Raw genomic sequence first — 72,089 nt, forward strand, 5'->3', positions numbered from 1 at the left:
ACCTGGGAAATGTGTGCAGATACAGCTGTACCCTGACAATGATGTAGTCAATGTGTTACCATACTGCCATACCCCTTGTTGGTGATGTCTGCAGGGCCACATCCTGCTACTACATAGACACCTGGAACACAGACAGAATAGAGCATGTGAGAACACATTCGCTTAGTGTTACTAACACCAATAATGCATCATGGCTGAAAAGGTACACACACACTCTGGTGTGTACCCATTACAAATGCTAGATAACAGCACCTTACACAGCATTAAATAGCTACACTGTACTAAAGTCACCCTGTGCATCAGACCCATATAAGCATGTCCCTGTATCGACAGTATGGATGGCATGGATGTGGCACAGGTATCATCATATGCACTGGGTGTTGTGTGGGTTTGCCAGAAGCTTAGGCTGGGCCACTTGGTTGACATCATGTGTGTGTTTGGGGGGTGTTCATTAAATGGCCATTGCAGGGGTGATATGTGTTTGTGTGTGTGTGTGTGTGTGTGTGTGTGTGTGTGTATGTGTGTGTGTGTAGGTGACTTTTCTGATGGTGATGTGTGTGTGTTTGTATGCATACAGTCACCCCATGTGGGTGCCCTACATAGGGGTATTTTGGACAGCTGTGGGCCATACACGGCAGGGTGTACAGTTCACCATCTCTGGCCATGGACACGGAACTGGGTGTGCTGAGCATATCACCATTATCACCAGAGCCAAGTCAAGATGCAGTACTGGTAAAATAAGCAGACCCGTGTCAGAAGAAACATCAGCTTTAATGCAAATAAAACTGACTAAGTGCTTTCACCCACCATTGGGCTTCATCAGAGTCAGTAAACAGTGCAACAATAATCACTTAAATACCAAGTTGAAACAAAGAATCACATGAGTACCTTAATACAATTATAAATTAGCCCACCAACATCCAAATTCATTCAACTCAAACCCTTGTGTATACGTAAACTTCATAAATAAACACATGAATATACTTGTTAAATAAATAGTGTCAAACTTACTGGAGTGTGATCATGATTTTAAAATGTACAACTACTCTGACTTTGTGATTACTGAGCATCACGTTAGTCTTTTCAAAAGAGTTTTTTTTTGTTTGTCCTCACTTTTAGATAAGAGACAGGGAAACTACTGGTTAACCTCAGATTATATACCAGGTTTCTTAATTTAAGGCTGTTTTTTGGTAATAAAACTTCTCCTGACTGTGACAGCAAATATTTAAGTCTTAAAAGGAGCAGTGTATTCATTTCACCATACAACCCTGCAGTTATGATTTTTGAGCATTTGTGTATTGCACAAATATGTAGATGTTTAGAATGAGAAACACTATCCAACAGTAACCTAACTACAGCAGAATGCTTTTGTCTAAAATAAGTGTCTAGTAGTAACCAATATAGGGTTATGAAACCTGATAAAGGTGGAGGGGTCGTTATTATGACAAATATTGATTACGGATGTAGAATGCGGTTATTACTAAATGATGTAGAAACCTATGAAATGGTATCTAAATTTGATGTACAAAGAGCCTACATGAAAATTGATTGGTAACTGTATGAATATATGGGTGAGGGGATTATCTCACATGATGAATTTAAATATCTTTCTGTGGAACATCACATCATTCCATCAATATTTAGTATTCCTAAAATCCACAAGAATGAAAATTGTCCACCATTTAGGCCTACTGTTGCAGCCAGGGGCTCAAAGACCAAGCCCCTTGTGGCCTACATTGATATTACTTGCAAGAACACACTAGATAAATTACCATATATCTTGAAAGATTTGTGGCATTGTTTGGATTGTATTAGGAATACCAATATTGATGTTAGTGATGAATTTTGGTTTGTGACTATTGATGTCATTAATTTGTTTTCAGTGATCCCCCACCAGATCGAGTTGGATATGTTCAGCAATAGTTTGTTGAAACACAGTGATTTACACCAAGTTAAGAGAAGTCTCTTGACAGAATTACTTGAAATGGTATTATTTAATAATTTTATATGGTTTGACGGTGAATATTATAAACAGGCTAATGGGGTTATGATGGGAGCCAGATGTGCACCCATTTATGTCAATTTGGTATTAGCAGATTGGGAACAAAATTCTGTTTTCAAGTCAGAATATAAGTCCAAGATAATGTTATATTTACGATACTTGGACGATATTCTAATATTTTGGAAGAGCTATAAAAATGACATAGAAGCATTTATTAGTTATTTGAATCAAACAACTAAGTTTCTTAAATTTACAAATCACATTGACAAATACAAAATTGAGTTTCTGGATATTCAGTTATATATAGAGGATGATCGAATATGCTCTAAAATTTTCCACAAAAAAAAAATAGTAATTCCTTTTTGCACTATGATAGTTGCCACCCCGACCACCAAAAGAAAAATGTGGTAAAGGGGCAAATTATTCGGATATCCAGATCGATAAGTCAGGAAACCTGTTTCAAAGTTGAAATGACACATTTGATGGATATGTTTAGGAACAGAGGATATCTGATGGAATTACTCTATAAATATAGTACAGAGATTGAGAGGATAAAATTGTGTGATTTTATGCCTATCCTTATGGAAAACAGCAGAAAAAAAGATAAGGTCAACACGTCTGTTAAGGACAACCCCAGTCAAAGTTATTCCTCTGGCATGGTCATGGAGTTTAACCCAACAGGGTCAAAAGTAAGGAATATCATGAATGCTGTGTGGAATAGTGTTTTTACTCAATAAATTAAGGATGCACTAGGAATAGCTCCCAAGTTTATTAATAGCAGAGGTTCTAATTTAAAAGAATTGTTTGAGAAAAACCCTATGAGCTACGATAATAGACCCTCACGTATGAGCAAATGCGGTACATGTAGTGTGTGTAACTGCATTAATGATGGACCATATGTGCAGATTTGCAGTTACAAGAGAACACTAAGATGTCCAGGACACTGTAACTGTAATACAAAGATGGTTGTCTATGTGGCTACATGCCTATCATGTACTGCGTTTTACGTTAGTATGACTACAAGAAAACTCAGACTTTGTATATTGGAACACACTAGGGAAATTAAGAATAAGAAAACTACCAATGGCCTATTTAATCACAGCAAGGTCTGTACTAACGTAAAAAAAAATATTCTTTGTTATTGACAAGCTACCTAAGAAGGATTTGGGGGGATTTCAAAACCTTACTTGAAATCAGGGAATGTCTGTGGCAGTTATGCCTGGATGCATCTAATGCACCAGGCATTAATGAAAGTATTTCCACAGCCTGTGTATTAAAACTCAAATCTCAGTTTATATAAAGCACCCCATATTTTCATAATACATTTCATGATCACCCATTTTTATTATTGAATTTTAATATGTAACAGTTTTACACTCTTCAATAAGTTTGACGCTATTTACTTAACAAGTATATTCATGTATTTATGCTGTTTAAGTATACACAAGGGTTTGAGCTGAATGAATTTGGATGTTGGTGGGTTAATTTTTAATTGCACTAAGGTACTCATGTGATTCATTGTTTCACTTTGGTATTTAAGTGATTATTGTTGCACTGTTTATTGACTCTGATGAAGTCCGATGGTGGGTGAAAGTGCTTGTCAGTTTTGTTATTTGCATTAAAGCTGATGTTTCTTCTGGCACAGGTCTGCTTATTTTGCCAGTGTTAATTTTGCTGTTTTATGGTCAAGATGCAGTACTACTCACTGCTGGTGACTGCTGCCTGCTGCATCCACATCCCTGTTGGGACCGGCCAGGATCATGTGCCCATGGCCTGCTACGTCGTGGTGTGGACAGCACACCCCCTTCAGTAGTATTGGTGGTACTGCCAGCATGAGAATGTGATGGTGCATGGCCATGCAGACCCTCAGCTGATCGTGGTGCTGCCCTAGAGCCACATGGCTGCTGTCCAGTGTCTGCCAAATACTCAGGCACAGATATTCCATGGTGGAGGAGTCCCAAGGTCTCCCCCCACCGTCTATTCATGACCCCAGTATGCTCACAGATGGCTGCAGTGAGTTCATATTGCCATGGACACCAGGGATGTGCTCATCCATGACCCTGTATATATGTCTGGTATTATGTTCATTATGTGTCTGTGCCCCCATGACAGCCTGAAAAATGTGTCTGGTGACTGCTGCCATGGCACTTGCAATAGGGGCATGATGGGCTGCAATCCTCCTCTGAGCACCCCTGCCCATCTGCCTGTGTGGAACCTCGCAATCACGATGGCTATGGCTAGTGCCTGCACCCTCACTTGCCATAGTCACCACAGTAGCCTGTTCCATGCCACCACCCACCAACTGTCCATTATTTGTGGCCACTGATGATGGGGTATGTGTGGGCATTGTGACTGTGTGCGGGGATGGGTATGACAATAGTGGGACACAAACTGGTGGCACAGTATCAGCCCCTGACAACCCCAACTGTGCCTCAGTATGAGTATCATCATGGTCAGATTCTGCAGAGACAATGACATCAGTATAAGAGTGGGAAGGACTGCAGCCACTATGTCCACCTGTGAGGGAAAAACAACATATGTAAATCACTACTGGCAATATAAGGTTTGCTGGTACACACACACACACACACACACACACACACACACACATGTGAGGTGCCTCAAAAGCGTTACACAGACCTCACATTAGCTGACTGGGGGCATTCACGACACACAGTCAGACAATAACATACACATTCTGGATGGACCCTCAGCATCATGCAGTGCAGCCCTTTCCAATTATCGTTACTACTAATATACATCTCTGGGATACGTGAGTGGTGTTAGTACGTTATGGCCCTTCACCTAGCAAACACTGCACCCATGTAAATTATTGTTGTTCATCTGTATAGCACTGTGGCAACTAGTACAGAACATACCCCCAACTGTACAGGGTTTTGCTGAATGTCTACATGTGTGGCTCAGATGTTTGGTCTGATCCTCATAACCCCTGTGTTTGTCTGATATATTACTGTGTTGGCCTGTGGACTGGTGCCACTAAGTAATGTCCTAAGTGGAGGTGCAGATTGCATAACCTGCAGTACATGTATTTAAAAACAAAGCCGGTTACTCAGACAACTTCCCGAGCTTACAGTGGATATAGTAAGTGCACACAGATCTGGTAACATGCCAGGTTTTCATGATGTATCACATGAGACCTTAGAAATCAGGTCATTACATTGCCATCATTTCATACGACATACGTCCTGTGCAATCCAAATGCAGAACATATGCTTCAGTTACAGGTAACATCTGGTAACTGAAATAGGTACAATAGGCTGGTTGCATGAGTGTGCACACCCTTAAAGTAATACCCTATTAAAACAACTTCTGATTTAATCACAGCATGCAGTCCTCTTCAGAAGGTGTCTATCAGCATGGCACATCTTGACTTGCCAATGTTTGCACACTCTCCCTTGCAAAACACCTCCAACTATGTCAGATTGCAAGAGCATCCCCTGTGCACTGCCCTCTTCAGGTCGCCCTGCATAGTTCCTATTGGATGTAGGTGTGGGCTCTGAATTGGCCAGTGCAGAATGTTGCATGTGTTCTGGTGAAGCCATCCTTTTGTTGATATGGATGTATGGTTTGGGCCTTTGCTGTGTTGAAAGGTGGAATTCCTCACCATCCACTGCTATGGGGCGGACACCAAAACATTTTGGAGCCACAAGGGACCAGTGTTTGGAACTGTTCATAATCCCCTCTAACTTGGCTACATCCCTAGTTCCAGCTTATGAACAGCAACCCCAAAGCAGGACACTGCCATCCCCATGCTTCACCATAGGGGTGGTATTGTTGTGGTGATGTGCAGTGGTGATATTGTGCCAAACATACCTGTAAGAATTATGGCCAATGAATACAACCATGGTCCCATATTACCATAACGCATTTCCACTTGCTTTTTGGAGACCTGATGTATTATTTTCAGACTTTCACCAGGCCTGGATATTGTTTGGTGTGAGGAACGTCTGCCATCTTCTGACCCTACCCTATAGGCAGGACATATGGAGACCATGGAAGGTTGTTGTGACGTAGCACACACCCAGTACTTGCTGGAAATTCCTGCTACTCCTTCACTGTTGCTGTAGGGCTCCTGTTAGCCTGCCTGGCCAGTTTTGGTCTTGTATTCTCATAGACTTTGGTGGGATGTCCACTCCTTCACAATGCCACTGTAGCTCCATATCTTCACTACCTTTTGATAACTGTCTGCACTGTGTTCCATGGTATGTGCAATGCTGTGGAAATGTTTGGGATACATCTCAAATATGTGGTCCCTTAGCAGCTTAGTCAGCTCTATGTGAACCATGGCTGTTGCTGTAGCAGGCAACTGGGTATATGCTAGGATAATCCTGGTAGGACAGCTGAACGTTAGTTGCTGTTAATCAAAGAGTCTCTGTAATTGATGGCTGTTATGTACCCAATAAGATGTACTACTGTAGTTGTATCAAAAGCTACCTCAACATAGTACTAGCTTCATCCTGTGCAAAAACATTTATCTAGGTTGTTGTACTATTATTTGTCATTATTGTTCCCCTAACAGATTTGTTTGCTTTACAATTGAATTGTACAGGTTATAGGTCACATAAAAGGTTGGCAGTATTTTGAACTTGTCTATTGTGCTCTCATTTTTGTATATCACACATACCTGGCATTCTAACAGGTGTGTACAACATTTATATGCACTGTATATGACTAATTTCTACAATATGACCCTAGTTTTGGGCCTTTGTCCCCACCATTTTGTCAGCCTTTGTCCAGGTGTCATGCAATGACAGGTTGTAAGGTATGCTGCAGATATGTGACATCTCCTGCAAAGAGGCCCTTGTTATGACCACCATGATGCAATGTAGTAAACACCACCACAGGTGAACATGCAGATATTGCCAAATGGCTGAGTGCAACAGTTGTGTGCATGGTCACATGCATTAACTTTACCATGCCTGAGCTACTGGTGAGCCACATCAAGGAAACCCCATATTTTCTGGGCTCAGGCTGCTGTCCCATGTGCAGACCAAAGGGACTTATGTAGTTGTGAGGGAGAGGTACTGTCAGCAGATTCACATTAGGCACTGGTACAAGATGAATGCTACGTTTCTACACAGGTACAGTACACATTATGATATTACACAATTTGCTGTCCTTCACCATAGATGTGCACTAGTGTGCATTACTACACCCCACCAACTAATTCATTTTGCACTGACATATGCATCTAGAGACTCAAGACAGTTTAAATGCTATTTCATTACATTGATGTGCACTTTGGCCTTACCTGGATGCTCCTCGCCTGTTGTCTGGGTGCCACCCACCTACACAACTGTTGTTTCCCGTGTTTGAGTTTGTGTGGGGGCTACCCCAAGGTTGGCAAAGAGCTCTTCTGTTGCCATAAGTGGGGCCTGTGTGGCTGGGCCCCCACCGGTAGCAGTACAGTCCCTCACTACAGCAGCAGCCCTTTGCCGGGAACAACATATCAGATCAGTTGCTCTATGCCTGACCTGATCGTATATGCGTCCATGGTGGCCCAACACTTTCACTCTGTGGTTTATCTCATATGACAGGGCAGTCCACTCTTGCAGATATTGCTGGCTATGGCCAGAAAGGATGGCATAGTTTAAGATTACAACTTCTGTGATGGCTACTGTCTTTGCATCGGTGTAAGGTATTTATCGCTGCATGGCACCTGATGGACATAAACAGGGAAACACATTACATGACCTCAGACACTACCCAGAGTTCTTTACAGAGCCAGCACGTGCATATGGACTATCATTAGCCACCACTTGCAAGTGTATCATACCCCTGCACCTGGCGGCACTGCATGAACATGCATTGTACTCCCGGTCCTAATGTGTCATGTTCCCCCCAATGAGGGCCAGTACATTGCATAAACCACTATTCATCATACACGTTTGTGTAGTGGGATGACAGTGGCCGTGTTCCTTAAAGACAGGAATGTTATCAGGCCTCAAGGAGACTTGCTTTTGTCAACTTTGCTTAGGCAGTTTGCACCTGATTCATGATGATGAGAAGAGGGGTGCGCATGCTGTGCATATCCACCTATACTGATGGTGATCCATGGTGGTGATGTTTGCCTTAAACATATCTGCAGCAGGTTGGCTTTAGCTATGGTGTGTATGTATGCGTTGTGATTGGCCACCATTACAGGGTGGGTTGTTGCCTCTGAGAGTGCAGACATATGTGAAGATGGCCTTGTGATTGCCCTTAGTGGGTGTCCAATTTGTACTCAGTTAGCCTTACAGTAATCCACCTGTGACCTATTATGCTCGTTCTGACAAAGGTTGACATGCCGCCCAGTTGGAGTCTGCTCCTACTTTGCCCTGTACAACCAATATAGCATCACATTATGTGCTTTGTGCATTGCTGCTGTCCAGTAAAGGGGTTTTCTCTACTTTGGTGGGGACAGGTTTTACAAGTATGTTTTTTTTGAGGCTATACAGCTATGTGGGAGGTCATATATCTGTTTGTAGTAGGCATGGACCCAGGGTCAGAATGCAGTTGGCCACCTCTACAATTGCAACATGATACTCATGCTTATTATACTACCCATGTCTGTGTCAGGGCAATGCCACAACCAGTAGCTGTAGAGGTGTAACTCTGTTGGATGCACAGAAACTAAGGTTAAACACATGTACAACACGTACAGCTTATTCACCTGATGTTTTGCATCCCATGTCAGCTGTTATGAGGCAGACAGGTACACCTGCCCATACATACTTATGCACAGGGAGCACCTGCTATACATTTCTGTTTTATGTCAGTATGGCACACTGTAATGACAGTCTTGCTGCTCAGTCAGTCATGTCAACCTGTTAGGGCAGGACATCTGTAGGACAATGGACATACATGGTGGGCTATGGGTTGCAATTAGTGACACTTTCTTCATATTGCTGTAATGCACATATGTCATTTGATAGTGCAGTAGCCTTTGCATTCACAGACATACCCCAGAGGATGTCTGATGCTCATATGGCAGACAGAGAGGTAAAAGGCTAGGTGTGTGGTAGTGAGGGTAAGAACTGCTAATGTTGTAAGCATGACTGGTTTGGGGACAGAGCTAGCTGATACGCTAGACAGAGGAAAGCTGGATATATTGCATGTGCTAGAGACCAGATAGAAGGGGTGCACAGCTCTGTGTATCAGAGTCGGGTACAAATAGTTCTATTATGGTGTATATGGGAGGGGAAATGGTGCAGGGGTTAACCTGAAGGAACATTATTCCAAGAGTGTTTGTGGAGGTGATAAGAGTGTCGGGTAGAGTGATGTTCAGGAGGCTGGGAATTGATGGTGTAATGCTGACAGTTGTTAGTGCATCATCATCTTCTTTCTGCTGTTCCCGTTAGGGGTTGCCACAGCGGATTACCTGTTTCCATTTCTTCCTGTCCTCTGCATCTTGCTCTGTCACACCAACCACCTGCATGTCCTCTCTCACCACATCCATAAACCTTATCTTAGGCCTTCCTCTTTTCCTTTTACCTGGTAGCTTTATCCTTAGCATCTTTTTCCCAATATACTCAGCATCCCTCCTCAGCACATGTCCAAACCAATGTAATCTTGACTCTCTGGCTTTGTCACCAAACCTTCCAACCTGGGCTGACACTCTAATATACTTATTCCTAATCCTATCACACCCAGTGCAAATCTTAACATCTTTAACTCTGCCACATCCAGCTCAAACTCCTGCCTTTTTGTCAATACCACTGTCTCCAACCTATATAACATAACTGGTCTCACTACCCTCTTGTAGACCTTCCCTTTCACTCTTATAGGTACTTGTCTGTCACAAATCACTCCTGACACTCTTCTCCACCCACTACATCCTGCCTGTACTCTCTTCTTCACCTCTCTTACACACTCACCGTTACTCTGAACTATTGACCCCAAGTATTTAAACTCATCCACCTTCGCCACCTCTACTCCTTGCATCCTTACCATTCCTCTATCCTCCCTCTCATTCACACACATATATTATGTCTTAGTCCTGCTGACCTTCATTCCTCTTCTCTCTAGAGCATATCTCCATCTCTCCAGGGTCTCCTCCACCTGTTCCCTACTCTCACTACAGATCACAATGTCATCTGCAAACATCATAGTCCACGGGGGCTCCTGTCTGATCTCGTCTGTCAACCTGTCCATCACCATTGCAAATAAGAAAGGGCTTAGAGCTGATCCTTGATGTAACCCCACCTCCACCTTAAATGCATTCCCATCACTCCCACAGCAGACCTCACCGCTGTCACACTACCCTTGTACATATCCTGTACCACTCTTACATACTTCTCTGACACTCCTGACTTCCTCATACAATACCACAACTCCTCTCTAGGCACCCTGTCATATGCTTTCTCTAAGCCTACAAAAACGCAATGTAACTCCTTATGACATTCTCTGTACTTCTCCATCAACACTCTCAGAGCAAACATCGCATCTGTAGTGCTCTTTCCCAGCATGAAACCATACTGCTGATCACTAATCATCACGTCTCTTCTTAACCTAGCTTCCACTACTCTTTCCCATAACTTCAGGCTGTGACTGATCAGTTTAATCCATCTGTAGTTACTACAGCTCTGCACATCACCCTTGTTATTAAAAATCGGTACCAAAACACTTTTTCTCCATTCCTCAGGCATCGTCTCACTTTCCAAGATTTCATTAAACAATCTGGTTAAAAACTCCACTGCCATTTCACCTAAACACCTCTATGCTTCCACAGGTATGTCATCTGACAGTTGTTAGTGCATATGTTCCACTAACTGTGTGTGTGATGAATGATACAGATGTATTTTGGTGTGGTTGGATGAAGTGGTGATGGGTGTACCCAAGGTTAGTGAGTGGTGATTGGAGTAGATTTCAATGGGCATGTTGGTGAAGGGGACAGAGGGGATGCAGAAGTGATGTGTAGGTATGGTGTTAAGCAAAGGAATGCAGAAGGTGAGATGGTGGTAGAGTTTGCAACCGTGGTTGTACATGGGTGTGGTGAATACATAGTATTACAAGACCGAGGGACATAGGTGACATACAAGAGTGGAGGAAGATGCTCACAGGTTGATTATTCTCTATGCAGGTGGGCCTGTTTGAAGGGGATTGGTAACTGTAAAGTGGTGACAGGAGAAAGTGTAGTTAGGCAGCATGGAAGGTCAGTCTATGGGATGACATTGGTGATCACGAAGAGGGGGAGGAGTGTGATGCCAGCACCATGGATCAAATGCTGGATACTGAGAAATAGTGATTGTGAGGCTGAGTTCAGGGAAGAGTTAAGATAGGCAGTGGGTGGCGGTGAAGAGTTAGCAAATATCTGGGTAACTACATCCGAGCTAGTAAGGGAGATGAGTAGAATGGGGCTTGGTGTGACATCAGTTCAGCAGGAGGAGGACAACGAGACCTGGTGGTGGCATGAGGAAGTACAGGGGGAGTATACTGAGAAAGAGGTTGGTCAAGGAGAAGTGGGATTGTCAGACAGATGCAGAAAGTAAACAGGTGTATAGGGAGATGGGGTGTATGGCAAAGAGAGTGGTGGCAAAGGCTGAGGATGTGGGATTTGAAGGGTTGTATGTAAGGTTGGATACCAACGATGGAAAATAGGACCTGAACCAATTGGTTTAACAGAGACATGTAGCTAGGAAGGATGTGCAGCAGATAAGGCTGAAAAAGGATAATGGTGGAACTGCACTCACTAGTGAGGAGAGTGTGTTGAGCAGGTGGAAATAGTACTTTGATGGGCTGTTGAATGAAGAAATGACAAAGTGAGAAGGTTGGATGATGTGGGTTTGGTGAATCAGATGTGTAACAGATTATCAAGGGGGAAGTAATGATAGCTATGAAGAGGTTTATGAATGGAAAGGCTATTGGTCCTGATGACATATCTGTGGAAGCCTGGATGTGTTTAGGACAAATGGCAGTGGTCTTTTTAACCAGATTGTTTACTATAATCTAGGAAAGTGAGAGGATGTGTGAGGAGTGAGTGAAATATGTTTGGGTACTGATTATGGGAATAAGGTTGGTGTGCAGTTCTGTAGTAACTACAGAGAGATAACCTCAATCAGTCACAGCATGAGGTCATGGTAAAGGGTGGTGGAAGCTAGGCTAAGAACGGAGGTGAGGATTAGAGACCAGCAGCATGGTTTCATGCCAGAATAGTGCAGTACAGATGTGATGTTTGTGCTGAGAGTGTTGATGGGGACATACAGAGAAGGTCAGACAGCTGCGTTGTGTCTTTATGGGCTTACAGACAGCATATGACAGGATGCCTAGACATGAGTTGTGGTATTGTATGAGGTGGTCAGTCGTGCTGGAGGAATCCATAAGAAAACTACAGGATATGTACAAGGGTAGTGTGACTGTGTTTAAGGTGGAGGTGGGATTATATCAAGGATCAGTTTTGAGCCCTTACTTGTTTGCAGTGACAATGAACAGGTTGACAGACATGATCAGAAAGGAGCTCACCTAGGCTGTGCTGTTTGCAGATGACATTGTGGTCTGTAGTGTGAGTAGGGAACAGGTTAAGGAGACCCTGGAGAGGTGGAGGTATGGTCTAGAGGGGGAGGAATGATGGTCAGCAGGACTAAGATGGAATATATGTGTGTGAATGGGAGGGAGGATGGAGGAATGGTGAGGATTCAGGGAGTACAGTTTGCTAAGGTGGATAGGTGTAAATACTTGGGAACAACAGTTCAGAGTAATGGCGAATGTGGGGGAGAGGTGACGATGTGAGAACGGGCAGGATGTGGGTGGTGGGGAAGAGTGTCATGTGTGATTTGTGACAGACAAGTACCATTAAAATTGATAGGGAAGGTCTACAAGAGGGTACTAAGACCAGCAATGTTATATGAGTTGGAGACATTGGCATTGAAAAAAGAGGCACAAGTCAGAGCTGGACATAGCAGAGTTACTGATGGTATGATTTGCACTGGATGTGGCCAAGCAGTGTCACAGTCAGTATTGTGCAACACACACTATAGTAGTGGTCATATGTGAGCCATCCTTTCCTGGGGTGACTCAGGGCCCTGAGTTGTGTTCTGTGTCACTGCAGACAGGCACAGTTTCTATGGTGATAGGTTCTGCTCAGCAATATATCAAGTACAGCATGTATTGTTTTGAAATAATATTGTTTGAACTTTCTATTTTCCATGTTTACATAGCCCCTACTACATTCCATTACAGGCTTGATTGTTTGACATAGTTGTGGTTATTTGTTTTCAGTTCAGTTGGTGTACTCCATCAGTCTCAGTGTGCATGTCTGTCTGTCTGTCTGTTTGTGTATGTGTGGTGTGTGTGTGTGTGTCTCTCTCTCTCTCTGAGACAGATGTAGGATATACATCTATTTTGTATAGGCAGCATCTTGCCTTTAGTAGGTAATGCTCATGAGCAGCTGATGGTCTGTGCACCACTTGGAGTCCCCACATGCTAATTGCATGTGGAACAGCTGTATTATCATCTCCATACCCAATAACATGGAAACACACTCCTATAACTGAGTACTTCATGTGGGCATTGCCCCTTTTCCTTGCCTGGGAGGAGTACTTCATGGAGGTTTGTGTGACAAACAGCATCACAGACTGCAGTTGGGAATACCTCTTACGACAAACACCGTGGAGACAGCCCAAAAACTGGGGAAGAATGTTCCAGACATAAGAACAGAATGTAAGTATTGCTGTTATACAGTTGAACTAATGTTAGTTTGACAGTGTTTGTGTGGATATGGCTGCTCTGCATGAATTTAAGTCTGAGAGTGTTATGTGGTTGACATGACTTCCAAATGTAGGGCTATCTGTAGACTGGCCAGAGTTTATTTGGTATGTTACTCACACATTTTTTGGCTGTAGAAATTCAGTAGCATACTCTGAGGATTGCAATCAGTAAATGGTAACATCCATGTGTGTTTCTGACTTCATATGCCTCAGAACAGATGTTACATCAACCCTGTTATACCAGCAACTTTCTCAATTTATGACAGCAATATGTCAATAATGACCCTGTGTTTGGGCCACTGCCCCAAATATGTCAGACTTTGTCCAGATGTCATGCTGTAAGAGGTGTATAGGTGTAGTATATAATTATCTAGTGACTTCATTCCAGACATCATCCCAGTGATGTATCAGACTGCCAGGCGTGTTATGTGTAGAAGGCCTTATATATGAGGACAAAGCTTGGATGTTCTGTGGGACTCTATACAGTTGAGAGGACTGTGCATTTCTGGCAATTGTTGACAGACTGTATTGTGAATGTGTTATTTGGCCTGTTTGTGTGTGTGTGTGTTGGGGGGGGGGTAGATGTAAGTGTTGAGGGTCCTTTTCTATCTGACTTTGCATGCTGCTCCAACCTCTGGTGCACTATCAGCAGTATATGTTTGTAGGGGCAGACTGAGACAGTCAAGCACCAGACTACACTGTGAATTGGGCTAGTACATATAGGGGTAGTGTGTGAGTGGCAAACATGCTGATGATTTTGTTCACACGGTCCATATACTCTACTGTTCCTGTGACTTACCAGTATGTCACTTTGAATGTGGTGAGATTGGTTCTGGGTATGCACTTTCACACTGGTGTCTGTTGGTCAATGCTGTTACATCACTGTAGTATCTGATATATTTGCAGTTACATGTGCATTCCCCCATAGAATAATTGGGTTTGTGTTGTGGCAGTCTGCCTGTAGTTTAGACAGTACTTGGAGACATGCCTAGCAGCTAAGTGTAGTTTCCCTACTGTGATGTTATGTCCCAGTATTTATCAGCTGTATTGTTGCCTGGCCCCCATACATGTTGTGTATGTCTGACACATCAGTAGGATGATGTGAAGATGTATGTCAATGAGTAGTAGGCAGCAATTTGTTTTTGGACTTGGGCTTTTCCAGTCAATATATGGTACAACAGACATGAAAGTGTTACTGCAGCAACCGTGTCACCTTATCTACTCCAGTATTTGGGATATGTTCCCAGTTTCATGGTTTAACCCCCCCCCCTGTCAAGCCTGGTCCAGATTTGTTGCACTAAGGGGTTCTGAGCATACCTCTCGACTGGCCATATTGTTTCAGACTGTCCAGGATTATTGTTCATACGTATGTTCTGTTCCACAGAATCATTATTTTCATTTCTGTGGTAAATCACTGTGATAATGTAAGGATTCCTGTCTATAAATGATGACATACATTTCAGTTTCAGAACTCACATCCTTCTGGACATGTATGCTGACACGAACCCTTTTACTGTAGGAACATTCTACAGTTATAACTGCAGTATATATATCTGATGTATATACTTTTTAATATTTATCTATCACCATACACATTTGTATGTGTATATTTATATATACTAAACATGACTGATTCCACTGTGTTTGTTTCCTACTATTGTATACCTGTACTGAATGATATAGTTGAAAAAAACAGTATTCATTGCTCTGTATTAGATGGTGTAGTGGTAAATTGCTCTGTGTATGTTATACAGGGTCTTGGGTTCAAGGATTGCCAGGACTGATTATTTTGTTGCTGGGCAGAACAGTGGCTGATTGAGACAGGGTGATTAAGGCAGCTGTTTGCAGGTTTGCGCAATGGTAAGTGATGCCAACACATGGTTAAATGGGAAACGCCTTAATCTGTGTATGCAGATTGCAAACTCGCTTACCCCCGCACTAATTTCTTTAAAAGAAAAGGAAAAGGGGGCAATAGGAAAGTGGTAAAAAAAGAGGGCATGCAGTGGGAAAAACAACATGACAGATAGCTAGGGATGTGCAGGATGGGTGTAGGGAAGGTCAATAGCTGACCATTTCTGATACAGCAACAGCTATGCATTTATACAAAATTTGGAGGTGAATTTGGACACTCAAACTCCAGAAAGAGTGGTGAGGACAACAGTAATGTGTTGTTAAGCCAATTAGACCAGACTATATGTGTCCAGTGGACATGTGTGCGAAATGGACAGGTATGTATCAGGCGACATTTTTTTTTGTGGGAACAGATTGCCTTTTTTTTATTTTTATAAGGTGAGAGTGGGATGTTGGGGATAGTAGATATATTTGTGGAGTTAGGTTAGGTAGGAAGACAGACAAGATGGACAAGACAGCAGGAAAAAAGGTGGTATATGACACATGTGGGGGTAAATACCTTGGATGGGGAGGGTGGTTGGGAATCGTGTGCCCACGAGCTCCCAAATGGATACAGTGGGACTGAGGTTCCCACCCATGGGCAGTCACCACTGCACCTTCACGGCCCCAAAGGTGGCTGCACTGGGGGCTGAGCAGGAGGGGCAGGTTGACCCTCAAGATGCACCATGTGGCCCTCAAGCTGATGTAGCAGATATCTGAGCTTCTTTCATAGCTCACTATGCACCAATACCCAGACCTGATGGCGGGTGACAGTGTCCTGTCTGCCTCTGCTCCCAAGGGCGGGATGGGCCCCATCTCCTGAGGCAGTTCCACCTGATGGTGGTGCCGGACCAGCAGATGAGGAGGTCCCAGGTTGGGACCCAGATGTGCTGGGGCCCAGTGCCATGGCCACTTGAGGTGGGAAAGGCAGATCCGCTGGGATTGGCCTTCCCAGACGTGCTATGGTGTTGCAGTTTTATAACATATGTTGGTTAGTCATAAAAACACATTCCAGGATTAGTTATAACAGCATGCATAGGTATTCTCATTAACCCAAAACAACAGATTTGGATCAATTGCATAGCAAACAGAACACATGCATATATATGGAACCACAGTGGGCTTTATAATGGCATGCAGGTTACATTGATAGCAACAGGCAATCAATGGTAGTATTAGAATAGGGAACATTAATAGTCAAACGTTTAAATATTTATAGAAGAATAGGACAAATATCCCAGCAGTAAGTTTGGTGAAAAACATACCCATTGATTTATGTGTTTAGATTATTGGTGCAGATAGCGTGTGGGAGAGAGAGAGATGTCAATTAACAATGTTATAGGCTTCATTTGCTCACAACTTTAATGATCATTGCTCTAATCATTACACTCCCAGTATTACCTCACTTTACATTGCCCTATGGCGTTGGATTGGGCAGTGGTATATTTGTACAAAGTGTATAATTACAGCCTTGTTACAGATAATTTATGCCTTTTCTTACCTGGCAGACCTGTGGAGGAAGTTTCTGTTAACACTACCTGACTGTTTCTACCCATATTCACATAGTCAGGGTTACATATGTGCACTCATACTGTGCGTGCATGTGTGTGTGTGTGTGTGTGTGTGTGTGTGCGTGTGTGCGTGTGTGCGTGCGTGCGTGCGTGTGTGTGTGTGTGTGTGTGTGTGTGTGTGTGTGTGTGTGTGTGTGTCACTGCCATACTCTGCCTTGATTACTATCGGTCACCCTGGGTATGGGTGGCAGTGACCACTAGCTGTGACAGCGTGACACTTAAGGGACATTTCTTGGAGGAGACCACTTGATGTATGTACTTATCTTGCTGTCATTTGCAGCCTTGGGGTTGGACAGTGGGTGTTGTACACAATGTATAAATACAGCCTTCTTACAGCTAAGATATACCTTTTCTTACCTGGCAGACCTGTGGAGGAAGTGTCTGTTAACACTACCTGACTTTTTCTACACATATTCACATATTCCTGTGTGAAATTATGCATACAGTTTACTACCACTCTCAGAATTTGAACCATGCCTGTTTGTGCAAAAAAAATATTAAAGTTTGTGTTTCATCAGAATGAACTACTGAGAAACTGCTGTTGCTTGTTTGACTGTTTTCTGCCCAATACTCTCTTGATTGTACAATCTGACCTTGTAATTCTGACATTCATGCATGGCAGATTGTTCTTATACTGTGTATTCATACTTTGACATAGCACAGTCTGGAAAACACTGGTTAACACAACATTACTATTCAGGCATCAGATCTTGTTGCATGGAACATTTCAGATAGTTAATCTCCTGTTTTACAACTCCACAATCTTTGTCAGATGAGCCTTGATTATTTAATGTGTTCAGAGCTATAGCTACTGTGCAGAAACTGTACAGATTTTGATTCATACCACCACATACCGAAGTAAACACAATCAGTCCAGGGTTTTGACTTTTATTGACTGGTACTGACACTTATATTGATATATACCCTGTACACAGTACAACCCATACCCATTTTTAAATACTTACAGGTGACATTCTACTCCTTTCTATTTATTTGCTCTGAATACTACAAACTATATTTGTACTCAACAGCCTCACAACACAGCCTTAGCAGCCTGCTGATGTGGCCATCTCATTTGCAGCTGTGCAGGAAATAGAGAAACATTTATGCATACCTATCCATCACATACACAGTCTGGACTTTGTAAAACACTTATTGATACTGATACTTACACACAGCTGGGACATTCCTTGCCTGTGTATCTTGGGCCCACTGGTCCAAAAGCTCCCACTTCCTATGCTTCAAGGCAGCAAAGTGGTGGCAGACCTGCTCACCAGTCCGAAGGATGCCAGTGGCACTGGAGAGATCACATGCGAGACAGTCCCAGGCCTCCACTTTGTATTGGGAGCCCTGGTACTGGACTTGCAGCAGTCTCCCTTCATGGTCTTTTACTAGAAGTCCAACCATGACCCTGGACTCCTGAATGCCCCAGTGCTGCGTCCGAAAGCGAATACCTCCACCAAAACCAGCCATAGTGCCTGCAGTGATCAGCTACAAATGGTTATGATTGTATTCTTGCCTGTGGGGTTTAAATAGGGATGGATTCCCACCCTTTGCCCTGATTGGTCAACTTTGAATATGCTGAATTAAGCTAGGTGACGGGCAAACCCGCTTAGCACAGATAAGCATTACTTAAAGGGGTAGATGCTAAGCACTGCTTACCAGTGCGCAAATACACTTAGCTACTCTAATTATTGCTAAGCATTCAAATTTAAGCAATGCTTACTCCACCTTAGCATAGCTGAGCACAATTTAGCATTGTTCAGCTTTCATTTTATGGACTATCAGGTTGTGCGGTTGATTCCTTCTTAATGTCATCTTATGATATGTATGTTTCCCTTCTATAAAATCCCCCTATGTGCTTTCATTACATTATATTCTTTTGTGGCAAACTGTATTGGATACTTGTGTTTGTATGTGGGGTTTCACATCTGTACTACATTGACACCTCACATGCGGACCTGCTACACTACCCTGGTTAATAAATATATATAATTCACTACCTATTTATAAATAAGATACTTTTAGTGTTGTTTTCACATATAAAAATGAACGGACTTCATTGGGGTTAAAACCTTGAGTGCTTGCATACTAAGCAAACACTCTAACCACTACACTAGTTCACTTTGACCATTTTGGCTGTATGTTTCTATTTAGCTCCTTCTGATGTTTCAGCTATGCTATACACAGTTGTGTGCTGCGCACACCTGCTCAGCTGCACTTAAACATTATTGGGGATGGAAAAAAAAATAAAATAGACGTGTTTTATTTTTATTTACTTTAGGGATATGCACATTGCTTTCTGCCTCTTAGGGCAGGACATCTGGAAAACTACATCATACATGGGGGAATTGGTTTAAATGTTCCTCTCAGGAACATGGTTATTTATTTGTAACTTTTTTTTTTTTTACTTATTTGACTTTTTTCTCATTTGAAGCTTGGTTGCTGCTAGACATATGAACAGCAGATATACATCTTAAAAGGAAGTCATATCGGATATGGATTGCAGGTTATTGGGAAAGCTATAGAGGAAAAAAAGAAAAACATCCATGTGCTTTATCTGCAGACTCATTAGAATCCCACCTCCAGATAACAGATGGCCTGAGGTTTCAATAGTGCCACAGGAAGCCAAGACTCAATGTTGCAGGGCTGAAAGTGTGCAACATGCAAAACGAGTTTCAAAAGCAAGAGAAACTGCTATACTGAGAGCTTAATGACTTAATATTGCTTTATTCTGAAGCAAAACCTATAAGAAAAAAGCCTAAACTAGTAATAGGGCAGATATTACCTATGGGACAAGGACTATGGTTTAAAGTTAATTCCTTGATGATGGATGATTGCAGAAAAGCTGAAGGCATGCCTATTTTTATAGACTAGTTTAAACAAAAGCATATCAGGCGAGTATCGAGATGTCATGAGATAGTCATTTACTCCTTTTGCTTACTGGAAATGCTTGATAGCATGCAAGATCTGCCAACTAAAGCACCACTGTGAATATTCTGGATTTTTCATTTTTAGTTTGCATGTTTACTTTGTGTGTGTGTGTGTGTGTGTGTGTGTGTGTGTGTGTGTGTGTGTGTGTGTGTGTGTGTGTGTGTGTGTGTGTGCGTGTGTGTGTGTGTGTGTTTTAATGTTGTTTTGTCACAGTTTGTTTCACTTTAAATCCATTGTCTTATTTTTTTTCCTGGACTTTTAAAAGAAATTTCTTAGTTATGATCAGTTAGCAAACATTTATAGGTTCATAGGAGGTTACTAGGCTAGTAGCCCTAGGCCCGTTACAAGCCTAGCCAAGTTCAACCCTTTTTCCATTAAGGGTTTAGATATATGGTCTATGCTATAAGCAGATCTAAATCAGCATGGACTTTCCCTATCCAAAAGGGACACAGGTGAAATCCCTGGGGTGAATTTGGGGTTTGCCAGCCAATCGTCCAAGTTACGCTTAAAAGGAGGTAACAAGGGGCACTGTTTAACCTGTATTGGAAGTTTATTCCAGAGGGGAAGCAACCTCTGGGAAACATATCTCTCACTCCAGCAAGTCTTGTTGATGTCACATGCTAGGTTAAGGTCTCTAGATTGAGTGAATCGTGTACCATTTGACTTATGAATGTGCAGCATTTCCATTAAGGCAAGATCAGAGGTTGCTCTGTATGCAAGGCACAGGTCGCCTGTGAGTAGTCTATACAATGCAGAGTATAGATTTCAGTCTGTCCACATAAGATGTGCTGAAGACCCTGAATTTTCTTTGTGAGGAACTTTTGAGGTCTCTCCAGTTGCTGCAGGTGCCTGTTTAGGTACATACCAAAGGGAGCATTGTACTCTATTATTAGCCTGATGAGGGAGGAGTACAGGGGGCTTATAACCTCATTTGTTCTAGAAGCTATGCCCTTGCTTATGAGGTGAGATATGTAGAAGGCCTTCCATACCACCGTGGAGACATGGTGATCAAAAGTAAGGTTTCTGTCAACCTATTTGCCCAAATCTCTCACTACTGATTTAGAGCTTAGGGTGCTGTTATTAATATGGTAATCTGCAGGGACATCACCTTTGCCAAAGGGGATGATAATGCATTTTTTGCATTGAGTTTAAGACTATGATTTTGGCACCAATCACTGGTTTGTGTAAGTCCTTCTTTTAGAATGTTGGCCTCATCTGGGGACTCTGACTGCTCCCAGTTTGCAGTCATCAGCAACTTTTGTCAGCCACAGACCTTTTGTTTTTGCCTGTACTTCTGAGAAGTAGATTCCAAACAATAGGGGACCCAGCACCAATCTCTGTGAAACACCATTGGTAATGAGTCTGCTGGTGGAGGTGGAGTCCCCTATTTTGACTGTATGTGTTCTGTTGGTGAGACAGTTTGCAATCCACCTGACAATATATGGGTTGACCCTGAGCTGGGTGAATTTTTCTATGATGCCTAAGTGCGGGATTGTGTCAAAGGCCTTGGCCAAGTCTAGGTAGGCCATATGCACAGATTTGCCTTCATCTAGGGATTTGGTGACAGTCTCAAAGAAGTCCACATAGGTCAACAGGCAGGATCCCCCTTTAACAAAACCAAACTGGGTCGGGTAAAGTGTGGGAAGGTCTCCTATATCCTTGTTAATAAGGTGCCTGATGATTCTCTCCATGGCCTTGCAAATAAGGCTGGTTAGGCTAATGAGTCCATATTTCGCAGGGTCGGTGAATACAATCCCCTTGTGCAAGGCGATAACAGTAGCTGTTTTTTATTCAACAGGAACTAAACCAGTGCTTGGGCTGTGGTTGAAAAGATTACCCAATGATATTGTTAACTCCTGCTTTAAACCATTAAGAATGCAGCCTGGGATGTTATAAAGGGAGGATGACATAATGGTTAAGGTGTTTATCTCACAAACACAAGGTGCAGGGTTTGATTCACATGTGGGGTAATTGGCTAGGCTTACAATGGCCCACAAGGGGCAATTAGCCTAGTACTAACCTATGAACCTTATTAAGTTTTATAGAGGCTGTGATTTTGGCTTTGGAGAGAGCTGTTAAGACCTGCTGTTTAGAGATACTAGATGGTATGGAATTTTGGGGGTATACATGGCAGGGATGGGGGAAGAAGTTTCCACTGAACCTGTCCACTAGCAGGTTGGCTATTTCCACTGGTTCAGTATACGTGCTACCATTCACTACCAGTTCAGCACAAATCTGGGCTTTTCCTTCAAGGTTTTGGATGTAGCTAAAGAATGCCTTATTGTTATCCTTAGCTAGGGATGCTAATCTAGATTTGTAGTTAGCGTTAGAGGACTTTACAAGATGTCTTATTTGCTTGTTCAAGTTAAGAAGGGTGTGCTTCCAATTCTGAGATTGTTCATTCTTGTTCTTAGTTCTTATTATGTAACCTGTTTATGTCCGCCAGGCAGGCTAATTTTTTCTTGAGGATCTTGCTTTGGTCCAATAAGGAATGGCTGAGCCAATACAATTGTATAGATGTTTATACAATGCATTGGTCCATATCCCAGTATAGGTATCCTTGACATCAGTAAGGACAGAACCCTTGAAGCTAATGCCTTATCATAAGAGGGTCTAGTTGGTTTTGAAGAAATATTTTAGCTTAATTTCCCCAGAGGGGGAATCTGATGGTATTGTTACTTTGAAAGAGACTAATTTACGATCAGACTTCACCAAAGAGGGCCACACACTTGTGGTGGTGCATCGTTCTACCATGTTGGTGAGTACCAAGTCTAGAATGTTTGGGCCCTTTGTGGGGGTACCAACTATCTGCCCCAAGGCATTTGAGTTAAGAAGTCCAAGAACCTTTGGGCAAGTGTGTTTGTTCATGTAAAATTTTTCCAATTTAAGGATGGGTAGTTAAAGTCATTCATAACCAGGGTGTTTGGCTGTATTTTGAGTGACTCAAGTAGATCCAAGTAAGCAGTGTGTATATCATGGTTAATGGAGGGGGATCTATAGCTGGCAATAACTTGGAGAGGGGTCTTTCCTCTTTCCTATAGTTATTTGCACATGAAGTAACTCTAGGGAAACATTTTGTGTAACCAAACTGGAGGTGAATTTATCTTTGATGAATATTGATACTCCTCCTCCTTTAGTTTTCATGTTTGATTTGTGGTCTGAATGTGTGGAAGGCATTATATCCATATATGGTTAGGGTACTCTCTGCAGCCTTGAACCAGGTCTCTCCGCATCTTCCAAGGTAAGGACTGCTTCCAGTGAGTGGAGTTTCAGATTTAGACACCTAGCATTTAGCAGCATAACCTTAAGGTTGTGTCTTGAGGATATTTTTACACTGGGAATTTTGTTTTGTTACATTGCCAAAAAAGGCACTATGGGGGAGGAAAGAGCCTTAGACAGTAGCCAAAAGCCCAGAGGTGACAGGTGGAGACCACCTCTGGCAAAGCATCATGGTTTATCAACCATATCATCCCAGTTGGACAAGTACTTGATCCCTAAGAATGTCACCAGAAACTAAGCCAATTGTTGAAGTCAATCATTTGTTGTCTGTATTGAGGCATCAGCCTAGGTGAAGCTAGAATGTTGCTTAAGGCTAGAGACATCCCGCCTGGGACACATAATTAGAGAGCTCAGTCATGTCTCTCTTCATATAGTCCAGTGAAGTATGTCTCAAGTCGTTCACACCAACATGGACTATGGCAGAGTCATAACAGTACCTGTTGCTGAGAGACATGAGTGCATATGTGATGTGGTGGATCCTGGCACATAACAGACAGCTGACCGTGAACTTTTTCTTATCCAACCTGGTGAGTGTGACATCTGTGTGTCTCACAATGGAGTCACCTATGACTAAAACATTTATTTTGCCTTAGGGGCATGTTTGATGAAACACTGGTGCATACATTTGTATGTGAAGTGTGATTTGGTGGGAAAGTATTAGGTGAAGTGTGTTTATGTTTGAGAGGTCTCTACTCTTTAGGTAGGCTTCTATTGAGAACCTCTGCTTATGTAGGTTTAGGTGTTGTACGCATGGATGGTGCAGGAGGTGAAGAATGTGAGCTGACAACCTGCTTAGTATCTAATATATTGATTTGTGAATGAGAGATTCTAGGTTCTAGATTCTTAATATAGATGCATCTCTCACATATTAACTTTTGTGAATTAGGAGAATAAATATATATATATATATATATATATATATACATATATATATATATATATATATATATATATATATATATATATATATTGCATATTTTGCAATGGGATTTATTTTGTTCTCAATTGTGGGAGTAGCTGAGAAGTAATAAGCAGCACAGGGCAATGTTTAATCTGTTAGATATGCCTTCTAAAACTTCTCTTTGACTATTTTGGACTTTCCCTCACCTTCGCTACTCTGTCCCTACATTTAAAAACCCAGTGTCTCTTAATGCCTGCCCCTTATTTAGGACTGATGATAGAAAACTTTCCCATCTGAGATCCAAGAACACTAAACATCTTAATATTGAACTATCTACACGAGTGAAGTTCACAAAAGAATAATATACCGTATATTGAGCAAATCTTGTAACATGCTTCTCTGTCATACAATTAAAATAGAATAGGATACTGAGTAATAAAAGGTACAAAGTTTAAACAATAAGGTAGCCATTCAATTAATAAAATAATATGTGTAGTAAGTTACAATTTTAGAATACATAACACTAATGGTAAAGAGATATACTTAAGTGAAATGCAGTCAGCAAATAACTTTTTAAAAATGTTCCCAGCATTTAATTAAACAAGGTTTATTTATTTATTTATTTATTTATTTTTGTCCAGGGTTAAAATATACAAGCTTTAATGCATTGTAAAGATATACTTTTGAAGGTCTTCCAGGTTATTAATTGCAAATCTAACCTGTTTTTAGAAATATAAAATCTAATCTGGGTAAATAACATAATTAGTATTATTAAGTCAAATAAATTCAATTCAGCAAAATATGTAGAACAGTAAATTGCTATGTCCATACTTTGTCATAGCATCCTAAAATCTGCAGTTTACAGTGCAATGTCTCATACATTCATACGTTCATAGGTAAATACTAGGCTAGCTGCCCTTGCCGGCCATTTAAGCATACCCAGTTTCCATTTTTGTGCTTAATTAACTTATCCCAATTCATGTTAGGTTGCTCTTATCTATCTCATGGTCACTAAATGCATATTTCTCCTACTGAGAATAACTAGGATCATGCCATAAATAATTTAGGAGCTACCTCTGTCCATAAGTAGTAGAGTGGCAGTGCTGAGAAAAAAAGTATTAATAACATGGAGTCAAATTTTACTTAAATATGGGCAGGAATAAGCTTTTTTTATGTGGATGTAGAATCTGTCACAGAGCAATATTGGGTTAGAGGATTCCTTGTATGTCAGGCACAGGTCACCTCTTAACATTTTGTATGATACCAAGTATAGTGACACAGCTTTGAGGCAGTCCATGTAGAATATATAGCTTTGGCCTTGTATCCTTTTTTAGAAAGGTATCTCTGTGGGTGTTTCAGTTGATGCATGCATCCAGATAGATAGGTGCCAGAGGGAGCAATATACTCAATGACTGGCATAATAAGGGCTGAGTAAAGGGGGGCAATTATATCTCTAGATCTATATTCAATCCCTTTGTGGATAAGCTGCGCAATATAGAAGGACTTTCTTATGGCAGAGGACACCTGTTTGTCAAAAGTTTGGTTACTGTCCACATAAGATCCCAAATCCTAAACAACTGGATCAACTCCTAGATGTGGATTGTCAATGTTGCAGTTCTCTGGGATACACAACTTCCCAAGATATACAATAATGCATTTTTTGGCATTTTGTTTCTGTCTATGATTCTGGTACAAATTAGTTGTTTGGGACAAATCTTAAGACATGATAACTAAGTCATTTAGAGATTCAATAACTGTTCTTAGCTTGCAGTCATCTGCAAACATAGTCAGCTAGACCCCATTGGTATTAGCTTTTACTTTAGAGACATAGATGCCAGAGAGGAAACCTCCCATCACCCAACCCTGGGGGGCTCCACTGGTGACTGGGCTGTTTGCTGAGGTAGCTTCCACTGTTTTGATTTCCTGTATTATATCTGTAGGACAGCTGAAAATCCAGCAGGTAACACAAGGGTTTATCTTTATACTTTATTTAGTGTTTATACTATGCCTGAGTTGGGAATTGTCTCAAATGTTTTGTTACAGTCAAGGTATGAGGTTTGTACAGTTTTAACTTCATCCATTGCTTTGGTGGCCTTTTCTAAAAAGTCCACATGACCTGACATTGACGATTCCAAACTGAGATAGGTCCAGGTTTTGGAGATTCCCTATTTTCCTATTGATTAGTTCAATTGTAAGACTTTCCATGGCTTTTTATATGAGACTGGTCAGACTTAAGAGTCTGCAATTGCCTGGGTCTGTGGTATGTCCTCCCTCATACAGAGACATTACTGTTGCTGTTCTTCCATAGTTGTTTTGTATAAGTGCAGTCCCAAAATATATGCAGCATATCTGCCTTGCTTGATATACAGTCATTGTAAAAATGTGATTTTTTTGGATTATAGGATGCCATTTTAATTGGAGGAAGGCAGGCATTAATGATAATCATAAAACGTGTATAAAAGTGTTTTTAGAGTGGAATAACTTCAATACTGAAATATAAAAATGATTTTATGGAATTTCCTTGGGTCAGGGCTCGATTATATTCTGTCCACATTTGCAAAATAATTTTCATATCTGAAATTCTGTATTAGTTTATGTGATTTAAAGATGATTTTTTTCCTTGCAGTGTTATAGTTAGGTTCTTTAAAAAAGTGTTTTTTTTTTTCAATCATGGTATCATTAGTAATACATTTATTTAAATAGAAGTCATGAATTTGCTTTAGATTTTTTAAGTAATCTTTTGGCAAAATCTATCTAGCCTTAACTATTCAAATGAGATTTGGCTTTGGAAAATTAGATTTCAAAGCATTCAATTTTGAGAAGAAATGCTGATAAATCTAACATTTTATTATTTAATTTGAAATCTTGACAAGAATAAATGGTTTGGAAAAGAGGAAAACACTCTTCTAATCAACAGATTCATCATTTTTGAAAATAAAAGCTGAAGTCAGCCAGCAAGCTTTTTATATTACAGTTTTTTATCATTTAAATTATTATAGAATTATTTAGCAGGTATTCTACTTTTTTTCTTCATCAAATAAGTTTAGATCAAGGCATCAATTATTAGAGCAATTTTCCTAGAGAAAAAGGTATTCCAACTTAAAATTAATAATAATGTTGGGTGATCTAAAAAGATATACATGGAAATTCAATACACTCTGTGTAGGCTTCATGCAAATCCTACAAGGCATTTATGTCATCCCTGGTTTGGCACCTATGTCTCTAATAGAGACAGGTAACCTGTAAATGGGTCATCTCCCATGCCTATGCTTACACTTATCAAGGGTATCAAAACTTGCCAGAGATTTGGGATGCATGGCTAGGCTTAAAAAGGCCCTAGTGATTGTTAGCCTAGTAAGCACCTATGAGCCTATGAACCTACAAATGTGTTAGTGCAATGAGCAGTAGTGCTAACTGCATATTCATGCAGCTCATTGAGCTTACATGTATACAAGCAAGGTTTTGTGGCCAGCAATAGTGCCCCCACAATGAAACCATGCAAAGCAGCATAACCAAAGAAATAAGAACATTTAACTTTGCTTACAAGGAAAATTGCACAACGAGATTGCACAGACAGCCACGATGACTACCAGGGCTGAAAATGCTGCAATATCAGCAGTAAAAACACAGTAAAGAAATGTGTACTGAGTACAATATGCACAATAAGAATTACTTGCAGAATGAAATAATGGGGGGTAAAATGGCAAGGGCAAATCCAAGGAAATGTACACTATACAGGAAAAGTGTGCTGATGAATATAGACACAGACATGAATGATAGGAATGAATAAAGAGGGACAGAGTATGGTAAATAATACTATCTCCTCAATTTAGGATATCTAAATATATGTACACTTCCAAGACATATCAGTAGCATAAAGCACGTGACATATACAGATAGAGTAGTACATTCTACTGTTTACAGCTCATGTGCTAGTATAGTATGTCATCAGAAATGATAGTATATATATATATATATATATATATATATATATATATATATATATATATAGATAGATAGATAGATATGTGGCACTCGTAAAAGGTTACATGTCAATGTAGGTGAATGATTGGGGTCTATATTATATTATCGCAGGCTTACAAAAGCAGATAATAATTAATTGACCCCATATAAGCGAAAGCTTACAACGTCAATACCTCAAAATAAAAAAAAAACTTCATAACATTACATAATGTGGGGGGCTTCACCCCCTACACCCCCCCTACTTAAATACACCAACTCTGAGATTGCACTACAGTGCCGAAAATGGCAAAGTAATGAAAGCGGCCAAGTGAATTCTTTCCCAGGGAAATAATTTGCTGAAAAGCTGCTTTGCTATTTTGCCTTTTTATTCTTTTAGGTTCAACCAAGATGCATTCGACAAAATGTGTCTGTGATAACGCAAAAGAAACCCGAATGATTATGATATAAACATCACTAGAATGATCACTGGAGAGAGCATATAGCAAGAACAGTATATACAATAGAGGTATGTGCATGTTGTGAAGATCTGCAAAATGACTTGCTTGAATATGGCTGACATGTCACCATAGCTCTCAACCAGTCAGGGACCTATAGCAACAGACTTCTGGGCAAGTGTAGACAAAAACAGGCGCAGTCATGTAGACTTTTAAAATATTATGACCATTAATTTGAGACATTACCAGAATATGCAAGTGTAAGTTACTATACATGTTCTGCAGGAACAGATGTGTGCAACTATAATGATTGCCCGTATTCTGTAAGGAGAATTCACCACTCCTTCCCTAAAAATGACAACTTTTTGATGTTGTTAAAAGGGATATTGTTAAAAGTGGAGTTGAAATTAGGGCCATTCCTGGCCAGTTGAGAAGTCTGTATGACACATAAGCCCCAATCTCCACCTGCAAGAGTCAAACCCATGCCATCAATGTTGTCATTGAGCTGTGTGTTCACTGGGTGCAACATAGAAAGACTTATCACAGAAGTATCTAGTAGAACACCTTGAAAGGAAGTCTGCATCATCAGATCCTAATCGGTATGCATCCCAAAGAATAGTTCTGTATGGCCTACCAGATGTGTGGGAGCTTACTGTGCCAAATGTGATACACTTGACTAAAGCATCCATGGTTGATGTAGGTATCAGCGATATCAATAACAACACATACAATCACCACACTATTATGAGTGGATTCCCTAAACACAGCTGGATATTGCATACAACTCTCACGTGTAATAGCAATGGAGCATCTGCAATTGATATGTGAATTAAGAACTGATCCATTATAAAGAATGGTACAGCAGTATGTACAGGAAGTACAGCAGTGCAAAGTCAAGTGTCCATGATTGAGGAAGCTGTCACTGTAATATTGTACATATAGCAAACAATACATGGAGCACCCTCTATAAGTACATGTCAGACATCAACACATGTGCCACCCAATCACTGTCACCCTAACATTGCCAGTGAAAATGTTATACTACCATGAAATCCTGATATACTTCCATATGTCTTCATACAAACTGCCAAGCTGCAATACTGATGTGATGTAGTTGTATGTCCATGATGTATTACAGTCACACTATAGCTGTATTTATATTACAATCGGACTTCAGGCTGTACATCACCTCTAAATAAAACCTTGCATATGTATTGCACGTGTATCACAGCAGAACTGTTAACACAGTCATACAATGGTACATATTTCACATCATTACATCAGTTGTACATCATATGCCTATATGTTTGTCAGTGGAAACATGGGGGTGAGGGCCCTGACACCATGTATGGACACATTACAGCTGTTCATGCACAACAGTTAAAGTCATAAATGTCGACAGTCATACAGTGCTGCCAGGGAACAACTGTATATTCCTTGTGAATAGCAATACAATAGTGCATACAATGAATTCCCCAAGGTGCAAGTGAATCTGAACATGTCATATGTTTGTGTATATAACATCATTACAACATGTTGATGAACACAGGCATATGTGCCCATGTAATCTTTATGATGTATCATTGCTGTATGCCAGATAACAGTTCCAGATGCTAGGTATACACATGTACACCTGTGCCATACTGCATCTGTCACTCACTTTGATGGTCGAATAAGAACTGTGTAGAATGTTGATATACACCACTGCAAGAACACGTGTCTTAGTAGGGCAGCAATATACATAACATCATCCCATGTCAACAGTCCTCAAGAGGCATATTTCTGCTCCTGTTATGGAAGGGACATGTAATCAAATAGCAGAGGCCATCAATACAGTAGCTCAAATCACAGATTATAATACACTGTTGTAGGGCTACAGTACATCCACACCTCAACATAGCACATGTGAATGGCAACAGCACTGGCGTGCAATGTTCAGAGGGTCATAGGATATCACTGGGCTAACAACCAAGAACACAAACTCCTAGCCATTATTATACCATTTAAACCCAAGTCATTATATCTATGTGATGGAAGATATTATGTGTATGTGCACATATGTGTATGTGTTTGATTTTATTACAGGCTTCCTTTGTCAGTATGTGACAGAATTAGCAACTACACATCCTGTGGTCTGTAGATAGCTTGCAGAGGGTCATGGAGGGGCTCTGCTTCAAAATGTTTGTATGCATCTTTGAGGTGATGACATGCTCAGTTTTCTACAGAAAGGATGTTATGTGGACAGAGGAAAAGGATGTTGGATTAATAGAGCTATGTAAAAGCTTCTCCTGAGTGGGAGTCAAATAAAAAGAGATTCAAAACATCATATAATCACTGTAATATACCACCAACCACACACACAACAGTTAATTGAGGTATGCAAGCTGGATTCTAAACAATGTAAGACTAGCACTGTCAGACTGCACTTTATAGATAATGACATCAGCAGTATATGGAGAGAAGAAGATGTTGAGAGGAGTGTGTGATATAGCTGTGGATTCACATTGTGGTGTAAAATGTCTCTAGACTGACAGCTGAATAAACAAACAAATACACTGAGGTTGGCTACTGTGAGATTAGAACACATATCTATCTAGTTACACAAGCTGCAGGACACAGTACTTATAATTAGCACCACCATACAAGTCTGTCTTTAACTCAGAATGCTGTTTATAGAGGATGACATCAGCAGTATAGGCTTAGAATAAGATGTTGGCAGGGCAGTATGAAATTGCTGTAGAGTCATGTAGCAGTGTAAAAGCACCTTCTGATTGCTACTTGAGTGAGGGCAGCATGACCTTAACTCATATTCTTCTGATTATGCACACATCCGCTCAGACACATAAGACTGCTGTGAGATTAGAACCATTATCCATATAATTACACAAGAGAAAGAACAAGGCAATCAATGCACAAGCCACTGCAACAGTCTGAGTTTAGTTCTGTCACAGTGCACTTTATAGAGGATGACATCAGTGCGTTCTGAGAAGAGGATGTTGGGAGGGCTATATAAAATTGCCATGCAGTCATGTAGCAGTGTAAAAGCATCTTCTCAATGCTACTTGAATGAGGGTGGCAGAACCTTGACTCATGCTCTTCTGACTACATACCACCCAGACATAGACACACAAATTGACTGCTGTGAGATTAGAACCCCTATCTAATTACATAACCTAGAGAACACAGTACTTAACACTAACACCACCACAGAAGTCTAGTCTTAATTGTCAAAATTGTCAAATTGTCAAATTGCACTTTATGAAGGATGGCTTCATCACACTGTCAAATTGCACTTTATGGAGGATGACATCATCATAGTGTTGCAGGTAGCATACACAGTTATGAGACTTTTGTTTGCAAAGCCAGGACTTTTGATATGATTGTGTGAGTGCAGTTTGCAAAAGGACATAAATACATCCTGGGAATCTAGATTGAAAAAGGTGTCATAAATGCATATTGTACAAGTGAGGCAGACCTGTATGTGTTTCTCAGGATGTTGTGCAGATGACACACATCCACAAACACACACTTTGGTATCAGTAGTAGTGGCAATGCTAAAGATGTGTGTCTTTATACTCAGATAAAGGTATGTCCACATTAATACAAGTTACTGTCAGTATCAATGGGATAAGATGATGGATGACCTATGTCCACTGTTAGTATAAATTCATACCAAATGTAAGAATGCAGTTATACTCTGTAATTCTGGAGTCAGTTTGACAAGGACCTACGTCCTAATATAGCAATTCCAGGTGAATTTCTGCAGGGCACACATGAATATCAGAAAGTATGTATTCAGTGGAGCATACATGTTACTGTCCTTCTCTTGTGTTTATGAATACATTTCCATGTATTCAAGGATTACAGCCCAGTAACCAGTACCCAGTAACCAGTAACCAGAATTAGACATGCTAACTACCACTTCACAATGTGCATCTCTGAAAAGCTGATTTGCGTAGATGATGGTAAAGTATTAGACCATGGATGCATGATTTGAATTTCAGGAATTCAATGTGAACTTGTGAATTACAAGTGTCCACTGATGTTCACTGCCAAACTGTGCACAAATAGTGCACAAAGCTATGTCAAACCCAGAGCTGTTGGACATGCTCCACTTAAAGAAATCCCAATCCCTCTGAGCTACACGCTCTAGGGACCTAAACCTTGTCACCACAATAAACAGAACATGCTGGAGGGATAGATTCCTGTCCCAGAGACTTCCCATAGTCTGGATCAGACTACCTATCTATGTCAAACAGAGCTCCTCATTAGCACTCTTCAAGAAAAATCTTGATGATTGGATGGGAAATGGGAAATTCACCCCGGGGATCACTTCTGTGGCTCTGCTCAACAGGGGCACAGGAAAATAATTTTCTTGGGTGGCGAAAGCCAGGGTACATTTTTTGGCTAGGCTTGTATGGGCCCTAGGGTCAATAGCCTAGCACCTACCCATGAACCTATGAAATAGGGATATGCAGTAACTGACCTGATTGGAGTTAACTGCAAAATACATCTGTTTGATGTTAATGTTTTATGTGTCAGGCTTGCAAGATATGTTATTGGAGAAATTGCTGGCAGATACCATGATGTGCATGCTGTAGTCTGTCTTTGAAATGTTGGGGCCAAAATTTTATTACATAAATAATGGTTGGCCTTGTCTTCCCTGTTTGCGTGATGTTAAATGTCAAGCAAACATGGTTCTCTACTGAAAGAGAACAGTGAAAAAGGTAATGTAGCGTGCCTTCCTTCACTCAAACAAGATCAGATGTGATGCAGGGCAGTCAGTACTCAGGATAGTACTGAATGTGGAAAATACACCTGCTGCCTAGCTTTCTCTGTGACACAGGGTGTAATCCTGGTCAGAGCACAGGTGAATCAAGCTTCAAATCCAGATGATTCTCTTTTTTTACAAATGGTGTCAGGATGTCAATAACTAAATGTGATCAGGACTGCAAATGTGACTAATCAGTGACTACACTAAAGTATGTGTCTTATCCAAATTATATCAGTAATGCCTACATCAATGCAGTTGCACAACTAGTAGCTGTTTTGAAGGCCTCACTGCAAATCACAAGTTAGTTGTGTTTACAGTTTTCCACAAATGACAAGAGGTGGTACGTGTTTTGAAATGATTAGTATGACTCAGAAGATATACTAACTGTTTGTGTAGTGCTGGATATCCTGAAAAGTGTGTGTAGTATGCTTCTTCACAGTAAGGACAGTTTCTACATCATATTAGATGAACATTTCATCCATCATCCTCCTAATGATACTACAGCATATTCTGATGAGACAGATGAGGTGATGACAGAGACAGGGTGGAAGAGGATGTAAGTAGTACTGTCCTGGCACATTCAATAGCATCCTAATGTTGTGGTGGCATGATGTGTCTTCTCAATCAGAATATGTCCTACTCTGTAGAATGAAATGCATGAGATAAGGATAAAGGAAATAGAGTGACAATAATTAATGCATCCATATGCATCTGTTGGAAGAAGATGTGGGATATCTTAAATACAATGGTGCCATGCGGGAATTCATTTTTGACAGTTATATCATTTGTGGCCAACCTTACAGTTTACTTGATAGGCAGGGATATCATAGTTATGTAGGAGAAGGGGTAGACAGATGGTAGGCAACAGATACACAGGAAACAGACCTATGAAAACAGTACTTAAAAGCATCCTCTACTGCTGAGTTATAAGCATTGACAAGATGCAAGCATGTTTATACATCAGATCATCACCTTAACATGACATAAAGGGAATCTTACAGCGGATTTAGAAACCTTGTACACTACAGGAGCACTGATAACCTATTGAATCAAGGTAACATGCTGGTATAACCCATCAATAGAGTCATGACAGAATGCAGCAACTATGAAATGACCTTTACATCCATCAGCTTAATAGATACACATATGTAAAGGGGGGGGGGTGAAGGGGTGCATAGATGGAGAAATGGACATACACATAATGTTTGGTGAAACAAAACATTGATGGACATATTCTTTGTGTGTTCTCATTATTAACATGCCGTGTGCTGTAGCACAAAGCGACTGATGAAGGGGTAAAGAAGAGTCAGAAGAGGGACAACAGGCTTATGACAACCAGAACAAGGTTGGATAAATATCTCACAGTAATTTTTTTGTCAGTATCCAATATATCTCCATAACTCATAACTATGGAAAATGTTATCATGTGGGTGATTAAACATATCATAGATAGATATATAACATCACACTAGGAAATGATGTGAGATGCATCTGGAATGGAACACTTGATGTTATGGAAAAATAAAATCTACAGTCAAATGATTTATGTCAACACCCCACATAGGAAGTTGCACTTTGTTACTTCCAGCAGTGAACAGAACTGTCACAACAACTGTTTCAAAATAGTGGCTTTACTCTGCTTTAACTCTGTATTCCTATAGTGCAGCATGTTTAAGCAGTATTATGCAGAGATAACAGGAATAATGCAGCAGATGGCAAAAACTCACCAGGCTTTAACATAGGACATGAACAGACATGAACAGCCATTCACCACCACTGGGCATTGATGAATGCTGCCACACTCCATGCAAATACAGAGGACAAAAAGTGAAGGCCTTTTTATGGACCATTTCTAGCCATCTGTGTTGTGTGTGATTCTATATTTTTGACAGCTTAAACATGTGAAATGGGGTTATAGGAAAGTGGTAAAATGGGGGTTGAACAAAGGGGAAGCAGTACTGGAATTTGCAGAAGGGAATTAGGAAAGAGCCATAGATATCCACTTCTTTAACACAGTAATATGTTCATGTAGACAACCTTTGATGAATTTGGGCTGCCACTACAAAATGGATGGCCAACAAAAACACAATGATGTTGTATAGTCAATTCAGTTGTACCAAATCAAGTACATTAAGAAGACACATATGTGAAGTGGAGAGCAGAGGGCTATGTATGGGACAATCATTTTTGTGGGACAGGTGCCCATTTTTTTTTTTTTTTTTAAATTTCAGAAAGTGAGAATTGACCTAGTAATGAGTTTATGGCAAGTAGTGAAGTGAAGAATGAGATGAAAACAAACATAGCATACAAAACAGACACAGGGATGGTGATGGACACAAATGGCTGGGGGAACACCATGACTGGGGATAGGTAGGGGACATCAGAGGCACATACACAACAAGTGTGGTAACAGTGAGAATCTATTCTTCACCCTCATATCTGTCATCACTGTTCCCTTCCTCAGCTGCCTGTGAGACTGCTTGAAGTGGGAGTCTCTTTTCTATTTTAATAAGCAACCACTGCAGGCATCTGATGTGGGCAAGAAGGCTCTATTAGACCATGCCCCATCCCTGCAGCTCCTGGTGGGTAACATAATCACAACTTCTAGCAGTACTCCTAGAAGGTACCACTGCACCACCAGCCAGAACAATGCTACCTGATGTGGGTGGACCAGGTAGAGTAAGGGCTGTTGAGGGAGTATTGCCAGGTTGCATCTTAGAGGTGCAAGGTGTTAATGCAGCAGCCAGTGGATGGCTGACAGATCATGTTGCAGCAGTTGTCTCACCTCCCTGTGCTGAAATACATTTGCTTTGCTGGCAGAAAGATTTAACATCAGAATAGTGCGATTCCAGGTAACCCACAAAAAAAAAAAAAAAAAAAAAACAGAGAGAGAGAGAGAGAGAGAGATAATGGGTAGAGTGAGACAAAAAAGAAAAGAGATGATTACAACAATGACATGTCACATTCATGCTTTATTACAATACATATACTTTTCTTATTATAGCAGCTATAGACCTTTCACAATCCTAAAAATGATTGTGATTTTTTACAAGTAAACCTTGGAATATGCACATAGGTAGTTGCTAGGCATGCAGTACAGGAAATAACTGAAATGCCTACTGCAACTTTTCAACTGTCTCAAAGCACTGTCTGGTTAAGTGACTTGCTAAAGTTCACACAATAGGTAAATGAAGGCTGAGGGAGTCAAATCCTTTACTGCAGGAAGCAGCTTTTTAACAGCTAATTTGCCTTAATCATCTATGCTACCTACGCTGATACAACTTATGAGGGGTGTAAATACTTACTCAGTTTGGATGTTAACCTCTTACACACCACACATTATCAGTAAGCAGCTTACCACATAACACTAGATCCATCTTTGTTGGGTTGTAAATAATTCACTACTTAATCCTCCTAGGTACAGTGTATAAAATCCTCAGCCACATATAACCATAACCTCAAATACCCCCTCACCTGCACTTTCAACAAACCTCACAGGAGTTGCTCTGGTTCTAATCACACAACCATAAGGTTTCCAGAAACGGTGGCCACAATGGTAATGTAGTTGCTATAGATGAATCTACAGTCAGATTTACTCATGTTTGACACTCCCTACTGAGCAAAGATGGGATCTTGGTCAGCTGCCACACCAAGACTCATGACATGGAAATTAGGTCCCTTTACCCTAAATCCACATAAGAACTCCAGACTGCTCAGCTGTCCCTATTTTGGAGGAACATTCCTATTATCAGATTTCATTTGTACATTGCTCCTATTTTTGGACTTATGTCCCTATTCCCAAGCTTGATTTACCCTTCACACAATTTTCCTGAATTCCCTCTCATGGGCTGGATTCAATAAAGCCTACATGGTCCACTAAAAAGCTTTGACATGCACATGATAGTGCAGTTTTGTATTCAGTAGGCATGTAGAGCTGCACAAACATGGTAAACACTGTAGCATGCTAATTACAGCATAAGCAGCTGAATTGTATGCTAATCAACCAATCCAAGATGGAGGAGCTATTCAACAAGCTGTAAAGCAATAATGTAGATTCAGTGTAGGTTTCCCTGTGAATTCCCAAACCTATTTGAATATTGCCATGGAAGCTAGTCTACACAGAAACTATGTTAGGGGCTGCTGCTGCTCTTATTCATGTGTATGTGCAACCGGCCCAAGTCTATGCTGCTGCTGCTGCTAATAGACCATGGTCAAAAAGGAGAAGGGTGTTTAGACCCTGTTTAAAATATCATGGTCTGCATGAAATAAAAATTATAGAGCACAATGGGATGGATAGCGACCCATTACAGGAATTCTGTAACCTCTGTCATCCCCAACTGAGAGCAAGGACAAACTGAGGGCAACCAATACCAGTGGAGACTAAGGTATGTGTAGCACTAGACTAACAGGAAACATGCTGTGGTGCTGTGGGTGTCACAGGCATTAGCATCCAGTAGACAGAAATTCTTCATTTGGTGTCAGTGGTTGCCCCCCCCCCCCATAGCTAGCTGTATATGGGCCATTGGAGCTGCTCTTCTCCAGGCTGATGAAATCATATCAGCGGCATCATGATGCACCTGATCATAAGTCCTGCTACACCCCCTATAGCATTGACGGCATTCACAATCTACTTCCAAATGTGCATTCTGTCAGACATATCCTCATGTCCTCTCAATCAGAAAGGCACTGTGTTACCTACATGCTTGAACAATGGCATCGTTTTCAGAATCACTGAAATGGAGGTTGCATGGACTGGAACACTTGGGTGCCATAATCCTAGCTGGCATAAAACAACAAAGAATGATACAACACATAAATAAAGTCCTGCTTATATATAGACATATTTTTTTCAATACTAACCACTGGAGAAACACAAAACATCAGGTATTAAAATCTAAAAGGTTATGTGGTTGTAATATATCAGTCACATACAAACCAAGGTTTGATTCAAAACAAGGAACAATAAAAGCAAACCTCTTGAAATATTTTTTGTTGTTGTGGCAACACACAAATAGAACGTGGCTCTCCCACCCCCAAAACAGTAGGCGAATGACAGCTTGTATCAAGGAAGAAATAAAAGATCAGTCAATTGTTAGAAGTGCTTTCCAGAAAATTCTCAAAAATGTAGACACATTTACAACAGAAAAGTCATTTTTATATGATTGCCAGTCACCTCTCCCTGTGCCCAGCACTCTAGTAGAGGTGTCTATGGGCCATCTTAGAAACCTAACACCCCTGTGCCATTGACAATATAGGACATTTACATTTCACTGAAATAACATGGAAGAGTCTAAGATAACTGTAACAATAACACTTATGATGACAGTTAATAAGGCTGTGTATCTGAGAAAGTAAAATGCCCTGATAAAAATGCCTAAACCAACAGTGAGCTATGATGTGCATACAGATAAAAGTTCTTTGTAATGTATGCATATAAAACTATTTTCCTAGTAACATGTAAGCAAATCTAGTATGCAGTTGGAAAAATTCAATTGTACCTTAGCAAGATCTGAAGTCTTCTTTGCAGATAAATCTGACTTAATAGCAGTCTTCTTCTGTGTTGTCCAGATACACATCTCTCATCACCTTCAGGTTCCTTAGCTACATGGTTACCTTTTTATAGTGTAGATTCATGCTTGTGAGCAAAGTGAAGATGCAACCGAAGTGTGAACTCATTACAATTGCTGAATCCCAAAATTTGGCTCCATGCAACAAGTGTAAACATAGTGCAGGCACTACCTCAGTGTTGGTTGCTAAAGGATAGCAGCTGTGAATGATTACTGGTAGGAAGAATGAAAACAATGGTTATCTAGACTCCCTTACCTACAGTAGGTGTGTCATCCAGATTGCACTTACAAAGTGTAAGAATAATTGTATCAAGGTTTTAAATGTGAGTGAGTAGCACACATTTTTCAGTTTCTGTTCCCTAATAACCAAACTCTCCTGCCTTTGTTGAAAACTGTATATTATTGTCATTGAATATTCTCATCCATTTTAAGGACAATGATACAAAATGCCTTACTGACTGCATGTCTGAGATTATAGCACAGATAGAAGAATGAAGACAATACAAAGATAAGAGAGAGAAGCATTGCTGCAAGCAATACTAATAAATGGTTGTGTGATCATTCATTGCACTAAATATGTAGTTAACACATGTACACACTACTGAGAGTATACACATGTTATGTCTTGTTAATACTGAGGATGAAATGGGACTTGCTTGTATGCATGATGATTGGCATTCCTGCTGCAAAGCTGTTTCTGTCGCAAAGAGGGAAAAAACACTCTTAAGGTGTTTTGTAGGTTCATTAGTCTGTCAATTCATATCCAGAGCTGTATAAAAATCTGTAATGTGTGCTAAACTGCATTTTGTAATGTTGTTTATTTTTTTTTTCTTTTTTTGTAATATTAATATTTGTGCAGTGCGTGGCTTAGTGCAAATATGGTGAAATAGATAAATAAATTAAATTTCATGTAACTTATTTCTGTGATAGAGATTGCATAAATTACACCTGTGAATCAAGTGTCTGTGCAGTACACCTGGTAAACATGATAAACCACATGGTTTATACTGTCTGTAGATCATGGTTCAAGTCCTACATTTATCTTTTAGCAATGAAACCTAATAAACACTTCTTAGAAAAAAATACAAGGTGAGCTTTGCCTGTCACATTTGCACATTGCTTACCTTCAATCAAACATGGTCTAATGGCCCAGACAAGAAGCAGATATTGTCAGTTTCAAAAAGGATACATTTTTACCTCTTTTGCTTTCCATCTCCCACAATGCCTGCAAGTCCAGAACACTTGCAGACAGGAAACAGACAGTAGACATTTCAAAACAGATACATTGTATTATGTGTGGTTTGCCACCATTTAAACACACTAAGTGTAATTGCATGGTGGTCAGCACACATACATGGTAATGAATGAGAAAATATACTACTGCAGCCTAGTTGCTCCTGTGGCAGCAGATGTAAATTAAGGGTTATAGTACAGATACGCCTCTGTTGTAATCCAGTTAAGATAAAAAATTTCTTACTGATGTTCCACTTTACTTTATATAAAAATGAACAGTAGAAAAATACTTACACATAAGAATAGCTATCCATATCAGGTACAGTGAGCATACACAAGATATCAGAGATATAGTGCATGTGTAACTGTGAGTATCAATAAAATTAGGATTCTACAGTTACACATTTATTTTCTGAACTTTCATGTGACACACATTCACAATTAAACACTCAACACTTTAATGTATATGTATAATTAATGCGCAGGTCTGACAAACAAGGTCTCAGTTGCAATGAGCACTCTACACAGTAATGACTGTAAAAATACACTTGCAGGCTAGCCTTCTCTGTGGCAACTGGTATAAGTTAATGCTCATAATAAGTGTGAGTGAAGGTTCTAATCTAGTACACCCTCAATTTTATTAATGTTTGTCCACTTAATTTAAAAAATATTTAAAACAAAAATATTTATAAATAATTTATATGTATAGCACTAGAGTTCATGTGAATTATATGTGTGACTGAGGGTATACTGACACGTATGTTTCTATCATTATAATTGCCTTTACTGGTCTTGGATGGACTTCAGACTTCATTATTCATGAACACATGAATGTGTAAACCGGGACCTACTCAGGTCACACGCATACATGGTTTATCCCTCACGTTTGCCATGTGTATTTATATATAATTAATTTGCATGCCTGATAACTATTTCTTTGGTGGCAAGGATGAAAATTCATCTCTATGGAAGAATATGTTTTGTCTATTTTGTATAGGTTTGAATCCCACATTGCACAACTTAATTTTATTAATGTGAAAAGCCACAAAAAAATGTCAAGTCATAAAATTTATGCCCCCAATACATGTCAGCAAAGTTAAATCAAATAACAATTACAACAGCGACCAACCCATAAAGTAATGCCAACTGTCAGATTAATCCATTTTTCACACCTTTAATCTGGTCAAAAATAGAATCACATCAAGCGCATAAATAAGAAATCCCAGATGAAGCCAATTTCTTTTTGTCCCCTGTGTTTGTGGGGAGTTTTGCATTATGCCCCAATGCTAAGTGGTGGTGAATGGCTCTTCATGTGCAATGGTAAGGTACAGTTACCTCCATGTAATGCTGCTTAAACCCACTGTGCTAAGGAAACACACAGTTACAGTAGAATAAAGGCACGTATCTTAAAAATACATTTAAATAACTATTTTATTTAGTCTGATGACTGCATCAGTATGCAGCTCCATATATGTACTGTTGACATAAATCATTTGAGTACTGTTTATTTTTACACATTATTTCACTGTAGTCATTCCCTCTCTCATTTCAAATAATTATCACATATAATTATTTAATTCCATCATATTTAAAAATATTAGATAGAGCTGGATTTGAACCCTGTATCATCTGGTTCGAAAGAAGATCTCAGTGCTCTTATAACTGCTGCCACAGAGTGAGCTAAGCTGAGATGTGCGTCTTTAACTTAATACAGTCAATGCTGACTGTCACGCCTCTCCACTTAGCATGTTTGTGCATAGGAAAGCAAATCAATAGAACTCTTAATTTTATTAATGACGTAGAGACCCACATTTGCTTATTGCTTAACTACACACAGATGGGAAAAACAGTATAAATACTTTTTTAAGTTTATACAATTTATAACACAACATTTCTGAACACCATAGTTTCTGCTAACTGTGCCTACTATAGCTAGAAAGGATAAGTACTTCTGAAGTTCAAGAAGGAGTCCTTAAATGTATATCCTGCATGTGTAAATACTTTGCCACTGATCACATAAACCAGCTGTTTGGCGGCATACTGTGGAAAGTGCACAATAGCATGTATTACTTATGTTTACTGTCTAGTTAGTCTTTATCCCATTAAAGTCCAATTAAAAACACAACCAAAGGGAAGACACTTTTTAATAACTGAGCACATATTTACACTATAGTCATATGTTACCTGCACTCATGCACTTGAAACCTGGTATCAAAGTACTTGTTCCCAAATATCAACTGCATTATATAAATAAATGCCAAAAGTGTTTTTTATACACCATGTAGATCTTTATACTGACAGTACACATTTAGAGTGTCTAATACTTGTGCTAATGTGGACAGCAATTATTCACAAATACGAATACATAAATATGATCACAAAAAATGTGAGTTTCTGAATGTAAAAATTTAAGTGTATAATGTACACAACATAGTGGGGAAAAAGCAGAAAACTGCTAATTTCTGCTACATGCATTCCTGGCAGATGTTTTCATATAGCTTGTAAAGCTGTTTCTTAAACTATACATGCACATTAGCAACACAATAGAAAATACTACAGCCACACTTTGCACACCACTTTCATAAAAGGATATGTCAACCAGATCATATAATGATAATAGCATCATCTATAAAGACAGCTCTGACAAGGCAAACATATACTTCTGTGGTGTTGCAGTCATCACATAATATGTTTTGCAGATGGGAACAAATAATTACATGTGTAATAGATTAGCACAGCAGCCACATTACGTGTGTTGCTATGTATGTTTAGGTATGTGTGCATAATCTGAGGAATGTCAGTCTATATCCTACTATCCTCAATTTGGTACAATGCTGAACTTTTATATCTTGACAGTTGTACATGGCTATTCATCTGTTTCATACAGGCCTCCCAAAATCTTCTCCCAAACATCCAGTGATGATGTTATTCACTGTAATCTGTCCTGCAAAAGTCAGATTTGTGCAGTGGCACTTGCATTTACTACCAAGTTCTCTACCTGGTGCACTTAGAGAGGGGTTCTGATCTCACTGTGGTTAACTTGTGTCTGTGTTCTCAGAAGAGTATGATTGTGTTTTCTACAGTCCCATGGAGTATAAATATTTTGACATTTGTACATGCCTACACATCCATTTCAATAAGGCCTCCCAACATCATCTCTTTAAGATTCAGTGATAATGTCATCCATTATAAATGTCCAGGGGTATTATCAAAGTCAGACTTGTACCACTGTGCTTATGTTAAATACTGAGTTCATTAACTGGTGTATTAAGTTAGATAGGGATTCTGATCTCACTGTGGTCAATTTGTGTGGGTGTATGTACTCAGATGAGTGTAACTGTGCTTTCTACAGATGGCATTGCAGTCCCATGGAGTGAAAATATTTTGAAAGTTGTACATACCTACGCATCCATTTTATTCAGGCATTCCAACATCCATTGATGATGTCATCCACTATAAATTGTCCAGCAGCAGTATAAAAGTTAGGCTTGCACTGTGGAGCTTGCATTCAATACTGAGTTATGTAGTTGATGTACTTAGTTAAGTAGGTGTTCTAATCTCAGTGCAGTGAACTGGGGTGTGTGTGTGTGTCTGTGTGTGTGTGTGTGTGTGTGTGTGTGTGTGTGTGTGTGTGTGTGTGTGTGTGTGTGTGTGTGTGTGTGTTCACTTGGTTGTCATTTGACAGAGCATTTTACACCAGCATGTGAGACACTACCACTACCATCTTCTTACCAAAATTGCAGATGTCATCAGCTATAAAGTGTTGTCAGATCTTGTAAAAGTCAATGTTGTGCCGTGGTGCTTGTGTTAAGTACTGTGCTTTGTAAATAATTAGGTAGTTGTTATATTCTTACTGCTGTAATTTGGTATATGTATGTTTACTTGGTTGATATTTAAGAGAGCATTTTACACCAGCATGTGAGACACTGCTATTATTATCCTCTTCTCACCAGATAATGATGATGTCATCAGCTATAAAGTATTATTGGACACTGTAAAAGCCAAACTTGTGCTGTGATGCAATAAGTGCTGTGCTTTTTTAATAGGCAGATAGGGGGTTTATTCTCATTGCAGTCAACCAGCAAGTTTGTATGTATTCATTTGTTTAACATTCAAGAGAGCATTTTACACCAGCATGTGAGACACTGCTATTACCATCTTTTTCTCACCAGACACTGCTGATGTCATCAGCTATAAAGTGTTGTTGGACTCAATAAAACTATACTCTTGCTGTGACACTTCCTTTAAGTACTGTTCTTTGTAAATAGATGGGTATGGGTTCTATTCTTACGGCAGTCAACTGTCTGTGCAGTCAACAATCACTATGGTGACAGTTTTAGAATGATATTTGAGTCCACAGCTATGTCATACCATCCTCCAAACACGTTGAACACTGATGATGTCAACCTGTATAACATGCATTCTGACAGTATTCGAGATACGTTTGTGCTGTGGCAGTAACACTGACTACTGTATTTAGAACCTACTTTGCCTACACATATAGGGGTTCCAATCTGACTGCAGGCTACTTGAGTGTCTACACACACAAATTTCAAATTAGAGATGAATCCTCAACAGGGATGTGACTCTACAACCATGCCCTACACTCCTCTCAGCATGTCCTCCTCAGCATACAAGATACTATCATACTCCAATAAACTGCAATGTGATAGTGTTACAGTCAGACATATGTGGCATACCTACACAGGTTTAATGTTCAAATCAGTCCCAGTCAGCTGCTGTGTGTGGGTGTGGTTGGTGGCACATTATGGTCCTTGTATCATCTTTGGAATTGCCCTTCATTTCACTACCACTTGGGGAACCTGTCGCTTAGCCCCAGACATCCACCATCCTCCTTTTTCCTCTGGCCACATGACATCCTTATGGCAGATGAGTAGAGGATGTCCTCATGTCAACTATGCATACACACATTATGAAATACAGTCCTTCCATGAGCCTCTGCAAATCATCTCCAGACCACTGTATATGTGATTGCTAATTCTGTCATGGTGTAGTGCACATATCCCATATTGACAGTGGCAGGATGTAATGCAATTCAACAAATATACACATACTCACAATAGTCTTACTATCTTCTATAATATAAATATAGGGGTATTTTTAATGGTCTAAGAATGGCTAGGATTTCATGTGATGTTGGCCATTAGCCTAATAATATCCTATGACCCTATGAACAGTTGACATGTGCTACATTAAGGTGTGTGTGAACAGTATAGATACAAGAGAATATTACAATCTGTGATGTGCGCTGTTTGCCGATGCACTGTGGAAAGTGCACAGTAGCATGTAATACTTATGCCTCTCAAATGATAACCAAGTGAACAGAACCATTGCAGTACATGCTGTTGTTTATAGCTATAGTAATATGCCTCCTGAGAACTGTTGACATGGCATGATATACTTTTTTATGTATATTGTTGGCTTGTTAGGACACGTGTTTTTGTTGTGGAGAAGATTGACCTTCTACACAATTCACATTCTGCCATCACAGTAACACTTGCAGTATGGCACTGGCGTGGATGTATACATATACTATCACTGAATGTTCTGTGACAGACATCGATATACATTCATATACTGATTACATGGTCACATAGGTCTTGTTTCATACACATGTTATTATGCTGTGATATACAGAACCAATGTATCACATGTTTGGATTCAATTGTAACATTGCGGAATTCTTTGTATATACAGTTGTGTTGCCATACCTGAGGATTAATGAGGAGGTCGGCAGCACCGTTGTGTGACTGTTTGCATGTGCGATAGGAAATGTTCTGCATGAGCTACAAACAACTGATCTCTAATGTGTCCTGGTATGGCATCAAGCCAATCAAACACAGCTTGCCCATGAAACACATAGAGGCATATGCTGAGCAATTGATGTAAGTATGTGACATTGGTACAGTTGTATGACTATGTGCATAGTACCAGTGTGTGGAATGTGATGAATGATCAAGGTTGTATTTGGAGGTCTTTTCACAAATCTTTTATTCCAATAAATGTGAAATATTAAGAGGAATTTGTCTCAAATGTCACCAATCTGTTGTCACTGGCCATCAGCCAAAGTATACATGTAAACATTACTCAGTTTTTATTTTAAGGAGGGCAGCTCATATATGTGTTCTCTACAGCTAATAATGCAAAATCAATGGGCCCTGACAACATCACAGGTTGCATATACTATGACTCAAAACATAACAGACCACACGAGGCTGGATCCACACTTCAACACAGCCACCAGACAGCCTATGTTCCTATAGAAGGGTTTAGATCAACATGCATCCTTCTGACTGGGTGTGACCATCACCTGATGCATGGAGTTATAGACCCATCTTGCCTCTCCTCATCTGTGCAGTAGACCAATGAGTCATCATGGATGTTTTCTAAAAGGACACAGGTAATATCCCAACTGGGTATAAAACCCATGTGTCATTTGTTCAGGATAAACCATGTTTGTTACATCTGTTCAATGTCCTTAAGATGGTCAACAAGGGCATGCATGAAGGCAATACTATCATCCTGTGTAACTTTACATGGCCAAGGCATTTGACACAAATCCATACTCAGGTATTACTGAGAAACAGTCTCAAGTGGTCATAAACACCTACGTCACCAAGTGGGTAAACCACTGGATCACATATGTGAGAGATAAATATGTTGAAGTGTGTGTGAAGTGACCTATATGTAGACACCAGTGAGCAGGTCCATACCACAGGACTCTGCGCTAGACCCTTTCCTGTTTATATTGTAAGAACCAGACATCAAGACTGGCTTACACATCCTTTTTCCAACCAATTTTGTGGATGAGTGCAATCCACGCATGCTATGGGTATAAAGCAGACATTATCAATACACACAAGCAATTGCTGCCACAGCCATGGAGACACAGTAGACGAGCAAAATTCATAGGGGGATTAGCTCAATTATAAAAGCAACTACACAAGCTAATAATAATATAGTCAGCATGCCCCTATGAGTGGTCCAAGTTGTATGTGACCTATGTACTTAGGTTGATGGTATGTGGGATGTCCACCTGCATGTGCCCACAGTAGTGACTACTTGCTTGTATGTAGCACAACTCCTAAGTGTGTGTGGGACATCCACATCAAAGGGTCATTATAGTTCTCGGCCTTCATCACACCAATAATTGAATGTAATCCAACCTTTTTTATGTACCTCCCTACACATTTTCCAGGGATGACTTTCTCAAGTTACCACATTTGCCAAAGTGAGCTCCCACACATCTTATTGGCCCTTCCTAAGTATTATTTTTGGTGCATAACCATTACGGGTTGATGGTACAAAACCCTTCTAGGTGCTATACAAGATGCATGTGCGATATGTGTTCCTGTGAGGCACAAATTATATACATAGCTGATTGACAACATTGTTGGCATGGGTTCCATTCATGACAGTGTGGATTGTGGCATATATATATATATATATATATATATATATATATATATATATATATATATATATACATATATATATATATATATATGGAGAGAGAGAGAGAGAGCATGCACAACTGTCACTTAGTCAGGCTTGCTTGTAGTTTCAAATACAGGTGTAATAATGTCCCTCCAAACATTTCCAAAAGATATTAAATTTTAAGGAAGGTATGCTTGATTCCCCACATAGATTACTTACAAAACATGACAGTTGTTCAAGTGTGTTCTTGTAGATTCGTCTAAAGTCACTCACAATCTCATATTTTATGTCACAGACTTGGATTAATGGTGTTAGTATTCTGATATGGTTCATGACTACATGTGCTTCTGTTTACTGTTGTCCATGAGCCTGTTGCTATGTGCACCATTTGGTTAAGACCTATGCTGACATTACAATCATATTCAGGCAACCCATTTTGCATAGCTTCATAATATACACCTAATCCCTATTGTATCTGCAGTCCTTGATAAACATCCTCTCTATTGTTCACATCAGGTTGCGTATATCAAGAAGAATCCTCTCCATTGATATGTCACCTTGTGTGACAGTCACATAATATACAATAACTATGTGATGATATGACTATACTCACACAGGAGGTGTACACAGCAGTGTGTACTGTATCATTTAGATATGTCATTAGTGTTCATGCTACAAATGTTTTGTCTTTGTGGTGTACATACATTGACATGCCGTCATCTGATGCAAATTACTATGCTTCACCTGTCCTCTTCCCCTTCCTTCATTCCTACCTATAACAAAAAAAGATACTGCCAGCCCAGCTAGCTGAAATTTTGTAAATAATTATGTAATTTGTGAATATTAATATGATTTATATAGAAGTGTAACAAAAGGAGATACTGCCAGCACAGCTGTCTGGAATTTTGTAAAAAATTATATGTCATTTGTGAATATTAACATGATTTATATCGAAGTGTAACAAAAGGGAGATACTGCCAACATGTGCACAGACAGACAATTCCATACCACGCAGATGTAAGTATAATGGAAAATTCAAAAATAAGCTACAGAATAACTCCTGAGTACATAAACTCTATAACACAAAGAAAAAAAAAAGAACTACTTGCTTCGCATAAAAGGTTCCTCACCTTCTACCATAAGAAAGTACTTACACAGGCCAACAAAGAACTCAAGCATGCCATTAGGAAGGCTAAGTCAGGATATGAAATGAATAGTTGCCACTTCATTCAAGGAAAATTATAAGGTCATTTGTAATTATATTAGGAGTTTAGTAGCAGCTCACAGTATTACCTGTTTTGATCCTGAATCTATAGCCAACATCTCAACTGACAAATTCTATTCCATCTTTACCAATATCACTACAACTCCTCTTCCCCCAAATCAATATGGATTACATCCTAGTAAAGCTGTCCAGAACTAAAATCAATAAGTCTGTGGGTCCAGACAATATATCTGACTGTTTATAGCTAGTACAAACACAATGCGCTAAATACTTGTTAAACATTTTCATCCTTAGTCTCACCTCAGTGCAAGTACCTGAATTCTGTAGAATAGCCTTCAAAGTGCCACTCCACAAAGGTGAGTCCACCAAAGACCCTGGCAACAATTGTCTTATAAACCTCATCAGCATCAGCTATAAAGTCATTGAATCTATAATGGTCAACTTCATAAACATTTAACTGGTGATCTACAAATCCTCAACCTTAATTGCAATGTGAAAAGTAGACTCTGACTGCTTAATTTGGCTGTTTTCTTTGAGAATATAATAGGTGCATAAAATAAAAAAATAAAAAAGCGGTTTTCTGTTCATTCCATTTATTTTGACCTCACTAAAGCATTTGGTATGATTTTCCCAATATGGCATTATTGATAAACTCACTAATCAAAATATTATGCATTGCAATGCAAACTGACTCTCTGATCAAATACACACAGTAAACATAAGTAGTACTGTCTCATCTAAAAGGCATTGTGTTAATGGTGTCCTGCTGGGCTTTGTCCCACTTCAGCACCTACTTCTCTGATGTGAAAACAGATATCAAAGATCTATAGCTCTTCAGGCTTGTTGATGGCTATAAACAGAATGCTAATATTGATTTCTCACTGACACTCATATCCTCCAAGAAGAGCTTGCCAGGACCAATACTTTGTGTACTGCCTAAATCCCAATGCCAAAAATATATATATAGTTACATTTGATAAACAAATCTATACTATTAATTTCTATATATGTAGGAAGCTTAAGATTAACACTGTTATTACAACTTTAGGCAGTTTCAACTGTTTTCCATTCATCACATATCAGTTATAGCTAAGAAATACTTCTTCTTGCCCAGTTAATTACCAAAGTATTCTCTCCACGTCCAAGGATGCCATAATCAACCTATTATTTCCAACCCCAAACCAGTCTTCGAATACAACACACTGCTAACACCTTTACCTAACTAGATAGACAGTAATATTTTCTAATTTAAAAAAGGAGTAAGTTCACTTAATTACCTGGACAGACTAATAGCCTTCTCATTTTCCTCTGTCTGTTTACTCCTCTATAGAGATCTGTACACTGCTTTCTGGGCTGTGAAACATCCTGTCCTTCTAGGCCTCTTCCACATCAGAAATTCTGGTAATACAAAAACATTCACTCCATTGGCCTCAATTTTCAGATAGAGTCATCATCCAGTGAATCCTCAATATATGGAACATACTCCATCTGCAGGTCAAACAATGCACCTGACCAGCCTCATTCAGGATCTGCATTGACATGTGGGGCAGAGTCAAGGGGGCAGCCACGCCTAGTGCAAGGTGGTAGAAAGCACAACTGGGAAGTACAGTTCCTGCATTCTCTTTTCTACCAGCATTTCTGAATGCCAGTGCAGGAAGACACTTCATTACTTCATGTGTGTTAAGCTGTACCAAGCCAACTACTACAAATATAGCTATTGACTTGATATAGTTTAAAAAAGCATAACATGTCTTTTTCTTTCTCAATTGAGACCTTAAGAGATGCCAGAGAGCTGAGAGGGTAGGCACTAGATTGGCCAGCTGTGGCTCTGACACCCACACATTTACTTCACGGCCAATCAGTTTCGCAATCATCAATTACATTGTCACATTCTGCTGATACATTCTCTGGGCTGCATGGCTAGGGTCTATATGATCACCAAGATCTCTTGCAAAATAAGAAATATGAACCTATGAACCTATGAAATTATAAAGTTAAACTGTTAAAGAAATGAGATTCCATACTCAAAATGTGCAGGACTGAACTTGTGTGCTCAGAAAAGAATACGACTTCATAATGTTGTTTGTCCAAGACTGATACTTTTCAAAACACAGACTGAAGGAATAAATGTAACTACAATGGCTTATTTGGTCTGTCTACCACAGTTAAAAATCTGGATAGGTTTCTGATATTTTTTCGTGTAAAGCTATGGCCTATTTTAGTGCTTGGAAGTATGATCCATTTATTATGCATACTATCCTATTACATTAATGATGGCTAGTGCACTATTTGATTGCACGTTTGATGTATTTCATTATTTTTGGGTTTTGTAAGTATTTTCCTGGGATTCAGTAAACTCTGTGCAATCTTACCGTGAAGCCTACATGGAGTTTATGTGTTTATGCGGTGAGCAGCAGCACTAGTTACAGCCAGGAAACCATGTAAAGCAACACGGATAGCAGCAGACATAGAAATCTGTTTACCTATGGGCAAACTAGGTCTGCGTGTTTGCGCAGAATGCCACAATGATTACCGGGGTTAGTAATACAGTGATGTGTGTAGTTCCAACACATTACATGCAGTGTATACAGTGTAGAGTACTATGGAAACCTGTGTCAGGCATATTGAACAAAAGTTGTGTAAATTATCCATAATGGTACATAGACTGCATTATAACTAAACACTCAGAGGAAATGTGTGTATTGAATAGGGGCACACATATGATTTGAAGGAATGAACAAAGGGAAAGAGTACAGGTGAAACATGGTAATTTACAGCAGATGATTACATGTCAATGAAGACAGTTGTAGCATGAGCACTAATCACATAACATGATACAGTACAGACTACACAGTGAATGTATATGTAGAATGTACCATCACCCAGCATGATGCCACAATATAAACAAGAAACAATAGACATCAACAATTTGCTTAGCTTCTGGTGTCAATCCCAGTATCTCTCAGCCTGAAATGAGATGGTTGACAGGCCACTCTCTCTTTGCCAGAGATGGTCTTCACCTGTGACCTCTAGGTTCTCAGATACAGACAAAGGCACTTGCCTCTCCTATAGTGCCTTTTTTAGACAATGCCAAAGCAACAATAATTCTGGCATAAAAAAAAACACTGGAGGTGAACTTAAGGTTCTGCTGTTTAATGCTAGGAGTCTAAACATGAAGCTGCACTGAAGGACACTGCCAAACTGCTAGCTGACAGATTTAGTGCAAACTTCACCCTCCCTGGACCCACAGGCCATTCCCCAAAGAATACCTGACAACAGTCCTCTGCCAAGTACCTCTAAAGATCAGGTCATATCTGTGTTCTCCAAAACTAAAAACATGGCCTCAGTAGTACCAGATAACATCCCAGGTTGCTTACTAAGCAATCTAAAACAGGACCTAGTGGACACACTTAGTTTCCTCTTGAACCATGTCTTTGCTCCAGCAGACTGGAAAACAGCAAAAGTAATCCTCTTGCACAAGGGGGGGGGGGCATCAACTGACCCTGGGAACTATAGACTAATAAGTCTAACCAGTCTCATCTGCAAGGCCCTGAAAAGAATCATCATGGACCTTATCAACAAAGACACAAGTGATCTTCAAACTCCAAACTCTAGACAAAAAACAATTTGGCTCTGATAAAAGTAGATCATGCTTATTAGACCTAGCAGACTTCTTCAAGAAAGTCAACAAAGACCTGAATGAAGGTAAGAGAGTGCATGCCACCTATCTTGACCTAGCCAAAGCTTTTGACACAATCTCTCACTCGGGTATCATTAAGAAACTTTCCCAGATGGAGTCCTAAATGGAGAGATGAAAAGTCAGCAAGCAAAGGAGAGTAGTAGTGCTGAAACTGAATTATCTTCAAGCCTTGGTCATTACCTTTGCAAGGTGGACCCTGTTTTTCACAAAATCTCACCAAGGTGACACTGATATATAGACTGTATTTATATAGCATATATCATGGACAGAAGTAAGTCAAAAACAAAAAAAGATAGCTGGGCACACAAGTCCCAGGATAAAAAAGTGCCCAATCCTGGAAGGCACACTGCTGCCAGGACTGGAAAAACATGACAATGTAGAATCCTCAAAATCTGGAAACATTCCTACAATGGTGTTAGGCCAGAACCAAGGAGACAATCGTCCCCCTGTTGTAGAAAGAAGTAGCAGTCCACAAAAATTACAAAAACTGATAGGCCAAAGAAGAGCCATAAAGATGACAGAGTGGACTATTGAGGATAACAAAGAAATTATGTATTGTTACTATTATGCAAAAAGCCCAGAATTACCAGAGATAATATATACAAAGAGATTAAGAGATAAATTAGAGGAAAGAAAAACGTTCACAGGAAAAACTGTCAAAAGCTTCAGATAAAAATTTGTGTTCATTAATACAATAGATTTTTTTAAAAACAGTATATATATCAAAACTTTGATCTGTTTGGAAAAAGAAGCATCTGAGAAAGTGCAAACATGTAAACAACAAAACCTAGACATTTTTGAAAAGTATAAAAAGAAATATGGACATGAGAAAGAAAAAGAGATTTGATATGGTACATTTATGGTAAGGAGAAAGCCAAGTTAACTAATATAGAGAAAGCAGCCAGTCACAAAGTTATTCAAATAGAAATATAGGCAAAGGCATTCAGATATGGAAATTTTCACAATGAGAAAATTAATATCACAAAGAATGTGGAAAGGAAGATTAGTAAAGCAGAAGTTAAGAAAACAGAAGTTAAAGTTATGGAGTGTCTGTGGAGTTAAGGATTTAATGTAGAAACTCTAACACAGACTGCATCACAGTGTGATGGAGTGAGTCCCCAACGTAAGGAGAAGCTAGAAGATCAGGAGACATCTGAAGAAGGAAAATGGACAGGGGAAAGAAAAATAGATTTAATATGGTGTAATATTTATGCCAAGGAGAAAACAAAACTAACCAATACAAAAAGAGCAGCACCAAAGATATTTGAAGAGAAATACAGGCAAAGGAATCTGGACATGGAAAACTTTACAATACAAATAAGAAGAGAAAGAGGAAAAGTAAAAAAGGAGATCAGTAATGGAGAAGTTAAAGAAATAGAAACTGAGGTTATGGAGCACCAGCAAAGTGAAGAATTCAGTGTAGAAAATCTAATGCAGAAAGCACCACAACAGGATAGAGTAATGGATATCCAAATTAAAGGGAAACCAGTGGAAAAGGAAGCAATTGGTCAAGTGCCATATCAAGATATTTTGGAGCCTTCCACAGGAAACCAGTACAAACGTTCAATTAAAGCTAGACAGCAAGGGAAGGGAAAGGAGACTGTGGAAACTTTGATGCAGTCAAAGTTGAGGAGTGATAAGCCAGTGGGTTCCCATATGACAAAACAACAGATGGCACAGGATGAAATTGAAGATAAGGTGCCACAGGAAGATGCTATAGAACTTTCTACAGAATGCCCGCAGGAAGTGGAAAACAAAGAATGCACCCGTAGTTTGGAAGAAAATGAACTAAGGGAAGAGTTGCTTGATTTAATAAACAAAGATAGATATATTAAAATCAACAAAAGAAATAGACTGCAGAAGGTCAATAAAACCCCAAAAGTCAGAAGTCTGATAAAACAAATGAACACAGTAATTAAGACTTACAGTGCAGCTAAATTAATAATTGATAAAGTTCTACCACAAGAGCACAGGGAAGTGAGGCAAAGGAAGGGGATAAATCGAATACCATTATGGAAGTATTGAATAGAGAAAAATATAAAGCAATTAAGACAAAAAGTGTCATGTTAGAAGACTATAGAAGAGGGAATAGCTCAACAAAAATACTAAGAAAGATGTGATTAAAGCAATGCACAGTATTAGAACAGACCAGGATCTATCATGCACTATTGTAAATAACAAACTAAAAATTTCAGCACAGGTGGAAAAACTTAGAAGATATACAGATAAATATAAAGAAAAAGTACAAAATAAGCTATTTAGTGATGACCCACAAAAGTTTTATAGAGAACTGGGAAACAAGATAAAAGGAATTGAAAGACTGCCAAAAAAGAAGAAATAGATGAATTTTGAAGAAGTATTTATGAAGATCCTGTGGAACACAACAAAGATGCTAAATGTATAAAAGAAGTAAGCGAAAGAATAAGTTTAAAGGTACAAGAGATGAAATGGTATGAAGTAACAGCCAGAGAAATTTAAACAATGTTAAGAAAAGCCTCTAATTGGAAAACACCAGGCCCAGATGCAGTACCTAACTTTTGGATAAAAGTAAACATCTTTGCATGAAGACTTAGCCATGAGTAAGAACTATTTATATGTGCATCCCAAACAGACACCAACCTGGCTAACAACAGGTAAAACAATGATCCTACTTAAGAATGAATCTGCAAGCTACCCCAAAAATTATAGACCAATAACTTGCCTACCGACAATATATAAACTATACATGGGAGCTGATGCCGACAGAGTTTATAATCATTTAGAAGAAAATTCAATTATGGCAGTAGAACAGAAGGGCAATAAAAGAAAGTCATATGGAACAAAGGACCATATTATGTTAAATAAAGTCATAGTGGAGAACTGTAACAAGGGAAAGAATCTAAGTATGGCATGGATTGACTGCAAAAAAAAGCATTTGATAGTATCCCACATTCATGGATAAACGAGTGCTTAAAAATGTGTAAGATACATCCTACACTGATTGACTATGTTACAGTGACCATGAAACAATGGCAGACTACTTTGCAATTTAATCATGATAAAGGACAAATTACTGTCTCAGGGATAAAAATTCAAAGGGGGATATTACAGAGTGACTCTCTGTCACCTTTCTGCCTTGCCCTTAACCCATTAAGCTGTCTACTTAACAGCTTAGGCCATTTCTATAATGTAGCTCCTAGAAAACAACAAAGTCTAAAGACTTCTCATCTTCTCTTTGTCAATGATTTAAAACTGTATAGCTCATCAGATGAGGAACTGAAAGCACAGCTGCATGCTGTTAAAACTTTTTCAGATGATATTAGAATGTCATCTGGCCTTGATAAATGTGCAAAAGCAACCTTTAAAGCAGGAAAACTACAGCACAAGGAAAACATCCGTTTGGGACAAGAATGTGACATAAAAGAATTTGAGCAATAGGAGTGTATAAATACTTGGGTATTGATGAAGGCTTGGCAATAAAACATGAACAAATGTGTATAAAACGTAGTAAGGAGTACTTTAGAAGACTTAAATTAATCCTGAAAACAGTGTTAATGTCCAGGAACAAAATCCAAGCTATAAACCACTTTGCTCTGCCTGTTCTAACTTACAGTTTTGGAGTGATTAATTGGCCCCAAAACATGTTGGATAGATTAGATATTAAAACAAGAAGGATGCTTCATGCTCACTAGATGATCTATAAAAATCAGTACATACCAAGATTATATATTCCCTGTTCCAAAGGAGGGATAGGCCTCCTTGAAATTGACTGCATATATAGATCTGCAATCATGGGACTTCACACATATCTGCTGACCTCACAAGACCAGAATGTAATGAAAGTTTTGAAACATGAAGAGAATAAATCTAAAATGACTTCTATGCTTAACCTAGCAGAAGCATATTGTCATCAAGCAGGAATGTAAATCAAACCAGAAGTAGATAAAAATCAGACAGCAACTGAATGTGCCAAAAAGCAAACGAAAGAATATAAAGTGAAGGACCAGATGAAAAGGAAAAACGTGGAAAAGTCATAAATATAGTGGCAAGTATAGAAAACTTCTGGAAGAACCTCATGTTGATCAGGAACTAACACAGGAATGGTTAAGAAAAGGTGACTTCAAACCAAGAGATGAAAGGTTAATATTGGCAGCCCAAGACAGTGGGCTATGTACATGCTTGTTTACAAAGTCCATTGAACATGTGGGAGAAACAGATAAATGTAGGTTTTGTAAAACTGAACTGGAAACAGTCACACACCTTATTGCTGGTTGCGACATACTAATGGCAGAGGGCTTGTACACTGAAAGGCACAATAGTATGGTGAGACTGTTGCACTGGGGATTGTGCAAACATTATGGTTTTGAAGTGGCTGAGAAGCACTGGAAACATGAGCCACAAAGCATCATAGAAAATGAAGTCTACATCACATTTGATCATTCCTTACAAACAATTCAAAAGACAGATGCTAGAAAACCGGATATAGTAGTCAAAGAAAAGAGGACAAGAGCAGCATTGATCATTGAAATTGCCACAACTAGTGACTACAGTGTCTTGCGTACAGAGAGACACAAGGTTATAAAATATCAGGATCTGCAAGCAGAAATGAGAGCAATGTGGAAGAAGGATACCCAGATAGTTCCAATTGTAGTAGGAGCAATGGGGTCTTATAAAAAAAAGAGTCTACCATCATATTTAGATATGCTACCAATACACCTAACTCCATATGAATTACAGAAGGAGTCATTACTGGGCACATTGTGGGTGATGTGAAGAGCACTTTTGGCTGATATCAAAGAGTGAAATAATATTAATTTCATTAACTTTAATTGTACCTTGACTTAGGAATGGAGTACATTCCCGCCACGGTATTAGAAACCCCAAAATTTGGAGAAACTGAAAGCTGGAGAGTTCCCATATGACAGAGCAATGGATGACACAGGATGAAATTGAAGAGAATGTGCCACAGGAAGATGGGACAGAACTTTCTATAGAATGCCCTCAGGAAATGGAAAGTAAAACATGTGCATTCAATTTAGAAGAAAAGCTAGGAGAAGAGTTGTTTGATTTAATAGAGATAGATAGACATATTAAGATCAATGAAAGAAATAAGACTGCAGAAGGTCAATAAAACCCAAAAAGTCAGAAGTCTGATAAAACAAATGAACACAGTAATTAGGACTGTCCATAGAGATCCATGTGATATAACAGAAGTAAAAAGGCTATATTACTGTCTAGCTAAATTACTAACTGATAAAGTCCTACCAAAAGAACACAGGGTAGTGATGGAAAGGAAGGGGAAAAATTGAATACCATCATGGAAGTATTGAATAGAGAAAACTATAAACCAGTTAAGCCAAGAAGTGTCACTGTTAGAATAATATATAAGATGCAACAGATCAACAAAAATACTAAGAAAGACAGACGTAATAAAACAATACACAGTATTAGAACACACCAGGATCTATCATGCACTATCACAAATAAGCTAAAAATCTCAGCACACGTGGAAAACCTTAGCAGATACACAGAAACATATAAAGGAAAAGTACAAAATAAGCAATTTATTGATAACCCAAAAATATTCTATATAGAGTTGGGAAATAAGGTAAAAGGAACTGAAGGACCAACAAACAAATAAGAAAGAGATACATTTTGGAGAAGTATTTATGAAGATCCTGTGAAACATAAGAAATATGCTAAATGGATAGAATAAGTAAAAGAAAGAATAAGAAGTTTAAAGGTACAGGATATGAAATGGGATGAAGTAACAGCCAGAAAGATTGAAACAAAGTTAAGAAAAGCCTCCAGTTGTAAAACTCCAGGCCTAGATGCAGTACCTAACTTCTGGTTAAAGGTATTAACATCTTTGCACGAAGATTTTGCTTTGAGTAAGAACTATTTATATGCGCACCCTGAACAGACACCAACCTGGCTAACATGAAAAACAATACTACTACTTAAGAGTGAACCTGAAAGCTACCCTAAAAACTATAGACTAATAACTTGCCTTTTGACGACGTATAAACTATACACTGAAATTGATACCGACAGAGTTTATAGTAATTTAGAAGAAAACTCAATTAAGGCAGTATAACAAAAGGGGAATAAAAGAAAGTCATATGGAACAAAGGATCATTTGTTGTTAAATAAAGTCATAGTGGAGAACTGTAAAAAGAGGAAGAATCTAAGTATGGCATGGATTGACTATGAAAAAGCATTTGATAGTATCCCACATTCATGGATAATAGTTTGCTTAAAAATGGATAAGATACACCCTACACTGATCGACTACATTACAGTGACCATTAAATAGTGGCAGACCACTTTGCATTTAAGCCATGATAAAGGACAAATTATTATTCCAGGGATAAAAATTTAAAGGGGGATATTCTAAGCTGACTCTCTGTCGTTGTTGTTGTTATTCTGCCTTGCCCTTAATCCATTAAGGTGTCTAATTAATAGTTTAGGCCATGGCTATAATCTGGTTCCTAGAAAACAAGGTGTAAAGACCTCTCATCTTCTCTTTGTCAATGATTTAAAACTGTATAGCTCATCTGATGAGGAACTGAAAGCACAACTGCAAGTTGTCAAAACTTTTTCAGATGATATAAGAATGTAATTTGGTCTTGATAAATGTGCAAAAGCAGCCTTTAAAGCAAGAAAACTGCAGCATCAAGTAAACATCAGTTTGGACAAGAATGTGATATAAAAGAACTTGAGCAAAAGGGAGTGTATAAATATTTGGGAACTGATGAAGGATCAACAATAAAACATGAAGAAATGTGAATAAAACTTAGTAAGGAATACTTTAGAAGACTTAAATTAATCATGAAAACAGCGCTGACATCTAGGAACAAAATCCAAGCTATAAACCAATTTGCTCTTCCTGTCCTAACGTACAGTTTTGGAGTGATTGACTGGTACCAAAATGTGTTGGATAGATTAAATAGGAAAACAAGAAGGATGTTTCATGCTCACCAGATGATTTATAAAAATCACAGCATACCAAGATTATATATTCCCCATTCTGAAGGAGGGCTGGGCCTCCTTGAAATTGATTACATGTATAGATCTGCAGTTGTGGATCTCCACACATCTATTAACATCACAAGACCCAAACATAGTATGTTTTGAAACATGAGGAAAATAAATCTAAGATGGCTTTGCTGCTTAATCTAGCAGAAGCATATCAACGTCAAGCAGGAATGGAAATCAAACTGGAAGTAGATAGATAAAAATCAGGCAGCAATTGAATGTTCCAAAAAAACAAAAGAATATAAGGTGAAGGACCAGATGAGAAGGCAAGAAATGTGGAAAATGCATAAATATACTTGCAAGTTTAGAAAACTTCTGGAAGAACCTCATGTTGATCAGGAACAAATGCAGGAATGGTTAAGGAGAGGCAAATTCAAACCAGGAGATGAAAGGTTAATATTGGTGCCCCAAGATAGTGGGCTGCATACACGCTGGTTTACAAAGTCCATTGAACATGTAGGAGAAACAGGCAAATGTAGGTTTTGAAAAACCAAATTGTTGCACACCTGGTTGTGACATACTAATGGCAAAAGGACTGTATACTGAAAGGCATAATAACATGGCAAGACTGTTGCACTGGAGATTGTGCAAAGATTATGGTACTGATGTGGCTGAAAAACACTGGAAACATGAGCCACAAAGCATCACAGAAAATTATGAAGGCTACATCACATGGGATCACCCATTACCAACAGTTCAAAAGACAGATGCCAGAAAACTGGATATAGTGGTCCATGAAAAGATGACAAAAGTAGCACTGATCATTGAAATCACCACACCCAGTGACTACAGTGTGTTGCATACAGAGAGACACAAAGTCATAAAATATCATGATTTGCAGGAAGAAATGACAGCAATGTGAAAGAGAGATACCAAGACAGTTCCAATAGTAGTAGGAGTAACGGGTCTTATAAAAAAGAATCTACAATCATATTTAGACATGTTACCAATACATGCAACCCCATAGGAATTGCAGAAGAAGTCATTACTGGGCACATTGTGGATGCTGTGAAGAACACTTTTGGCTGACATCAAAAATTGAAACAATACTAATTTCATAAACTTTAATCGTACTTTGACTTAGTAATGGGGTCCATTCCTGTCATGATATTAGAAACCCAAAAGATTTGGAGAAATAAAAAAAAAGGGAAGACTGGAGAATAATCCTTGTGTCACTAGAGGGATAGCCAACTGGCAAACCAGCAGAACACATAGTGTCAAAGTTGGTGGCTCAAGCTCTACCAGTAGAGCTGTCACCAGTGGTATACTACAAGGATCTGTGCTGGGGCCTTTACTGTTCAGAATCTATTTTTTGGAAGTCCAGGCTATAGTATACAGCCTTTGGCTTACCAAGGTTGCTGATGCTTGCAAATTGGATGCAATCATTGAGTCCATCAATGATGTTAACATATTACAGGAGGGGCTAATGCAGACAAACGACTGGTGCCAAAACTAAGGTCTACATCTAAATGCAAAAATGTGCCATTATTATTGACTTTGGCAAAGTGGAATTCCCCGCAAATTGCAGTATTGACAACACTCCCCCTAAGCTCAAACCCAGTATTACGAGACCTGGGAACACAGGTAGATAACAATTTGAACTTTGACCAGTTTTCACTGTGGTAAGGAAAGCCTTCTATGTTGTGCATCACATAAGTAAGGGAATCACATCCAGATCTGAGGATGTTATAACACCACTGTACTCAACCCTCAGCAGAACATTAACAGAGTACAATGCTCCCTTTTCCATGTACCTCACCAGTCACCTGCAGCAGCTGCAGTAACCACAATGGTTTCCCAACAAGAAAATACAAGACCTCCAAACCATGCTGACATACATGGATAGACTGAAAGCCTGTCACTGCACTCTGAATCATATTGCATACAGGGCAGGCTCTGAGCCTGCACTAATGGAAATGCTGCACATCCTCAAATCTAATAGGACAAGAGTCACTCATTCTAGGGATCTTATACTAGCCTGTGACATTAACAGAACCTGCGTGAGAGACAGATATATCTCCCAGAGATTGTTCCTCCTCTGGAATAAACTTCCAAATCACATGAAGCAGAGCTCCTCACTTGCCATATTCAAGCGCAACCTAGACAAATGGATGAGAGACCACAAATTCAACCTTGGGTGGCAGCCATGTCCCTCATGGACAGTGGTATTCAGTGTTGATCATAGACTCACACTGCAAATTACATTCACCAAGTAAGGGTGATTGGTGTTACTTGGGATGAACATGGCTAGGCTTGTAAGGGCTGTAGGACAACTAGCCTAGTAACCTCCTATGAAACTATGAACCTATGTCAACAGTTCTCAGAAGGTGTAATACTACAGCTGTTATAGAAGGAGCATGTAATGCAATGGCAGCAATGGTCATCAATATATTAGCGCACATCACAGATTGTAAAACCCTCTTGTAGCCATACAGCACATCTACAACTCAAGATAGCATATGCCAATGACAGTAACATTAACATGTCAAGTGATCATATGGTTATAGGACACTATTAGGATGATGACCAACATGACATGAAGACCTAGCCAGTATTATAAAATGAAAGTAAAAATGCCTATATGTATACTATGGAAGATAGTAAGACTATTGAACATATGTGTATATTTGCTGGATTGCATTATATTCTGTCACTGTTTATATGTGAGATGTTTACCACACCATGGCAGAATTAGCTATCATACATGCAGTGCTCTGGGTATGTCTTGTATAGGCTCATGGAGGGACTCTGCTTCATGATGTGTGTATGCATATTTGACATGAGAACATGCTTCACTCCTCTGCAGGAAGGATGTCATATGGCCAGAGGTCAAATGAGAATATGTGGGACTACATGAATGATACCCCAAGTGTTACTGAAATAAAAATCTATTCCAAAGATTACACAATGACTATAATGTACCAGCAACCAAATGCGCAGCAGTACACTGGGGCTGATATAAATATTACACCCATGTAGGTATAGAATATGAATGCCATGCAATGTCACATTAGCAACACCACAGATGTCTGACTGTAACACTGTCATGTTGCAGTATATGGAGTATGGTAGCATCATTGTATGCTGAGAAAAACATTTTAAAAGCACTGTAGGGCATGGATGTGGAGTCACATCCCTGTATAATACTGTCTCATAACTAATAGTTGTATGTATAAACATGCAAGTAGCTTGCTGTCAAATTACAATATCTATATGTGTAGTTAAAGCACATTGCAAACACAGTAGTTAATGTTACTGTCCCAGCATGGATTTATGTTGAAAACTATCAGACTGAATGTTACACAGGATGACATAATTATTGTATGCTACAACATGATGTTTTGAGGAGTGTTAGAAATAGCTATAGACTCACATATCACTCTAAAACTACCCATTTATGGAGCACAGTACTTAACACAAGCACCAGAGCACAATTCTAGTTTTTATAGTGTCAGAGAATAATTTATAGCTGATGACATCAGCAGTGTCTGGTGAGAGAAAGATGCTAATAGCAGTATCCCACATGCTGGTGTAAAATGCTTTCTCTAATGTCAAGCAGGTGCACAAATACACACACACACATACACACACACACACACACACACACACACACACACACACACACACACACACACACACACACACACACACACACACACACACACACACCATTTGACTGCAGGGAAAACAGAACCCCTACCTATCTAAGAACACTACCTAAAAGTAATACATCACATATTCTGGTTTTTCAGAGCTGGCCATTTTAATCAGGTTGTACTGGCCATACCAGAAAGATCAGTGAGCAGAGACAGAAAGAAACAGAAAATGAATTAACTTCTAATGGTATGAGTTGCTCTCTTGTTGTTAATATTTCTAGTTAGAAACTGAGTGAAGCACAGATTAGTGTGTTAAATAAAGGGCTTTCTTTTATACCAGCCTGCCATTCAAAATTAAGTGAGTTTGTTATTGATATAAAATGCTGTTCAAGAAATGTAATGCTAAAGAACATCTTCAGAAACAATAACAATGGACAGGCATTGAACATTTTTAAAAGATCCAGTACCTTTATTCCACTACCACATCCGATAGTGGAAACCTTAACAAAGTTGTGTGAAATGGATGTTGCTAAGTTAACAAATTGTTGCAACAGCAAAGGCTTTCATGAACTAATGGTTGAGAGAAAAGTGGGTTACAATAACTTATACATGGTGATGCCATAATAGTGAAGCCAGTAGACAAAGGAGGGGGCATTGTTGTATTAGACACAGCAGACTATCTTAAAAGGATGATATCTATGTTAAGTGACTCCAGAACGTATCTTCAAATAAACAAATAGAAGGTTAATAAACTAATAAAAAATGTACAGAATACAGTATATGAACTATTTATGACAAGGACAATTACACAGGAATTGTTTGATTACTTTACAGTACCAAGTCCAAGCATACCTGTAATTAATCACCTACCCAAAGTACATAAGAGCATGAATGACCCCCCATCTCATATTATCAGGTGAAAGATAGGTCACGGAACCTTTGTCTATTTTTGTGGAACACAAATTGAAGATATCACTTCATAATGCAGTTGCTGTATTAAGTGACACTTTCCATTTTCTGGAATCATTCTTTGAAAAAATACATCCACTTAATGACACAGTGAATTTGATCATGGCCACGATGGATGTGAAGAATTTATTCACTGTTATTCCCAATGAACATGGCATCAGAGTGGTCAAAGAGTTTATGGAATCCAGTGGAACAGTTGATTTTATCACAACAGTAATGTTATGTACATTATTGGAACTTATATTGAACAACAATATTTTCCTATATGCAGGAGAATACTATTGGCAGAAATGGGGAGTAGCTATGGGTACCTCATGTGCCCATAGCTACTCCAATATGGTAATGGCCAAATGAGGACATGAATTTATACTTAATGAGACTAACCCATGGAAAAATAATATCATATGCTATGGCTGGTTTGTGGATGATATTTTTCTTATATGGAGAGGTGATGAACAAGCTTGGTTTGACTTTGTGAGATATTTAAAATCTATGACATCTTTTTTGATTTTGAAGTAGACACATCCACAACAATACATTTTTTGGATGTTAATTTGACCATCAATGACAAAGGAGAGATTCATACCAAGGTACATAGAAAGGACTGCTGGAGGAATCATCTTGTCTACAGATCCAGTATGCACTGATGGCAAATCTACTCATATGTTGTGAAGGGACAACTTTTACGTACATCTAGACTACATACAGAAAAAGCATCTGTGTATGAATCTCAACAGCTCCTGGAATGTTTTAAAGTAAAAGGCTACAAGGACAGGGGCATGAGTTATACTGTCACAGAGACACAAGAACTGAGAAGAACTAAGGGATGATCCTACTTCTCTAAGAGGAGTAGATTGGATGATGAGACTTAAACAAATTTGGATCATTCAGAAGAAACTAGTTATCTCAGATGTTTACTGGCCTACAGTGGTGATATTCCTGAGATATGTCAATAAATGTGAACACAAGACCAAGAATCACCAAAATCCACAGCCACAGTACCCAAATCTCCAAAAAAATGTAGTTGAAAGCAGTAGGTTAAAAACAGCACATTTATTGGTACGTAATCTGAATCACACCAAACAGCAGCAAACTATAAACCAAGCGCTTTCGCTCGGTTATTACCGAGCTTCTTCAAGGTTAAAAAATCTGTTATGTAGTCAGCCATGTTAAATACTAAATGCAACATCACATGACATACCCGCCCCCCCATGTGATCCATACCTAATCAGTTTCTTAAAAATACAGTGTGTGTAAACTTTCATTGAATGTTAAACATATATTCCAATCCAAAAATCAAACTCAACTTTAAATTTAGTGATGCTAGAAATGCAAATATGTAATATATTGACACATGTAAAAACACATAAAAAACACATAAAAAATATAAAAAAATTTAAAGTTGAGTTTGATTTTTGAAATGGAATATATATTTAACATTCAATGAAAGTTTACACACACTGTATTTTTAAGAAACTGATTAGGTATGGATCACATGGGGGGGCGGGTATGTCATGTGATGTTGCATTTAGTATTTAACATGGCTGACTACATAACAGATTTTTTAACCTTGAAGAAGCTCGGTAATAACCGAGCGAAAGCGCTTGGTTTATAGTTTGCTGCTGTTTGGTGTGATTCAGATTACGTACCAATAAATGTGCTGTTTTTAACCTACTGCTTTCAACTACATTTTTTTGGAGATTTGGGTACTGTGGCTGTGGATTTTGGATATTCCTGAGATATGTGATATTGTAAGAAAGAAGTGACATATTCTGACCATGGACAAAGATTTGAAAAGAGTAGTAGGTGAGACTCCACATTTCTGTTTTAAAAATAAGAAGAACTTAAAAAGGTTAGTTTGCTATAAAAATGGCAATGTTCAAAACGATAAGAGTGTCAGAAGGGCACTTTCCCATGCAGGAAATGCAAGGCTTGTACAATAATTTATTTATACAACCCATCCCAAATAGGACCCATAGGTTAAATAAATATGCAGACTGCAATAGCAAGAATTTGATATACCTGACCAGCTGTATTTGTTGTCATGGTTTTTATGTTGGCAAGACAAATATATGCTTCAAGGAATGGATTCTACATCACTTACGTGACATACGAAATAAGAATAAAAATAATGCACTTTCCCAACACATAATATCAAATTAGGGGCACACATTTTATTTCATGGCATTGGAATTAATACTGGATGACTTGACAGGTGGAGATATTGTAAATAAAACACAAATAATAGGACAAAGTGGGTAGCTGACTTCCAAGCCAACCAACCATTGAAACCTATACTGTGGCGGAGGTGGCTGCAAAGATAACATTTCATTGGTAGGTCACATTTTGAAAAAGAGGAACTGATTACCTGTTATTTAGGATCTGAAGAATGCCTTAAAAGACTGAAAGTGCTCATCTGGGATTTTAATTTTTATTATTTTTTTATAGTGTTATAGTGTTTTAATAATAAGCTTTCTCTGTGGTGGAATCTGGTCTTTTTGATTTTGATAACCTCAACAAAGAGGGGTGAAAACAATGCAGTCATGTTGTATAGCCAATTTGACTGAATCAAATGTGTCAAGAAGATAGGTGTGCAAAGTGGAGAGTTATGTATGGGACAATATATATATATATATATATATATATATATATTTTTTTTTTTTTGTGGGACAGGGGCCCACTTTTTATTTTTACTTCAGTAAAAGAGGAATGTTGGGTAAGAGACATAGGTATTTCTGGGTCAGATAATTAGGGAAGGGTAGCACATGCAAACAAACAGGACAAACAAGGCAAGATACAGGGACAGTGAGGGATATGACAGGTTGGGGGACACCATGATTGGGGTTAGGGAGGGAACAACAGATGCCCATGCCCATCAAACATGAGGACAGTGAGAATCTAGTCCTCACCTGCAGGACTGTCATCAATGTTGCCTTACTCCGGTGGCTGGTGGAGTGTTGATGTCTTCTTCTGCAGACCAAAATGGAGAGCAGTCTCTCCATCTGGTGTAGGTGTGCAACAATGATGCTGTGCATGATCACACACACCAATCCATGGCATCTCCTAGCAGGTAATAAAATCACCACATCTGCCAGTACTCTCAGAGAGTACCACAGAATTGGCTGTCAGGGTAGTGCTAACTGTGGGTGCAGGTAGTGTAAGGGCAGCAGAGGCAATACTGCCAGGCTGAGTCCCAAATGTATTGGATGTCAGTGCCAGAGCTGGTGGTATGGGGGAGGCTGGGTTACTGGGGTTGGCCTATCTCCCTGTGCTGTAAAGCATTTTTTTGATTTGTCAGAGATGGATGACATGCAAACATTTTTATGACATATAGAAAGAAAAAAAAGAAATAAGGGTTGGGGTGAGAGAAAAAACATACAATGACATAAAATGCATTATCACAATAATAAAGTATTTTATATGAACTTTTACATTTAAGTATACTTCTTAACAACTACAAACTATAATTAAATATTGCTCAAAGTAATCCTTGTGATGTGCAAATGTTGAATATATTATAGGTCAAATTATACAGATTAAGTTAATAGAAGGGCATTTATGTCACTTATGTAGAATATAATAGTAGAATATAATTTATGTAATATTTTTAAAGGATTGTACTATTTTATATCTGTGGTATTTGAACCCACAATGTCTGACTGCAGTATTAGACTTGACTCCTACAGTTGGCTTGTGCTACAGACTGAAGCATGCATGCATGCTTTTACAGTTAGGATATGCATGCTTACTTTGCTACAACTGTTTAGAAAAGAAATACATTTAGAAGCTAGAATAATGGTTCAGTTGTGCTGCATACATACTCCTTGCTTCTCTCAGCCTCTCTAGACACTCAACATGTGACTCTCTCTTCACCATAATCTCTGGATTGGCTATGGAATAAAGAGAAGACAACAACAGAAGAGCTTTATGCATACTAATCTTGCCTATATGCAGCTTTCTATCTGCTATAAAGTCTCTTTATCACTATACTTACACAACTATGTAATGTTACCAGTCCTATACTCATCCAGTCAGTTGTTGAGTCTATGTCTCTTGTGCCTTTTGAGGTCATTAAAGTGATGCCTACACTGTTCTCTAGTGCATGGAATTCCAGTCACATTGGAGACAGCCTTGGCCTGACTATTTCTAACCTCAGACTTGTACTGGGAGCCAGTATAGTCCCTCTGCAAAAGCCTTCAGCTGTGATGCTTTACAAGGAGTCCAGTGAAGATTCTGGACTCCTTAACACCCCACCTCTCTGTTCTAAATTGGGCACATTCCCTTCTACCATCAGACATGTCCAATCAGGGAGAACAGTAATAGTTAAGAATGATTTCCCACCAATGCCTGTTATCATCTTTATAACTCAAACAACAATGCTAGCAACATTTGTGAGATGTTAAGCAGGGAGCAACAGTGCCAAACAGAGATGAAAGCAGTTTTGGAAACTGGAAGGTTAATCTGACACTTGGCATTAGTTTGAGGGTTGTTTGCTACTGCAACTGTTAGATGATTTAACTTTGCAGACATGTAATAGGGGCATTCATTTCATGATTTGACACATTTTTAGTTTGGCTTTATACACTGATAAGTCTTATGCCATAGAGGGAGGGCTTCTCAGACATATTCATGAATCATATATTAATACACATGACAGACTGAGGGATTAACCATGTATGTGTGTGACCTGACAAGGTCCTGACTTATACATTAATGTGTGTATGAGTCTTATTGAAGTCTGAAGGCAATCTAAGGCTAGATAGCACAATGTTAATTCCAGAAACATAGTAGTCAGTGTATTCTCAATCACATTTACATTTTTTGCATGATATTTCACATAAAGTGAAATGTAACAACAGTAAAAATATTTGGAATTTCATGTATTAGATCCTGGAGCCATCTGGATTGCAGCCCTACACTTACATTTGCTGCCACAGGAACAGTTGAGTAACAGTTGCATATCTTCCTATTCATTATTAACTTTAGTGTGTTAACTGCCATGCACCAATGTTTACTGTGTTTGCTTGGTGCCTAACATAGTTGAGAGAATGTATCTCTTTTTTAAATTTTCTGTTGTCTACTTCCCATCTGCAGGTGTTCTAGACCTGCAGGTGTTGAGGAAGATAACTAACTGCCTCACAACAACAGAAAGCAAAAGATGTAGCAATATACTCATTTTGAAATCAATAATGTCTGTATCTTGGCTGTACCTTCTGTCTGCTTCTTGTGTAGGCCATTAATACAGGTTTGTATGATGGCAAGCAGTGTGCAAATAATACAAGCAAAGCTAAACTTGTTTTATCCTTGTGAGCAGTGTTTATTAGGTTTCATCCTTAAAAGTCAAAGGCGGGACTTTAACCATGATCTATAGAGAGTATATGTTGTGTAGAGCAATGTGTTTAGCATATATGCTTACACACACAGGTGACTCACGAGGATAGTTAATGTATTGCTTATCGAAAAAGCACATTGCATGACATTTATTGTGTTTATCCATTTCCCATGCTTGTGCTAAGCTACACACAATGCACATACTGACATATAAAAAAAGAAAAGAAATCTATAAAATAATTAACACTACAAATATATGCTGTACACATGAAAGATTTTTATACAAGTCTGGGTTTGAACTCTCACACCAATAAATCTTCAAGACATAGTAATGGTATTGTATACCTTTTTGCCACAGAAACAGCTTTGCAGCAGAGAATGAAAATCATTGTGAATACAAGCAAGCCCAAAACCATCCACAATATTAACAAGACAAATGACACTTTTTTGAATTGTTTGTACATGTATTAATTTCAGATGTAGTGCAATGAGTGATCACACAACCATTTATTACTATTGTTTGCAGAATGCAGTTTTGTCTTATCGCTGCATGGTGTTTATTCTTCTGTTATCTGATGAGTAATGTTAGACATGCAGGCTGTAAGTCATTTTGTAACATTCTCTTTAAAATGTGCGAGAATATTAAATGGCAATAATATGCAGTTTTCAACAAATGCAGGGGAGGTTTGATGTTACTGAACAGGAGCTGTGAAATGTGTGCTGCTTACAAACATTTAAAACCTTGATACAATTACTTCTATACTTCGTAAGTCGAACCTGGCTGATATACCCACTGGAGGTAAGGGAGTCTGAATTGCTGCTGTGTTTTCCTTATCCCTGCCAGTAATCATTCATAGTCACAATCCATTAGCAACAAACACTGATGGAGTGCTTGCACCATGTTTACATCTGCTATACTGAGAAAAGAATTTGGGATTCAGCAATTCTAATGAGTTCACACCTCATTTGCATCTTCACCATCCCTACAGATCTGAATCTACACTATAAAAAGTTAACCATGTAGCTAGGGAATATGAAGATGAGGAGGCTTGTTTATGTGGATAACACAGAAGAAGATTGCTATTACTTTGGACTTATGCACAGAAGACTACTGATCTTGATAAGGTCTGATTGCATTTTTCATTTATATAATGTACACAGCCTACAATGGGAGAAGAGCCCACCATAGAAGGAGTAAGACTAGCACTAAGGAAAATGAAGTCAGGGAAAGCAGGAGGCTCAGATGAGTTCACAGCAGATATGATAAAGATGCTTGGTGGGATAGGAGAGAAATGCTCCTGAGGGAACTCATAGCAGTGTGAAGAGTAACACGTATCCTAGATGACTGAAGAATACACATGCTCATACCAGTGTACAAAAACAAAGGGGACATCCATGACTGTGGGCAGTACAGCAGTATTAAACTCCTGTCACATTGCATCAAAGTTCTGGAGAGGGTGCTTAATAAATGGATATGTACAGTAGTAGAAAGTAAGATGGGAGATGAGCTGTTCATATTCATATCAGGATGCAGCACAACTGACCCAATGTTTGCAGTGAGACAGATAGTTGAAAAGAAGCTAGAGATGAGAAAAGAGTCCAACTGGGCATTCCTAGATTTTGATAAAGCATATGACAAGGTCCCAATAAACTGATTTGGGCAGTACTGCAGTGGTTTGAAGTCCCAGAAACATTGGTAGAATTAGTGCAGGCTTTGTATGAGGACCCAATGACTCAAGTACTAACAGTGTTCGGTCTCACAGAGAGGTTCTCAGTGTAAGTGGGTATACATCAGGGTTCAGCTCCTAGCCCACTGCTGTTCATACTGGTGATGGACTGCATTAGCAAAGACGTTGGAGGGGACAGATCAGCAAACCTATTGTAAGCAGATGATGTGGCTTTACAGGCAGACTCTGAGCAAGAACTTCAGCAAAGGCTAGGGGAATGGAATGCAAAACTGAAGGCACATGGGATGAAAATGAGTACAGATAAGATGGTAGTAATGAGAGCAAATTGGGGAAATCAGAATAAGCTGAGAATTGAGATAAAAGGGAAGATAGTGGAACAGGTTAATAGCTTCAAGTATCTGGGAGAGGTAGTTGAGGAGAAGCGAAGTCTGAATGAAGAGGTCAAAGATAGAATCAGAGGGGCTGCAGCCAACTTGCATCAAGTGTCAGGTGTAGTGTAGGACAGAAGGATGACAAAGAAACTGAAAAGTAAGGTGTACAAAACAGTGGTGTGACTAGTACTACTATATGGTACAGAAAACTGGGCAGTAAAGGCACAGCAGATGAGTAAGCTAGAGGTGATGAAAATGAAGTGCCTGAGAGGGGTGTTAGGATGCACACTGTTAGACAGATGAAGAATGAGGATATAAGAGCAGAAGCCAAATTATCTCTAATTACAGAAAATATCAAAGAGAACAGATTACAGTGGTTTGGGCACATGTGCAAAACAACAGAAGGCAATCTGTTGAAGAAGATTTGGGACAGACAGAAAGAAGGTAAGAAGAAATGAGG

Source organism: Protopterus annectens, chromosome 6.part0 (assembly GCF_019279795.1).
Source record: "Protopterus annectens isolate FY-2018-M chromosome 6.part0, PAN1.0, whole genome shotgun sequence".
Classification (NCBI taxonomy): Eukaryota; Metazoa; Chordata; order Ceratodontiformes; family Protopteridae; genus Protopterus; species Protopterus annectens.